General features: G+C 39.6%; 1 protein-coding gene across 2 annotated transcripts; it reads right to left on the reverse strand.

The window, feature by feature from the left end:
* Positions 1-34,023: 34,023 nt before the first annotated feature.
* Positions 34,024-60,554, reverse strand: YTHDF3 (YTH N6-methyladenosine RNA binding protein 3). Of its 2 annotated transcripts, none has more exons than XM_037379408.1 (5): positions 60,171-60,554; positions 58,126-58,150; positions 52,189-52,274; positions 49,231-50,823; positions 34,024-38,568 (listed from the first exon to the last, which is right to left on the reverse strand). In XM_037379408.1, the coding sequence occupies exons 1-5, from the start codon at positions 60,192-60,194 to the stop codon at positions 38,545-38,547; spliced, it is 1,752 nt and encodes a 583-aa protein (XP_037235305.1). In that variant the 5' UTR covers positions 60,195-60,554; the 3' UTR covers positions 34,024-38,544. The 2 variants fall into 2 exon arrangements, with proteins under 2 accessions (XP_037235305.1, XP_037235304.1); XM_037379407.1 differs by lacking the exon at positions 34,024-38,568 and adding an exon at positions 45,924-45,991.
* Positions 60,555-69,469: the final 8,915 nt, after the last annotated feature.

Genomic DNA, 69,469 nt, shown 5'->3' on the forward strand with positions numbered 1-69,469 from the left:
GGGCAAATCTTATTGTTTTATGCTTACGTTTAGCAACTTGATCTGTTTTCCTTTTCTGCACAGGTGTTTCTTTTGCTCAAGGTCATATCAGGAGTTGGCCACGCTTGCTTTTTTACTCTATGGCTAGCCTCTTGCTACTTTCACTTGTGGCCTCAGAGTAACTTTCTTAAAAGTCTGCTGTCTCTCTTGAGCAACATTTTCCTGAGACTTATTTTCTGAAATCTTATCAGTTAGTTTTCTGAGGTGACAATGTTCCCCTTCCCTTACCCCTGTAAGTTGTTTCAAGTTGTTTGTATAGCAGTGAATCATAAATCACCAAGAAGTATTGATTTCTGATTTTTTAAGGCTTTGTTATAATGTTTTGCCAGTGATAAATGTGGCTTGTTTGTTTGTTTGTTTGGAAGATTACCAATGGACAAAAAAAAAAAAAGTTTCCTGTTTTTTAAAAAAAGTCCATTTTTAATGCTATATAAAAACTAAGTTTAATATTTTCAACCATTGTGTTACAGAAATGGTTACGAGCAAGGAAACAGAGGAATAAGGGATCATTTTGGTGGGCACAAACAAGTACTGTCTCTCTCTCTCTCTTTTGCTTTGCCTACCTCTGCAGACATCCTGCTTTTTTAGAAGGTTAAGGAACAGATACTGAGAGGCATAAAAGCAGCTTTAACCGTAGCAAGGAAAACATATCATATGAGCAGCCACAGCTAAAAATGGACCCATGCAATCAAATATATTCCCTTCAACAACTCGGGAATACAGGCAGCACGCAGGTAGTCTGCAACAGTCCCTTCCACAGGATCATCTATACAGCTACCGCGCAGAGCAAGCAGACACCTCCAGCCAACTCAGGCTTTCGGTACAGGCGCACGGAAATCCACCCCAGGAATTCTGCAGCATTTCAAGGTCAGTCTCCGTGGCAAGGGCAAGAGATTTCCGCAGCAAACGTTAGTCAATCCTGCGGCTGTAATAACGCGCTGCCATCTGCAGCCCCACACCCCCGAATCCCCTGTCAGCTGCTGCCCAGTTGGAGGAGCCAGGGCTTTTCGTAATTCCGTGGTCACACGCGCTGCCCAATTTATTTAACTCTTTCTCAGCACTTTGCTAATGAAACAGGGACAAAAACCCCAAACACACAGAGCTCAAGAGGAAACATAAAGAAGGCTGGGCAGCAGAGACGAGCTCTCGCTGGTCCGGAGGCTGCCGAGTGCCGGCAGGATGGAGTGGTGAGCGGGAGGGTAGTGGTACCGTACACCCACAGCACAGAGCAAGCAGCTATTGGTGTGGGAGAGGCTGCTGGGTCCTGGGGCCTGACGAAGCCAGCAGTTAACACCAGTTTGTGAGCCGCCACCCAGACAATGCTACGCTGCCAGGCTCAGGGTCCAGTGGCATATCACAATGGAGAGAGAGGGAGAACACCAGCACTACAGCAACATTTGTTAACTCTCTTCCCAATTTCTGGCATTTCTCTCAACCAGAAAAACCCACCATTTTGTTCACTCAGATCTCCCCACTTGCATTTCTAAGCAGGCACCGAGTACCTGAGGTTTATTTCTAGTGCGATATATCATCCTGAAGCCTGGAGCTGGAAAGTTTGCCTGCCTCTCTGCAGACCCTGCAGAGCTTGAGCAGCAGCACGTACGTAGCTTTTGCATAACCTTAACCCAGAGCACTTTCAGTCCAGGCTTACAGAGGTGATCAATATCCCACAGCTCGCCACAAGCTGGTGGTGCAAGAATTAGAGGTGAGGGTGGAGGTACAAGGCTAGTATGCAAAGCCACAGCCAAGCTCAACTTCCCTTAAAATTTGGGTGGGTGCAGAGAGGGGTGTTGTTGAGGATTGGGAAGTCCGTCACATGGACATTCATAAGACACAAAGAAATGGTTCACATCTGGCTTGAGTCAGCAAAGGGCCCAAGATCTGCCCATCCTCAGGACATCACTCAAAGGCAGCAAGTCTGTCCAGCTGGCTGGGAGCAGTTCACTGCATCACTCATCTGTCACTGTAATTTCCAGCGCCTTCACACTTGCATCAGCCTGGCAACATTCAAAACAAAACCTTTTGCAGGGCTGGTGAAACCTCCCAGCTGACACTACCCACACAAGCACCGAAGTGCAGAAGGGTAAGCGAGGGAGAGTGGGAAGCCTTGTTGCTTCACAGGAAGTACTTCGGTCTTCAAAGCATTGCTTTAGGCTTGGCTGGGGCTTTAAATGTGGGTAAATATTTCAAGTTTCACTGCACAGCCAGCTCATTTCAGCTTGGCCGCTAAATACACAAAGTTTAACAGCATTATTCCACTTTCCAGCCCAAGCAGCTTTGCCTGACATTTGTCACTGCTACAGGGAAAGAAAACAAGGAAAAGTTTCTTTTAATAAGAGCTTTTAAATATCACAAATCAAATGCCATTCAGGACAAAACTTTCATCAGATTCAGCTCTTGTATAAGACAAGACCTGGGCTAAAAGGATGCATTTTCACATATCAGTTACTGAATATTCTTTTCTTTTCAACTTGATGACAGTTCCTGAAATAGCATATACTGGTAGTAAATTCTCCTAAATTACCATACTAGCTATCGCAACTGATCAATTTAATTTTGACTGATATGTTAAAGTGATTATAGAGGGACTAGGCTCCTGAATGTAATTGAATTTCAGTAGAATCATGGTACTTAGCTCCTTTCAATATGTAGAAGATTCCAGACCTTAAGACTAAATAGTAAAGCTGCTTAAAAAGAAAATAAACCTGCTACAAAAAATTTCCAAACTACCCCCCATTTCACTTCAGAAAGTTCTCTCAAATTTACATCATTTTTCACCACATAAAGAGATCACATTCAAAAAAGAAAATCCTAAGGAATCAGGGAAAGTTTTTTATTGAATATGATTCATGAAACATTTGTTTAGCGGAATACATATAGGCCATCAATTTTCACATTTTTGATTAAAATTTTGACCTGCTAATGAAAAATTAACAGATACCTTTATATTCATTAAGATCAGGTAAGATTAAATATTTAATGAGTATCATAATACATCTTTCTAGGATTGTAGATGTTAGAGCTTTCTTTTTCTACCACGTGAGCTGATGCAGATTAACATGGGTTTTTTGGCACTTAAGAAAATTGAAAATAATTAATCTGTAATGGCATTGATGGAAAAAGTGTTCAAAATGTCAATAAAAGTGCTGCTTTAACAGTACTTCAAATATTCTACTTAGGCAACTTAAGAGACACATTATCTGCCAGACTACACACTTTTCCATTAAGATCCATGAAAAATCTGCAGGTGTTTAATTACCTGCTCTCCTATTGTTCCCCGGCTGCAGCAGGAGTAGTTTGAACACTACCATGTAAAAATTAATGTACAATTTAACATAATGGTTATGCAGATGAAATGAAAACTTTCCTTAGCTTTTTGTTTGTTTGTTTGTTTGTTTGAAAAGTCTCACACAAATAAATAATAAGTTGCTTTCATGAGGAAGAGCTGTTTAAATATTTTCATTAATCTAAACACATTTCTAACTTATAAAAAGAGTTAAGTATCACTATTACAATAATCAACATATGACCATAAAATATCTTGTCAAATACTATGAGGAAAATTACATCTCACGAGAATAGTTTAAATAAATGCTCTTTTTCCCCAAAAGGAGGCTGTTCAACAAATTCTTATTTCAGGAGATCATTTGAGTTTTCACAGAATCAAAGCGTGGTTGGAGTCAGAAGGGACCTCTGGAGAGCACCTGGTCCACCCCCCCTGCTCAAGCAAGGCCACCTATAGCCAGTTGCCTGGGTCCATGTCCAGGTGGTTTTTGAATACTTCCAGGAAGGGAGACTCCACAACACCCCTGGGCAGCCTGTGCCAGCACTCGGTCACCCTTGCAGTAAAGAAGTGTGTCCTGATGTTCAGAGGAAACCTCTTGTGTCCCAGTTTGTGCCCATTGCCTCTGGTCTTGTCACTGGGCACCACTGAAAAGAACCTGGCTCCATTCTTTTTGCACCTTCCCTTCAGGTGAGATCACCAAGCCTTGTCTTCTCCAGGCTGAACAGTCTCTACTCTCACAGTCTTTCTTCATGGGAGAGACATCCCAGTCCCTTAATCATCCTTGTGGTCCTTCATTGAACGCTCTCCAGTATGTCCATGTCTCTCTTGTACTGAGAAGCCCAGAAATGGACACAGCACTCCAGGTGTGGCCTCACCAGTGCTGAGCAGAGGGGTAGGATCACCTCCCTCCACCTGCTGGCAATACTTGGTCTAATCCAGCCCAGGATGTCATTTTCCTTCTTTGCAGCAAGGGTGTCCTGCTGACTTGTGGTCAGCCTGGTGTCCACCAGGACCCTGCCAAGCTGCTTTACAACTAGGAGGCCCGCAGCACGTACCAGTGCATGGGGTTGTTCTTCCCCACGTGCAGGGCTTTGTACTTCCTCTTTTTGAACCTCATGAGGCTCCTTTGGGCCCATTTCTCCAGCCTGTTGAGGTCCCTCTAGGTGGCAACGTGAGCCTCTGGCATATCAGCCAGTTTGGTGTCATCAGCAAATTTGCTTAGGGTGCAATCTGCCCCATCATCCAGATCATTAATGAAGATGTAAAACAGGACTGGACCCGGTATTGATCCCTGCGGTACAGTACTAGTCACTCTCCAATTAGGCTTTGCACCACTCTGGGCCTGGCCGTTCAGCCTGTTTTCATCCACCTCACCGTCCGTTCATCCAGCCCATACATCAACAGCTTCTCTATGAGGATCTTACAGATGACAGCATCAAAGGCCTCACTGCAGACAAAATCCAGTGCCTTCCCCTTATCTACAAGGCCAGTCACTTCATCTTAAAAGTTTATCAAGTTGGTCAAGTTGGAAGTCAGCCATGTTGACTACTCCTGATTATTTTCTCATCCTTAATGTGCCTGGAAATGGTTTCCAGGATTAGCTGCTCCATCACCTTCCCAGAGATCAAGGTGAGTCTTTCCAGCCTGTAGTTCCCTGGGTCCTCCTTCTTGTCCTTCTTGAAGTCTTTCTAAAGTCTTTTTTTGTTAGTTTCATCAATGTCAGAAGGACTCAGCCAACACAGCTGGATGTTTTTAGCCAAGGACATTTAGTATCCTGGGCCTGAATGAAATACAAAGCAAGAACTCTGGGATTTCTTCTAGCATTGGTTCAAGATCCAAACATCTTTTCTGACATTTTTCTCATTTTTCTGTTTCGTGCCTTGTCCTTTCAAGGCAGACCCACATAAGGCAACCAATATTTAGCTGTCTTGTTCATGAGCCCTGAATTAATTATCTTTACACATAGACACAAGGACCCAGAAGACCATCATGCTAGGTCTTCATTAACTCCACCCATTGCTTGTTCTCTGGTATCATGCTTCACCCGAGATCAACAGTCCAGGATCCACTTCTGGGAGCAGGCATCTACTTTCTTTCCATACAGAGGAGACCTCTCCTCTGTTTCCAAAGCCCTGTACTGTGAAAAGGCAGGGAAGAAGACATCCCATCTTTTGTGGAACAGCTCAGTTGTTAAATATCCTGGTCATAGATCAATGATGCTTAGTTGTATTCATTCCTCAGGTTTAGATGTTAAATGCAGAGCATCACCCTCCAAGACAACAGGGGTTGAGGCATCCTCCACCCTTGCCATAGAAGCTATCCTACACTACAAAAGAAATAATTAGCAATGGTACTAGGGAAAGAGAGAGTTGGGATAATAACATGGAATAGTCTCCAGGATACACCTGGACCTCTCCAAGGGAAGGAGTTTTAAGTTTCACTCACTGGTCCCTTTTAAACATTTTATTCAGTCTTCTGAAGGAAAATCTTATCTCATTAAAGCACCCTAGGATTTTGCAGTCTCTCTTCTGAGATTAGCACAAACTATCTGCTTGCATCTCAAGGGAACTGGATGTGATCCCTGTCTAAAAGGACAAGATCATTTCTGTCAGGCCCAGTTCCTTTATGCGATGGTGACGGACCTTGTTATGTTGCACTTCCCATAATGCAAAGCACTGGTCCCAAAGCATCTTGCAACATTAACCCCAAAGCTCATATTCTTCCTGAACCCTTCAAGACAGAGATTGTCACACCACTGCATCAGCATTACAGAGAGACAGATGAGTCCCTGGGCAATCTGTATCTTTTACAGTCCTTTGTGAAAAGAGCTTGTTGCTTCCAAAATTATCCTGGAATATATTTTACATTATTGTTGCCTCCTTAGATAAAAGGGCACAATTAGACCGTTCACTCAGCAGATATCCCTTACGTGGAAATTTACCTCCCAACTCTCAAGACATCTACAGCCATCAGAGGTAGATAGTGCCCAAACCTGCTGCAAAAAAGTGAGATGGATGAGATCAACTGCTCTGTCAGCTTTGCAGGCTTTCTGACCAAGGTACTTCTTTCCCCGTGCAAAGAGCACATGCCCCATAAACACCATTACAATTAGTGTTGCTAACTCTAAGTTTTATGGAAGTTATTTACAGCTTTCCACATTACCACTTTGGAACTGCAGAAGCCCAACTTGTCTTGTTTCAAGGCAAATTTAAGCTCATTCTCTCCATGCTCCAGACTAGCCAAACAAAAACATCCTGGAAGTTGTATAGTCCTGTTAGCAGGGGATTGTACCCAGCCTAATAAACACTGTAAAAAAACTCCAAAAGGCAACCCAGATCTTACCCAATTTAGGTTACAACCACATTGTTATTAAGCTTCTTGACTTGGATGTAGCACAGTCTTTGCTGTTCGGCACTGAATGTCACTCTCAGTCCTGAAGAGTGCAAGTCCCAGACTTCCCCACGATACGTCTGACAACATGTGGATGCTGCATGAGGCAGTAGTAAAAATCTCCCAGCAGGAATTTCCTTTTTATACCTGCTGCTATTCACCACCAACCCTGGCCAGCTGAAAAGATATCATTTCATAGGAGGTTGCCAAATTTTGCTGATTCTGCTGAAGCAAATTGTCTTATGTAATTTTGATATTTTCACAAAGCTAAAAATACAAAAAAAGGGAGTGGAAGGGAGGTGATGAGGGAATCATGTTGAGAGCTTTAGATATATAGAATAGAACGAAGAGAGCAATACTTGTATTTAGTAGCTAGAGGAACCTTTCAGAACACGAGAGAGAAAGAGAGAGACAAAGATTTAAATTCAATTCTTTTCTTTTCCTATTATGCAGGACTGCAGCATCAACAACCAGCAATTGAGAGACGAGATACATCATTAAACTTATTTATAGCATTAACTACTTTGCATTCATCCACACAAGTGAAACTGTAAAAAGAAGAAAAAATTATAAAGGGAGTGTGTGGTTCTTTCATTAGCTTGTCTGTAATGTTGGATTGGTCCATAAATTAATGTGTAAAAGAGGACAGAAAAAAAAAAAAAAAAGAATTCAAAGCTTTGCCATTGTAATTACAGCTCTTTAAATATCAAAAGACACAAAGAAAGATTCCTTTTGAAAAGAGCACCGATTCTCTTGGCAAGCCACTATTAAATACTTGCATAAATCTACAGTCTGTATCCTGCAAGTTGAGGTGACATTGCTATCATGCCTTACAGGTCTTTTCATGTGACTATTGGTGCACTTCAATATTATTTATGTACTTTATCAGGACACCTTGATGAGATAAGACACCTTCCTTCTGTCAAGGGTGAAGGGCTAGGAAGTAGCAACTGAGAAAGCTAGTGAGAAACAGGGCCTTGATCAAAGGTCAGCTAATCACTCAGACTGCTCCAGATACAGACTCTGAAAGTCTCTTTGGTACAGCTCAGACATCCAGGTGCAGTTTTATCATGGATTTACTGGTAGCTCCTCCATAGTATGGGCCAAGGGCAAGTACCATGTCACAGCAGCAGACATGTGGCTGCATCCTGTTTTCCAGCTCACACAGTATTTGGCCTCATAAAGCTGCCAAATCTACCAGACAAAATATAATAGTAGAACACCCTCTCATATGTAGAGCAGAGTGGATTACTAGGCATTGCAATTTCTAAATTAGATGCCACAGAGCTCATCTATCGGCCCCAATTTGCTCCCTCCCAGGCAACCTTTCCCCACAGTCTCCCAGTGAGTCTGTCTTTTGACGGGTGCCACAGATCACAGATCTCACACTTGACACCTGTCAGGATAAGCCAATGCCCTTTGGCCCTATACATTTCATGGATTGCAAGCTTCCTCAGGTCCAGTCCCATATGAGAGCAGCAGCTCCAGATATTTTCTCAGAAGGCCAAATCCCACACTCCACGAGGTTTCATAGACCAAAATAATCAGGCACCATTCCTGAAACAATTCAGAAACAGGCTTTTTATGAAGCTGAACTACTGCTTCCACAAGGTTGAGGTCAGTACATGTGTGAGTAGCTGCAACTTCTAAAGGTTTTTCAAGGGGCCGGCTATTTCATCAGGCTGCAGCCTCACAGCTCTCAGGCTGCCCAGCAGAAGCTGCCCCGTTGACGCTCCACAGACATAAGATAGATCCTACATGGAGCACGGCAACATTAAGCCTTGGTGATAGCACAGTTTGTCTTCTGATTCAACACTTTCAAACGAAATCCAGGACACAGCTTATCAAATACACAATGGAAGGAGAGAGTGCTTTGGAAAAACATAGCAACTTTTTCCTAGCTGCTAGAAACATAAGCCAATGCCCAGAAATGGGCACTTGCAGGACAATTTTATGAAGCCAGGGAACCTGGACACTCTCCTCGTTTTGGTCCTCAAGCATGCAAAGTAGACCAGATGAGGCACCATCCCTTCTCACTTCCAGGTGTTAATATTTTTTAAAGCTGTTAGAGCTGCAGGGAGGGAAGTACAGGGTGACCCAGCTGGTCCCCCAGTGGGAATGACCTGGACTACAGGAGAGAAACAGGAAAGGAATGCCTCAGACTTCATAGCTGGGACATAGCAGAAATGTAGACCCCAGAAGCAGTGTGGGGCACACCACGGAGAGCTTCTTCCCATAGCCCATACTCAGGTACTGCAGGTGAAACAGCTAATTACTAAGCGCAATAAATTTACAAAGCCAGCTACACAGTTTGGACTGTATCTCTGTCAATGTTTCATATTTGAAGCAAACTGGATTTAAGATTAAAGTGGGAAGAAAGGCAGCTGCTATCCCAGATGCCTTAACCGTTGAGAATACCCAGTACTGTTTCCACTAACCTGCTAGTGAGGAAAGTTCAAGAGCAGACCCTTGAGGTACACTGTATTGCCTGCTTCCAGGATTGACTTGACATCATTCAGTACAACCTATGCGCATTCTTCTTCGCAAGCTAACAAGCCAATTAATTATGAAAGGCAACAGCTTTTGGCCTAAAGCCAAATTACACTGGTGTCATTAGTCTTTGCTTTGTAACAAAATCAAGAGTCCTGCCTGGATTACATTCTCTGAACTCTTCAGTTCAATGATACTGTGCTGTAGGACTCCAAGTAGGGGCTGACACACACATTTCGTAATAGCAGGCACAATGATAGCAATAATCATCCCATACTTGTAAAGGTTTTTTCGCCTTTTAGCGTTCAGAATCTTTTTGTAGAAACATGACCTCAAACAAACAAGCCCCTCCTGTGCATCTACCCACCTGAAGATGAAGAGACATTGCCTAGGCTAACGCAGAAAGTTTAGCCTGGAGGCTGCCTATCCACCAGCAATGCTCCTACCCCTAACCACAGCCCGCCCCTGCTCTCAGCATTGCCCCCATCTCTGAATGCCCTTACCTTGGATTTTGTGCAGATTATCCCTAAAGATTCACAAATGAATTTAAGGGAATAGTATTTTTAGAAAACAGGTGACAGCTGTATACAAGTATTTTGTTTCACTAAAGATATTTATTTTATATTTAAATTAGAATATTATCTACACTAAAAAAAGCAGATCTGTTGGCTGTACAAGATACATTTTAAAACGATACACATGCGGGGGGGGGCGGGGATCAATAAACTCTGAAGCAGAGACACGATTTCAAGTGAGATGGTGATCCCCTAAAGATTTTGCCCAATTAGGCTGCACCTCTACCACGATACTTTTAGGTCTCCCTCCTGAGATATTTTCACTTTCCACCCCATTTCATCACCCAGCACTGCTGCTACCTCCTGGAGTCAGTCACAGAATTGCTGAGCAGGCTGGAGAAGCTGCCGTGAGCCCCCCAACCCACTGATGCACCATGCACGGCCCTGTGATACAAGAAGCTGGCTGCAGCAAGCCAAGCAAATTGCTTTATTCATAAACTGTAAGGACCCAGTTCATTCAGTATTATTATAAACCATCATGGTTTAAGCTAGCAGGATCAATGGCTCATCTCATCTGATTTCTGTACAATGTGAAACAAAGGGAATACACTCTCTGACTTCTGTGTTGCTACTGCTGTTTCTGATAAAATATTGTACAAACATATTAAGGAAACCACTAGAAAACACCTGAGATGTCCATCTGCGTTAAAGTTTTATTACTTCTGAGATCTCAAAAGGCTTAGGAAACATCACCGAACATTGTTTCATACATACTTGTGAAAGGGTAACATAATAAAACCAGGTCAAACAACACTGAATATTAAATTTAATGTAAAGTATGTAAAAGAAATACAGGAGGTATTGGAAGAATTATTAAAAGAGAAGAAACAATAACTGTACATGTGATTGTCAGGGGTTTGGTGAGATTTTTGGGGGGTAGCGTGTTGTTTTTTCAATTGGCACACAAAATCATCTTACATCCAAGGAAAGACACAATTAATTTTCCTCATTTTTTTCTGGCTAAATTTCGAGCAGCTGAGAGGTTGGTTATTTCTAACCATCTTTAAAAATGGATTTATAATGTTGCCATCTGTTGGCATATAACAGATATAGCATCCCACGATTCCAGACAGTCACAAAGATGCAGAAAATTAAAGGGACAGATGTGAGAAATACATGCTCTCATTTGGTTCCAGTGTTCACATCTGCTCTCCTCAAAGATTTTTCAATCATATAAATCTGTCCTCAGAAGCTAGTACCTTGAAATGTTATGGCATTTCTGGTAATCATAAAAAGCATATTCCAGTAGAGTTTACTGCATTCCAAAACATCACTGGATTCATAAAAATCTGGTTTCCATCAGCAGGAGACACAAAGTACATAGCAACATTACTTGACCGCTTAACTTCCCTCTCCTTCACAAATCATGAGCAAAAGGGTACGTGACTGATGCAATTGTAACAGAACTGCAAGCACACAATTTCAACAGGTATCTGCAGATACTCTATGTTTACACAACACCTAGAAAGGAAATTGGCATCTCTTTCTAATGATCACTGTACACTGCCCTCGCCCCGTGTAGATCACAGAGCGCACTACCTGCATCCTGCTGGTGTAAGGGCATTTCTTGTCACCCAGACGGTTGCCTGCCATTGCAAGTACATCTGTCTTCATTTGCAACGTCCCTCATTTCTTTTTACAGTGCTTTTGACAGGCTGGCTGTTAATGCTTCCATCAGCTGGAAAGATTTTTCCCACTCCCCTGTCCCAGCACCTCTACTCATGCAGCACCAGTGCGCTTTGACCCTGTAGGACCCCTCACTGCACTGGACGGTGTGAGACATCACCGCTTCTCACAGGCAGGAGACGAAATAACCACAAAACCAGACAGGGTTTGTTACTGCTCCCTCTCCTTCATTTTCTACCTGTTACCCCTCTCTTCCTTTGGGTTTGAACCTTGCATATCGTTTTCATCCAACAAGGGTTAGAAAGGACATTTCCCCCCTCCCTCCCCATTATTCTGTCAATGGGAGTGGGGGCTACGGGTATCTGCACATTTGCGGCACACACACATAGGCTTCTATGGGCAAACTTGTACCGCTGTTTTTATTCACAGACAGGTTTTAATGGTGAACACAGAAATGATGCTCAAATTCCTATTTCACCTTGGCTGCAGTGAACCCATTTTTACCTTATGTACAACATACCTCCTTCTCTGCAATACACTACAAATTCACTCTCAAAATGGCAGTGCCATCAAAAATTAAAAGGTGTATTACAAAGCAAACAATATTGGAGCTACATAAGCATGCTGATAATTCACGTGAACAGTTTTCAGTATTTACAGAAAGCATTGACTGATACAGTTCAATGGCCCCATGAGCACTTTGTTAAATCATTAAAGTGTGAGCAGTCTTTATTTGTATTGCAATAATATTCTGTATCTCCAGCCCAGAACTCTGGTGTGCTCAGTGCTGTACAAACAACCACCAAATCATGACCTGCATTTGAGCATGATTTTTTTTTTCCTTTAAGAAATAGTTTCATCTTTGACAACTCTTCATTTTTCTACATATTTTCAAATAATTTTGAAGCATAAAATAACCAGCAAGCTACCAAGTGGAAGACAGAATCCCTCCACACAGCTACTGCATGAAACACTGAAATAAGTTGAAAAGCCTAACTATTGCCTACTTCAGAAAGGCCAGTAACCTATATGAATTTCACAATACATAAGAAATCACATGCTCAGCTTTAGCTGATAAGAGATACTTGACAACAGGATTGTTTGGTGCCTCTTGCTCGCCAGGCAAATGAGTATGAAAATGTAATGAAAAAACCTTTTCCCCAAAAGATTCTGAATTTAAGAACAAAACATTTTTTTGCAGCTGGTACATATCACTGCCTCTAAACATGATAGCAGTTTAAAAACAACAACAGAAGTAACCACTAAAGGTTCAGATGTCAGTAGTAGGCAAGTAGTAGGACCAGCGATTCAATATATCCCTTTTGTGGGTTGCCCTCAGCTGAAATCTTGTGGCCACACAGCAGGGCCACAATTTGTATTGCCATGAGAAGCAAACCCAGGGGATAAAGGAAAGACAGTAAAAATAAGTAAAATTAAAGTTGTCACATCTAATGTGGAGTCTCCCAAAAGTATTTTGTCTCATATTTAATTACCCTTAAAAGTAAATGATGGTTATATACGTACTACAATTTAGCCAGAAAATGGGGTTAGGCTAGGATTTATTAGAGAAGTGTATTGCACTTGCAATACGTGGGATGAAATTTTCAAGCACCTTTTCCTTGCAGATAGAGTCAAGGTACTTTTTAGGCATGTGAAGGGAGAACATAGCACCTACGTCATCTTCTACAGAAAGGGAAAAGAATACTAGTCTTCTCAGCCACCTCCTACTTGACTCCTCGGTAACACTGGGAGTTGTTTCCATATTCTTAAGACCCGAGTCATGACTGCAGACAACCTGCCTCATTCCCTCCATCAACTAGGAAGCAAGCTCCCGTGTGGTGCTTCACAGGTGTGGTGAAGCTGAGTGGATGACTTTAAGAGCTTTTGAGAAATGCTTTGTGCACTTGAGAAATAAGGTGGGTTTTATATAAAAGAGAGTCGTCATGATATCAGACTTCAGCTGCACTAAAAAGAAGAGCGGAAACAACAACTGAATTTATGAGGCACCCTATTCTGTCAATCTATGTTAGTTAGTCTTGCATCTCGCTTACTTTGTCAGGGATATAAGCAGAGAAACACTTGATTTTCTGGATCCTAAAAAGGCTTGAGCACAGATAAAGTACTGCGATACCTGAGACTTGCAAAATTAGAACAATTCTGGCTTGCATTGAATGCAGTTTTATAATTGTCAATTAACACCCAAAAATCAATAAACTTTTAGAGTGCAGATATATTCAGGTGTACAGAGCAGTTAAGTAGGGGGTTTCAACATGAGGTTGGAAGATCTGTACCTTGATGGGCATGAGTCATCCATCAGCAGAGCGCTTTGTGGAAGCAGGCACCCCCTGCCAGCCCTGATCTGGGTGGAGGGAGGCTGTGGAGCCAGGACCACATCACAAGGAGACGGAAGCAAGATCCATATCCACTCATGCAAACAAGGGGTTAAAAGTTCGCTATACCCCCCTCCAATAAAGCCATTCCTGACAAATGCAGAGTGATGCATCCTTAGGCATTAAAAGTTACCAAAACAAGTCAATTTCAAATCTTGCATTATGTTACAAACAGATGGTTTAAAAGACTCATTTACAAATCAGAAAATGTTCACCTGACCATTTCTATAAGGTCAAACACTTGAAGATGCTCAATGCTCCCATGTCACTAGGGAAAGGCCATGTAAAAAGTACTTCTGTTTATTGCATTAGCATCCATTTTCATTAATACCCAAGGTGGTATCATTTCACAGGCTAGAAAGTAATTGCCAAAATCACGCTTTCCAAAATGTATCAATTGATCAGAAAGTGCTGATGAGATGAATCAGCTTCTGCAGACCAAGGAGAAATATGTTCATAATCCCTTCACAGCTAGAAGTGACTGAGTACACAGTAGCCTGCAAACAGTTACAGCAAAGCTCCCCTTTTTTTTGATGGTCATGTTCAACACTCCTACACCACTGCCATCTGCTGGCAAACAGAAAATACAAGTTTCACTTAAAAAAATCGTAGTGTTTAATCACAAAGTTATAAGGCTGGAAAAGGAAGCATGGCTGGAAGCAAGGCATTTGCAAGCTCCAGGGCTGCAGCAAGTCACCTGCCTTCACTACACCATTGTAGACACCCCGGGCTTGGAAAGCACACCACCTTCTGCCAGCAGCAGCACTGAGAAATATTATTGCTCTCTCTTTAAAAGTATTCTCCCTCTCACAAGAAAAATCAAGTCTTAAGTGTTCCTTCATCAAAGACATCAACAAAGCTTCTATTGACTATTATGGGAGCTACAGGTGACGTTTAAAAAGCACTGACTTATTGGATATTTTTTTCCTAAACTGTTAAAATATGCAATCAAAAGAAGAAACAAAAAGACAAAGTACAATGCAAAGGCAATACACCACAACATTTTCTTCCTCTCGCTAGTCATCTTAGGTTCCCATGAAATGTGGAAGAGTCTCTGGTGACAGGCACAGCAATACGTGACACAGACCTTCCTGGCAGCTTTTGAGTGCCAAAGTGCTACGTAATTTACAAAAAACATTTACAGTGCGAGTGCTTTATGACTTGCCCTGGCCAAAGGGTGGGTTAGCTCATCAATACAGATTAGAACACTGCCAGTGAGCTTTTCTATGCTTTTCTTTGGGATTAATTGACAAGGAAAAAAACCCCACCAGTTCTGAAACCCCAGCTATTGGCCCCAAAATCAGAGCATGCTTCACAGCTCTAGAGCTGGTTAAAATTTTTCAATTTAAAAAATGAGCTTCTAGATAGGATAGAAAAATAATAATTATAATTATTATTAGCAAACAATTTAAGGCCAATTCTGAGATTCTGTTTTGGGAAAGAATGTAGATTTATGATTTAATGGGTCTTCAGGATTTGTCAATAGAACAAGACTGTGCCTTAGGAAGCAAACAAGAACACCAAAACTTTAACCTGTAAATTGACACATCCACATTATTCATACTATGACAGGATCTAGAGGACTTTGTCATGGACCAGGACTCCTTTTAGCAGTGCGACAATATAGAAACTGGGCGGGGGGTGGGGGTGGGGGGGGGAGGCAGGGGGGAGGAAGGTAGGAAGCATCCTTGCCTTACCGTGCAGGTTTCTAAAGTGATAGAAGAAGAAATACAATGACATCACAAATGGCAGATTTCATCTATCAGCTGGCCAATGAATCATCCTGGTAGCAATGGCAAGAAGTTTATCTGAGCTGCCTTGGGTTCACATCACAGAATGCAGTGAGTCATCCTCACGTCTTGCCGTGGATATAGACATTCCTAACAAATGACTACTTTAAATTAGGCAGCTGTATAAAAGCCAGCTGAACCTAACCTCATGGAGAGGGAAGTACAAGGAGGTGTAACGTTGCTGGTCAGCACCAGCCTTTCTAGTCACATCACTTAACAATCCTTTAAAAAGGCCCAGAGAAGATAAAGATTTTGAAGGAGGATATGAAGATAAGTTGGTAGCATGAAAAAGAATGCTGGTATTTACATGAAAAAATGAAAGATAGAAATTGTCATCTTAGGCTATTTCAGAGGAACAAGTTGGCATATTCACAGTAGAAGAAAGGAGGTGGGTAAGCTGGGAAGGAACTGTGAAACGAAGCTTGTGTGTGATGTGCTAAAGAAGTGATAAAGACTAAGCAATGGCCTAAAAAAACCAACACAAACATCCAAAACCTTTTCAGCTGCGTCCTGCACATTTGAATAGAGTAAGGCTACAATTCCCATGCCCAGATAGACATAATAATAACTGACACAGAAAATTAGAAAAATTTTACCTCTGTAATTGGATTGAAAAGACCATCTCTCTTGGAAATACCAGAAAAGCCTGCAACAATTGGCTGTAAGATGCAAGAGAAGCAAAGATGATACCCAAAAATAAACCTTCTTTTATAGGTCTGAATGAAGTAAGAAAGCAAAGTTGCCTCCAGAGATAAAAATGGGATGTGGGTGTGTGAGCATATAACAGAAAGGAAAGTTTGCCCTCTTTTTATATATTATATGTATGCTTTATATGCACATATGTGTGTGTATGTATAAAACATGTATTTATACAAAAGTAAAGGCTACAGATACAGACCCTTTGGGAACTGGAGTTAATGACTGGACATTCATGAAGAGATGTCACAAAGATGGAATGCAGGGGGTGGGGGTGTGTGAGTGAGGAGAAAGTTTGACAACAGAGTACGTTTGCAAGTGTAGAAATAATAACAATCTCTGACAAATATAATTCAACTAAGACACCATTCAAAACGGAGAGAAGGAACAGAGGAATAAAATCTAAAGCCAGACTAGATTTCCAAATGACTTGTAGTTAAAGTCGGTATTATCACTGCTAAGAACTAGAAAGAAGCAGGAGCTTGTGAGAGTCGCTTACAAGGAGTACGAGGGAAAGCAGCAGAATGGGAAACGGCCCAACACATAATTGGAAAAGAAAAGCAAAACTGATAGCAGGTAGGGCTTCCAGTCATCTTGAAGAAAAGAAAGTGAGGATGGGAGGGAAAAACCCAAGAGCTGAAGTCAGCACTGATAGATCAACAGTCAGGGAGCAAGCAAGGGAGACATACCCAAGAAGCAGTGCTAGAGAAGGTACTGTGATGGCTAGAAAGAGGGAATGAAGCAGTGGAGACAGAGGGCACAGTCTGCTAAAGAGTAAGTTAGGTGAATGATCTCTTGAAGGAAGAACAAGATTGTAGATCACATTTTAGTTTGAGAAAGAAAGCATGCAGCTAATATGGAGTTTGATACCAAAATTAAATCTGAAGTATTAATTCCCATTAGAGTCAGAGGAACGCATATCTATGGCTTAGTTTTTTGGCTTCCAATCTAGGCAGCCTCAAGAGATCAAACCTTCTCTCTGCCCAGGAGCCCAGCTTCCACGATCAGATATTAAAGCAAGTGTGTTATGGAACATAACCAGGTAAACGGAGCATCATAGAGAAGTAAACAAGCAATATGGCATTGAGCAGCAATCTTGCAAATGAGGGAGGAAAAATATCAGCATTTTCTTTCAGTTTGGGTCTGGCACCTATCCTGAATGTGAATTAAGTGTCAAGATCAAACGTGAGCGTAGTTAATTATTTAAAGTTATGATGCTTTGGAGGAAAGTCTTATTTTTTTGATGATTTGTGACTAACTTTTAATCTTTACTTTTTTATTACACTTTCTTTTGAATAATATTTTCAGCAGTGCTTCCTCTGAAGTTCTCATGAGCTCCAATTTGACTGTAGTAAATAACGTGCTTTGGAACTCAGAAATAATCTTCCATATAAACTTGCAAATGTCAGAACACTTTTTCTTTTCCCCTCAGTGCAGTTTTTTTTCTTCTTCTTATACCTTTGGGAGACTGTTAGATGTAATGTAAAATACAGTATTTCATTTATGTCCTCATGCCCCTAAGCTCTACACCTAATAGTAAAACAAGTACGAAACTACATCCTGTATTTTGAAAGTGTAATAAATGCTACAAATGCTTATGTATTTCCTAATTCCATTACCGGTGTCAGAGCAAGTACAGGTTTTTGTTAGATTATTCAATTCTAACACTGTTCATTCAGAGGGATTAGCTCGCTCCCCAGACTTTGAAGCTTTGCCATTTCCATTCAGAAAGTGGCTAACCTAAGGCCTGGAACAGTTAAGTAGCAGTGTGATGGCAAATGTAATGTAGGAACTGCACCTTGTGACACTTCAGTTTCTATTCTGCCCATTGGACTACATAACCTGACATTCTAATGTGATGCAGTTTGCTGCAGCTCTTCCATCTCACTTTTCAAAAAGTAGCGCTTTACTGATCTGGTAAAAGGTCCCTGGTTCAAGTGTTTAGAAAGCAGCTATCCTGACTGCGTATCATCAGTATCCTTTTTCCGGTAAGTAACAGGCGATCTCTGTCACAACAAGTGCAGTATGTAACATCAAATGCATGAGAAACTCTTCAACAGTAACAGGTTTAGACCTGTTATTTGTAGTTAAGCAGAGAAAGAAAACTAATTTATGAAGGCAAGAAATCTCATACTATGCTTAATCAATGGAAAAATCTTCTAACTTAGATAAAAACTTCACTCCTACCTGCTTTATACCTACAGTCATAAAACTATCTAGTTTCAAAAACCTCAGAATTCTTTGAAGACAGAATCAAATTAAACCAAACCTGATTACAACCAAATATTTAAATACTGAACTAACAACAGCCTCTGGGAGAAGTAAGGAGATCCAAACCTCATGCAACTGCATCTGGAATTGAGGCAGCATTCAGCCTTCTTTAATAACACCAAAGCTGAAAGATATAAAAGATTACATGGCCAAGGTCATAGCTTCTCACTAATCTAGTAATAGGCATCAGCAACCTTTGATGCCAGTGGTGCAGGTGACATCTCAGCCTTTCTGAGGAGCAACAGAGGTCTCCAGGCATCTGAGCGACATTCTATTTCAGCCGTGAAGATCTGACTCAAAGAGCTAACAGCGAACTACAGCTCCGTGTCTACAGTAGGGGACCACAGTTTATGGACCACAGACTGCTGCCATGAGGGATCAGACTCCAGAGTGGCCTGACATTTTCTGTGCATAACACCAGTCAGTATTATTCTGAATGAAGTACAGCCGCAAGTTGGTTTGTTCAGTTCTTTGTTTGGTTTTGCTTTTCTTTTTAGTGCTTTGCTAATAAGCAGCTAAATTGTCAAAGTTCATAGACTGACTTCCAACCTGATGATCTCATGAGTGTACGCCTGCCCACAGGAATAGAAGTGCCAACAAGATGAGTTGTTTATCTCTGGGCCCCAGTGGCAGAGTACAGCTATGAAGGTCACGCATTACATTTGCAAGAAGTGACAGAGTTTCAGCATCAACTTCATAATTTTAGCAGCCATAACTGAAAGCTATCCAGACATGTGAACGGCAATAAGGAAGGACAATTACATATGGGAAGATGAAGGTCATTGTAGTGCATAATACTGTGTTGTCGTGTATATTATTACATGACAGCTGGAAACTAACAAGGTCAACCTGTCACCAAAAAAATACAAAATAAAAGAATTATAAAGAAAGTAATTGCAATGGACAGACATGCCAGAGTGCCCCAGCTTTTCTTTGATGCTCTGTAGGAATTAAGAATGGCAGGATTATTTTGCACAGGGGAAAAAAAATATATCAACAAAACTATTGAAGTAAATAAATAAAGGTTAATTCTACTGTTGTATACTGGAAACCTATGTATTGACCCAAATGTTGTTTAAAATAGATATCAGAATTCCCTGACCCACTTTCCTTTGAAGAAATCATAAATGAGATTTTTTTCCACTCACATGCTTTAATTTAATTGCAAGTTCTTAGAACTTCAGGTTATTAGATTTTTTCATTTTCAAGTCAGCAGCTGTTTCAAATCAACTGTAAAAACCCACAGACAATGAATGAAGGCCACAATTCTTCTAAGAGGAAAACAATAACATTGCCAACCATCTACCAGCAAACGGGTAACGAACGAATGAATGGGTGGGGCCAAGAGTGAAAACAATCCATAAATATGGTATGAAAGTTGTTTTAGTTGAGAGCACTCTCTCATGCCATAAACATACATTAAAATAAGACTAAAGAAAAAGAGACTTCTCTCTTTTTGCAAACCTCATTTTAATAACACTAGAAAATTTTCAAAATAAAAACATCAGGGAGATTAGGAATATTTGTAACTTGACTTGTAAAAGGTCTTGGTGACCTTCTGAAAAATAATATGCACTTCTTAAATGATACTTTAAATTCAAGCATTATACATTAAAGTAAAACATCGATAATCTTAGTTGAAGAATTAGCTGGTATAACAGGATTTGGAATATAATTACTATACAGAATGTAAATTTTAACTTTGATTCAAACAGGGTCTTACACTGTAGCTAAAAAAAAATAATCACGATTTCTCTAACCTAAAAACTAATGTCCCTAGATCTCTGCACATCTATTTGCATGAACAGCAGTGGAAAATCTGTTAAGCCAGATAAACTGTTGCCATTAGATTACAGAAGGAGCAGACTTCAAAAGGACAGAAGCTTACTGCTCCTTGCTTGCTGTCCAATGCAAAATTCCATCAAATTACAGCTGTGCCAGAGTTATTGAATTAAAAAAAATGAGAACACTTATCCTGCTCAGCTATAAGTTTTGAAAAGCCTAAATCTCAGAAGTTTAGATGTTGATTCAATCTTTCAAAAAATTCAAAAGCAAGAACAAGTCCATGTTTTGATGCTCCGATTTTAGAGCAAATATCCAAATTCAGCCAAAAGGTAAGATTTTGGTTTTATGTCAGGGCAAGTATAGTAACCTATGACTCTATGAATAACCAGAATCTTGATTTTAATTGCCTGCGTTTTCTTTACAGAACTCTACATGTACAGATTTCTTCCTGGAAGTGTCATTTTGTTCTTTAGAACAAAGACTAACAGATTCATAAAAACAAGAAGAATCTCTATCATTTCTGTTTGAAGAAAGTGATCATCGTTTATGGGTACAGAAATATTGCAGGATCATATCTAACAGAACACGTCTCATTAATTGTACTGGAATGCTGTTGGACAGTGTGAATTTCTTCCCTTCCCCAGTGATTTGTTAGCATGGATGTCAGAGCTGGACTTCTGGGTTATTTTGACTGCACATGACTTATGTCCATTCTGAGATGGACATAACACTCATTTGTTTGAGTGTTTGTGAAGTTAATTTAGATGCACCCAATACAACAGATACTACAACATGCAATATCACATATGGGCTTCTTGGCTGAGACATCCCAAGCATCCACATCGAACCAAGCATCCTGCTTCCCCCGGTCACAATTTTCTATGTGCGTGTCTTTTACAAGGGGGACTTTCACTCCTACCAGTTCCACAGCACATCAACCTGTTTATTCACTTTTCTTGGGTCTGGGCAGCCACCAGCCCTACCAGATATGGGTGCTGCACAGTTGCATTGCTTATCATTTACAACTGAAACTCATTCTGGTGTCTTCCTTCATCATCTTAAAGTCATGCTTACATTAAAACTTTGGTTCACGTTACATCCAGAAATCTCTTGTACTGCTTCTTCCAAACACAACACTACACAGCTCAGCACAGACAACTCCATGACCCCATGAGCACTCACTTAACATTCGGTAAAAATCATTCTCAGGTGTTCCAGAAAAGCCTTAAGTCCTCAGTATAACAGTACCCTACGTTTGTCTCTCTTGATGGTTTTCTGTTCCTGAAGAACTTCCTAAAGTAGATTTTGAACTAAATCTTTCCTCAAGCCACATGGACTCAAGGAGCTGCTCTTTAAGCAGTAATTTATTCCACGCTTAGTGTATCCAAAGCTTATAGAGGATGCAGACCTCCTCTTTAAAATAAATCTGGTTACCACTTTCTTAGAGACCTTTTACCTCAATTAGCAGCAACCAGACAAGTTAACCTTATCCCTACCAGGGAGGAGGCTTGCTGTGGCTCAGAGACTGCCATAAGCACGACCTGGGCCCTCTCCCAGATGTGAGTGCAACACACGACCACACCACAGAGGCAACCTAGGTACAGGGACAGTCTACGGAAGATCAGGAGGAATAAGAAAGCAAAAGAGGAATAAGACAACGTGAATGTTGTCTAAAAATTCTCCCCTTTTCACAGCACTTCTGCACTGCAGCTCTTAAAGGTACACATGCCACGTCTCATCTACCGCATGAGGGCTTTCCATGGATCTGGAAGTTGCAGACAGCAGATTTGATTATACAATGCACTCCAAGGAGCTCACATTATATATAAATACTTTGACAGGTTAGTTTCCCTTCTAAGTTTTTTTATTACTATTTAATTTTTTTACAGTTTTAAAACTGCTGCCAGAGCTGGCACACAGGGAGTTGACCACTGCACAGAAGTGACTGGGTCAGCAAATCTGTCCCCCCTTACAGGACATCTAGCTTTACAGGTAGTATATATGCAGAAATGCTATCGTGGAAACAATATTGAGCCATCTGGCTGCAATTAGGGCTTCTAGCACGTTCATGAAATCTGAATTCCATATGCATTTAAATTCTGGACTCTCATTTTTGTGTGTGTATATATAAGCCCAGGTTTTCTAAACTGAGAACATAGGCTTTGGTCCTAAGTGCATTTTTATCTTCAGTTAAATCTTTTTCCACTGATGCCTAATGATATTCAGTTACATCTTTTATTATAAAGAAATATTTTATAATTTGCAATGAACTCAGATTTCAAAGATCGTACAGATCTTTACAGTAGATTTCTGCGCACTGGAACAATAACTATGAACCATTCTTAATGGGACATTGATGTTTCCACTCTTCATATCCAACCACTGAAAACCTTCAGTTCCCTTCAATAAGACAGATCTGCATGACGCCTGCCCCCATAGGCAAATGCTTTTTAAAAAAAATAGGAAGAAAAAAAAGGAAAAATAAGTTTGTCAAGTTCCATTCCCACATCCACATTTGCTGACAAATATTCAGTAGCTCTAGAAGGTACACCAGAACAATTGTGAAGACGGGATGGCAAGTGAAAATCTCCGGGGCCCCACAAAGACATGAGGGCTGTTCAAATATCTAATCAGTATTGTATCTTAGATGTTTTCACAAAAAATAACATGTGAACTGAAGAAGAATAGCTTCTTTTTGACACTGATGTGCATTCAGGGTGTAACTAAACAGGAATCACCGTGAAGAGTAAATGCGATACTCTTAGTACTGCTATTCAAAACTCGAGAACGCATATTGCGTGACAGCAGTGTCCTGATGCAAACAAAACGCAGTAAGCATGCTAAACACTGCCTCCAATACAAACATTATAATCTAGCTCTAGTTTTCAGAAACTAAGATGCCTGGAGTAAAATCTCAACTGGCATCGATCTGCTCTAGGCAGCTAACTTCATCGTCCACCTTCACTTTCTCCTCCCACGCCACAGTTTATGCTGCACCGTTTGATTCAGGGACCACGTGCCTCAATATGTTTGTGAAGAAGGCACACAGCGCTACAAGCTGGCATTTTTTTGTTGTGGTTTCTAGCAGGTAATAAGAAGAATCAATAATATCAATTTAAATGCCTTTTTTCTTCTTACCCATTTGCTGCAGTCTACTGTTAATAAGTTTTTTGAAAACATGCACACACAGCTTGGTTTTGAAAACTTCTATTATCATTCTCCCAAAGCCCACACACCTCCAGGCACTGTGCAAACATATGGGAATATATCGACTGGTGTAAACACAGAAGAGTAGAAAGAAATATTTGGTAGATATGAAAAATGAAGCCAGTACTACAAACAGGTTAAAAATACCACAGGTTAATAGCACAGATTTTAATAAACAATATTGCACACTCTAGTAGAGACTGCATGCATGGGGCAAACTAACGTCAGTGACTGCTCCACAAAGTTACATTCTCAGACTTTATATAGGAAGCCGCCCAGAACACTAATATAATCAAGTATCTGGAACATTTCAATACTGCAAGTGACACTTGTGCAAAGTTCATTGAACTAACATGTTTTGTTGGGGTTTTTTCCCTGCAATTTTTCATCTTCCTATTCAGTTAATTGTGAAGGAAAAAAGTGTTCTACAACTCGAAGTCCAAGGGTTGGTTTTTTTCCCTTTAAAAGAGAAGCAAATAAACCGAATTTCAATGGCTCCCTCTGCTGTCATGTCTTAGACGCTTCACTATAGTTGGGGTTTGGGTTTTTTTCCTGCTCCAGTCAACGAATATCTGGTATTTTCACACATCATGCAGTGTTCCAGCTCTGAAGAGTCAAAGGCACGTTTATCCAAAATCGAATTCCTCAAAATGCAATTCAGTACCTGCTTACCAAGGCTGGAACAGTATCATCCCTTCACGTTTGCACAGCAGCTATGCATAATAAGAGGAAAAAATGTTTATGAATAGTTCATCATCTTCATCATCAGCTTTGGGGTGGAGTTGGATTTAACTGAAGAGATCTGGCTTTTTTAGAGACAAAAATACATATCACTTTTCATGAAACAACTGTATCAAAGAATAACAAAAATTTCAAAGCTATGAGAACCGTCCTAGAGATGGAACATGTATCTCCTAAACCAAAAATACTCCACCATCAATTGCCAAAAAATACTCCACAACCAATTAAGCAAGCTGGAGAGCTATACTGCCTCTGGCAAGCGTTTTGCCTCACTGTTTGCCAGCCCCAAGAGACAGATGATGGAAGTTACCTGGCACAGGTGAGTAGCAAAGCAGCAATATCAGGGTGTCTTGCCATACAGCTGACAAGGACTTGCCTGCCTCTCAGCATCATGGTAGGAAGCTTAGCAACAAGTACTCAGTTGGGGACCTGACTCCAAGCTACAGAAGTCAACAGGTCCCTCAGAAGAGCCAGACTCCAAAATCTTCCCTCCCACCACCACTTGGGGAAAAAAAAAAAAAAAAAAAAAAAAAAAAGAAAAACCTGGAGGATGTCATTTATTCCCAGCAATGTATAAAAAGGGAGGGTAATAAAAATCAACAGTTTTCTGCAGCATTTAGTCAAAACACAGTAGTGTTAAGAGGAAAGCAAGATATTGAGTACTTCACTTTCTGGACAGCCTGAAAACCACCTCCCCAGGCACATGATGTGCAGAGGGAGGCAGCCAAGGTGGGACTGGCTCTGCAAGCACAGTGCTTCCCCCGCACACAGTGCTCCCGCCACCTTGGCTGCCCAGCGGAGGCACACGCTGTTGAACAACATCTTCCCCTAACGCTTCCCTAAAGTATATTTGGTGCCTGAGGTCAATGGAACAACTGCAGTGAATATTTCCGTACTAGTCACTGAATTTGCCCCAAATGCTTCCATTTTCCTTCCTCTCCAAACCTGCTAGCTCCCAAACCAGGAGCTATATTTACCCTTCGCACACTGAAACACTTGATGGTCTCATGGTTTTAAATTGAGCAGTTACTATTGCATCCAGGACCAGCCATAACCCTTCTCTATTGGGTCTCCACACCAGACTTCTTGGTGCACTTGCGATGCCCCATCCAAGCCATACTTAGATGTACACTCTTAAATAGCCAGCACGCATCTCACTCATCTGGTGGTGAAGTTGTTCCATGCTGTACTTACTCCACTTTTCATTCGGTATGCATTTAAACTGGTGGCAGACCGTCTCTCTTTTTCCCCCCACCCAAACTGCTAAGGTAAGCACTCAGAGCTACAGCCTAATTTTGCCTAAAGATTATACCCAGCTGCATCTACCTCTGTCACCTTTCTCCAGGAAACATGCTAAAAGCCATCATATTTCCACTCCTCCCATATCCTTGACAGAGCAAAGCCATCCTCTTGATTTCATCTTTTGTTTTCTTTTTACTTTTTCCCCAGGACATTTTTACCATTATGGCTGGCTAATTCACCTACAGGAAGCAAGTCTACTTCATTGTTTGTAAAGAGATACACTCTTATTACTACCTCCCTCCTAGTGTGAAATGGCTTTGCACTCTCGTTTCAGTAGACTAGGCTCATGCATTAAATTCTGCCCATCCAGATATAGATAATATTTCTAACATCCCAGATTTAGCTTGGAGATGGACCATCCTAATCTAACAAGAAAAATCTGAAAAAGTTTTTGAAATATTTCACGTGAAACATGCCCAAATAATATTAAGATAGCTCCATATTTAAAATCTCCCAAATGCCTTCAGCTTACAGTCCTGGTCCTTTGCTATAAATTCATTAGATATAGGCTTTTAAGTCTTATTTACTTAGATTGCAAGTATAAATTAATCAGTTTATTAGAAGTAGATACTATATACAGGCACAAGTTGAAAGAGCTAACTAGAACATCCAAAAAAGTAGAAGTATGATTCCTCGTAAGGAACCTTGCAGTGCTACCAAATACACAGATGTAACAGCTGTCTGCACAGTTACTTACCCTCCAGATTAAATCTTTGGACACAAGTTTGTAAGAAGTTGCATCTTTACTTCCCCGAGTTCAGTCCAACTGCTGCATGCTTTCTGGTTTACTGATATTACTGTCCTGACTGGCAGGCGCGGAAGGAGCAATTTTCATACAGGAATTGATGAAATTACAAAGCAAAAAAAAAAAATAATTTTGGCACGCAAACACCTGTTCCTTCAAGATATCCGATGCTAGAATGCAAGGGGAATACACTTAGTTAATGCAAGCAGTGCTAACTCTTCTTAAAGCCCATCTGTGCTTTTTTAGACAGGAGAGAGAACACAGCCTCCCAAAGCTCCTCTTGCATCTATTCCAGACTCTGCCTACAGAGCTGGAATAATTATCCAGACCTGGGATCAAGTGTGTCAGAAAGTCTGAAACAACAGTTGTTAGCGAAATTTATCTTTACAGTATTTGTGCGCTCAATTAGTTTATTCCCTAACCCCTTCTATGTTAAGAAATACCCACATTACTGACATGAAAACAAAGGCATGAAGATTAAAGGATGTTTGCTGTTCCACAGAAAGTCTGAGGCATCAAAACAGAAAAAAAACCCGCAAAAAAAAAACCAACCCAAAACAAAACCAAAAAACCTCCCACAATCCTGTCCTCTCCCATCCTCTTTTTCTACAACGCTGTTACTCAGTGAATTAACCCAGAAAATTGTGAATACCAAATCTTTTCATTTCACCACGCTACAGATGCATCTGCTATATCAGATGTGTCATTTTGTTTGCTCACCCAGCACAGGTAGACTCTTGTACATTTACACTGATCCTGCTCCAAACTCGCCAGACGTGATCCGGCTGCGAGTCAGAAACCTGCAGCAGGCCAGGGGTGCTGCTGAGCTAGGAACTCCAGTGAAATGCAATCAGAGGAGCAACGCTCATTGCTCTGGCCCAGAACCCTGCTGCTGCTACTGCACTGCAGAAGCGGGCACACCAGCAGCAGAGGTGCAGAACACAGCTGACAACTAGATGAGCGCTTGCACAGACTCATGACCACAATGTATAAACATGGGGTTTTTCCATCCTGGCTCTTACTCTCTCACGAACTCACTCGGGTAAAGACGTCTTTATGCCAGCATCAGAATAATCTGAGCTCTGTGTAAATTATGGTGCACTTTAAATTCTCTCTCTTACAAAAGAGCTCTACCTCTGTAAACGAGGCCAAATACGGAGTTAAAATCTGTAGAATGCAAGAGGCAATATCCAATAGCATCTCACCCCTGGTTCTGGAAACAGAAATTCCTAGAAGGAAAATCTGGATTCCTAAGCACATTTCTTTCTGAAAGTATTTCCTCCAGCAATTACACTTCAGCTAAAAGTGAAGGATCCAACTTCCACCTGGGAGCCTGTTTTCCTGTGCTAATTCCCACAGGACCTGAGGGAAGAAATCAACAGGAAAGAGGAATCCAAGCCAGTAACTAACCCGTCAAGCAGATTTTGTCTTTGTACAGGGACAGAAGCACTTGATTCAGTGGGAGTGCAGCACCTGCCCCCATCTAACTCCTATATTTAGTTCTCCTGTAGGTTGCTTTAGTATGCTTCCTCTGGAATACCAAACACATTTAAAGATGGAAACTTCGACCAAATGCTCTCCAAAGGTAACGAATTGCTGGAGCTCGGAGGTACTTTTTGACAGGAAAAGAGAGCATGGAAAGTGTGTGGATACTTCTATGCACACCTAGTAACTGAAACTTTCCAACCGCATTTCTGTCATGTGTGGTATACATTTAATTTTCCAAAATAAATGCCATTTTGCCTGTAGAATAACACTCCATTTATCATCTTCATAATTTCTCATATTTGGTTAAAGTTAAACAGAGAAAATCCATGCTTAACAGTCCTTTTGAGAAAGTTCTCAATGGACTCTTTTGTTCTTGACTGTCAAATGAATCATGTTTCTACTGCAGATATATTAAAATTTTTTAAAAACCTGGTGTTTTGCTATATAATTTTCCTCCTGTTAAAGGTTTTCCTAGTCTATTCCAGTTGCACTGAGCTATTTATATAAACTCACAGGTCATAAAGCAACTGAATTAATTCATTGAAGTAAAAATCCAGAAAAGGTACTGATGAAAGTGCCAGCCAGCTGGAGGCTAGCAGCACACCGGAGGCAGCTCGTGCTCTCCTTGCTCTTACACTGTAAGTGTTCACAAGGCAAGATATCGAAATAGCCAGATCTTTGGTCTAATGCACATACCTGTTTGTATATAATGCCATTTGTGGAAAGATTTTGATTGTAAAGTATCTGCAAAAAGGGCCGAGTTGAAATTTCAAAATATTTTTGCAATGAACTTCTTGAATTTGTTAAAACTAAAGACTGAAGTATCTTCTCATACTTTCTGGATCTCAGTTCAGACAATAAAGTAAAATTCAGTTTCATTTACATATTTAATGTATTTAAGTATCTTTTTTGAGCACAACGTTATGAATACCAAGACACATGAAAGTGTTTAAAGTACTTTTATTTAGAAAGAAATGGGGGGAGGGCAGTTTTGCATCCCACATTTTGGTTCATTTCTTTAGTTAGTGGGGCAGAAGACTCCTACATGTTTTTTTGTGTTTACATTGCAGTAAGATTTTAATTTGATCTGACTGGCTAATAGCCCAGGTGACCAAAGACTTTGGGCTAGACTCAAGTCCATGAAGCTTTGTGCTTACGAAGAACATAGCCCGAGAACTTTCTGGAATATCAGTGCCCCATACAGTTTGCAAGAACTGTAAAACTGGATCCAGATCAGCCAACAGTAGGCTGTTTATTATTAGCGACATTAAGCTAGATGACAGGGGAAGGTTGAAACAGTCTTAAATCTCTTCTGCAAAATCTTATACTCAGAGGCGTAGTTTTCCTTAAGACTCAGCACTTCTTGTCTTTGAAAAGCTGCACAGAGCTCATCCTTCTTTAAATTTTGCTAGCGGATTAGTGGGTAAATTACTTACCGACCTGGATGTTTCCCTCTTGACTTGCCTCAGGCAAAAGGGATTCAGGGTCAAGCTCTTACCTTTGTGCATTAAGTTGCAGCAACCACCAGAGAACTGCAGCCATCCTGGGAGCTGGCACCCGTACTTCCAACTCTTTCTTCCTACCTGGACGATGAAATATCTGTGCTCCAGTTCTTTTCTCCCCGTTCAATCCATCTTAAGACTAAAAAGTCTCCAGTACATTCTTCCCTCAACTACCCCCCTTTCCTCAGTCTGTCTTGATTATAAGCTTTCAGTCCAGGGACAGCCATCTGTGAAGAGTCTAGTGCAAGTGTCTCACCCTTTCAATGTCCTTCAACTGTCCTGCAGAAAATGTGATTTATTATAATAGGATTATTACAGTATCAGTTAAATATAGATGAGTTGATGCCTGCTGATGGTTGACTAGGTATAAATGTAAAAATTACTGCATTACATTTGTGCATTCTAGTTGAAAATCTGTTTCTCTAAAAATACAGCGGAAAAATTTTAGCACACTAATGTTTGCTGAAATAAACTTCTTAAATATCACATTCAAGATTACCTTTTGACTTCCAAATGAATAACAATTTCTTTCTCCAGCAGCATTTTGATACCAGCTTATTTACATAAATCTTACCACACTGAATGACTTAGAAGTACAGCACAGTAAGTCTATTCTGTTCTGTACACCTCATCACAGTATTATCCTAGTGCTTCATTAAATCATTAATTCCCAATTGGTGCCCATAGGGTGTTTTTCTCCCGTTGCTCACACAGTGTTTGAAAGACCAATACGCTGCAGCAGGGGTGGTCTCATTTGGGGTATCTGGTCAGTCTCTGCCTCAGAGGAGCTTCCAAGCTTCCTTAACTTCCAAGAAGCACAATTATAGGAAATAGCAACTCATTTGATCCAAGATCTGATATAGGCATAACCTGTTTCAAGTTTCTCTTCTCACGCTCATCTTGAAAAGGAAGCTGCATTATCTTCCAGGGTCACACAGGCAGCAGCACCTCAGACTGATGCTTCTCTTTGCACACTCCTCCATGGCCTGGTATGCCTGTAAGTTCCCAAACTTCAAGACAAATTTGTTAAAAATGTTTGCGTTACACATTTTTCCTCCACTGCTTGTAGATCTTTCTGGGGGATTTGAGGATGGAGGAGTAGGGAAGGACAAAGAAGTACCTTCCAACTTAAGACCAAAAAAAAAAAAATAAATAAAATTGAAACTTAATTTCTTCAGACTGAAAAAACAGCTTTTTATTCTTTGTAATCATTAGAACTGTAGGTTTAAGATCAGCAAACTCCTTCAATTATAAAAATTAAAATAAACCAACACAAACTTAGCTCCATACTAAACATACAAATTCATAGTGAAACACAGTACAACCGGACAGCATTTCCTCTATTTCCTTTTAGCTTAGGCTCTGTTGGTGTGTTTGCTCCCTGCAGGTGGAAATATCACACAATGTCATCTGTTTCTCATTTTCTTGAAAAATTTCCCATTATCCCTCCCACTTGTTCCAAGTGAATAAACCAAAAGCTCATTGTTCTTTTACACAGCATAGGTATGATTAATTGAATTGCAAGGAATGGGAGGAAAACATCAAAAGCCAAAGAAGGTAGAAAGTCAAAGTGTCCTTTCAAGTGAATTTTCTGCTGCAGAGAAAGCAGGTAGGCTCACTGAGATTCAAGATACTCAACAGTTGCAATCCTACTCTTAGAGCTAAAGAAAGACACTGAGAAAGTCCATCATGGTTTAACGCTGCAGAAAAGTTGTGTTTGGAACAGCGGCTTTTTCAGTCTACCTAAAAAGTCTTGAACACCATTAAGACTGTTGAGGCACAGAGAAAACTAATGAGAACTTGCAAGAGTTAAGCAGTGAAAGTATTCAAAACACAGCTTGTATGGGAAACCTTCAGTATTTTTTTAATCTAATGTAGAACTTACTTAACGTTATTTCATTATCTTGTCATTTAATCAGTATGAAGACAAAAAAATGATGCAACTTATCAGTATAGCCTGATCCAAAACCAAGCAATTATTCACAGAAATAAACTAGTAACTGAGTAACTTCTTCAGATAAGCAACTTAAAATAAGCAAAACTAGAAAAATCACTGACCGCGAAATCAGCTGGGGATTCTAGTAACAGAAACAATGACTTGGGGCAAGGGAACGGCCTATGTGCTGAACACAAGTAACCTTCAAAGCCTTGGTATACATATAAAGCATATATTTAGGGCTTATTTAAAGAAAGCGTGAAATAGGGAACTTTGTGCTGAAGCGCAAGTTAACTCTACGACTGTAAACTGATGTAAGGCCAAGAGCAAAATTATAATATTAAGAGAGAAATGGAAGAGATATATGAGATAAATGGGGAAAACAACAAAAAAAAACCAACACCAAAACCCCAAGCAGACCGAATTAGGAGTTCAACTAGACTATGTGAACATACATTTAATTCTTTGCTCAAAAGATTCTTCACATCTGAAAAGCTACACTGAAGTGTGAGTGAAGAATCAATCTCACAACACTCTCTTGGCTATGTGAACATCCTTTGTCTCATACAGCTGCTAGTTCTCTTTGGTGTTCCAGCATTTCCTCTACTTCCCAGGGTAAGTATTCCTGTCTCCACGTTCAACTTTCAGTTTTCAAGAAAATCATCAATACTCACTAGCAACCCAGAGAGCAGATATGAGTTATTTATTAACATTTAAAATAAGCATAAATCTCAGGAACCAAAAACTTCTCTGAATTGTTCTGCATGTGGTATTGATACTCAAAAAAAAGATCAATACAACTGAAAGACCAAGCATTATCATAAAATATGAAGTTAAATGGAATACAGGTCAAGTTAATAGCAATTAAGTTACATTAACTTGAAGAAATTAAATAGTTTTACATGTTTTCTGATGAAGCACCACACTCATAAGACCCAATGAAGCATCTCATGAGAACTAAGCTACAAACCAGTTAAGCAGTTGAAAACAAATTGGCAGCCAATTTAAGTAAAAAAAAAAATTTTTTAAAAAAATAATTATGGTAAGAGTTTAGTAGTAATGTTTTCCAGAGAACTAGCAGAAGAGGAATAGATTTAACATCCAATGTATTCCAGTCACACAGCACAAACATCTGAATTTTAACCGGTTTAATAATTCTGTATTCCTGGGGTGGAGGGGGGGTGGGAGGAAGAGATCTCAATCCTTTTATCCTGTATTTTACATAGCTGCTAATCTGAACTGATGCAAATACTTGTTAGATTCTTGGGTAATATTGAACAGCAGCTGCATATATTAGTGGTTGCAAAATAAAATTTTGGCTTTTTTTTTTTTAACAGTAGATATACAATTAGAGTAGATAATGAAAGATCCACAGCCTTTTATCTCACCCTTTTGCTGAAATGTAATAGCTTAGCTCCACCTAAGGCTAAACCTCCATTTAGCTTGCTCAAACGCTTAGTGTGGAAATTTTTATTCGTGGACTAAGCATAAAGCAAGGACTTCTTATTTTAACATCCAAGGTTCTTTCAGATGTTTGCAGAACAAGAAAGAAAAGATGCATAAATTCAGAGTTCAAGATTAAAGTGTAATGCTTCACATGAGGGCACAAATCAAGACAGCTTGTTCATCTGAAAGCCCACAGGCTCAACAAAGCAGTCGTCAATCTAGAGTATCTTGTTTCATTTTACACGAACATCCATTCATTCTCAAGATGCACGTAAACTTGTGCAGGCAGATGAAAAGTTACAGTATCTCTAAGTGGATGAAATTAAAAAGAAAACAAAAAAAAAAAAAAAGAGTAAAGCTTCTCAAGTGTTACAGAGTAATTTTACAGGCAAAGGAAGTTAATTCAGTATTAAGACGACAAATCCAAATGCACACAGGATATGCAAACAGCTTATAAACTCTCATTGTTAACACACCAGTTATCACCACCACTAAAATTCAGAACACTTATAGTGGACCCTTGTATTTAAATAACTGTACGCCCTTTAAAACTCCAACAAAATCATATCCCTTTCCACCTTCTGAACAAAAATGTTGCAGAGTTAACTTAAAAAAAAATGGCATACACCACATGGGAGATTGAATTCATCCAGTTATTAACACACTATTTCTCTATTTACATTGTGGCAAACAGGCAGAGACAGACTCAGACAAGCGAAACCCAGCCAGGAGATTTCCTCCACACAGAGAAGGAAATAAGTGAAGTCAGGAACTTTTTTGCAGACTGTGAAAACAGCGTCCAACACCAGGCTCCCCCAACGGGCATCCAAAGGAATCGGCAGCCGAAAGAGGTAACAGTGAGTCTTCCCAGAAAGGGGAGAGCAATGGGAAGGAATGCTTACTTAGATGGGAGTAAGAAATTCACTGCCTCTTGAATATCTAAGAACAGACTTCTGGAAGAAGGTATTTGAAGACCCACCCCATTTGCACTCTGCTTGCAGTGTGGTAAAAATAGTTTCTTGTGAAATACGTAGGAAAACTGCTTCGAAGAGACATCCAACTGGTCATTGACTTCCATTTGTTGGACTTCTACTTTTGAGGAAGGACAAGGTCAGGGAAAAAAAACCCTCTCGGGTAACATGAATATCATGCATCCCTTTATATTAACAAACAGCAAGTTTTATTTGGCTTAGAGATCCCTGGATGCTGAAAGTATCATTATTAAGAATGCTTCAAGATTATTATGGGAAGAGAAATACTGTCAAAAGCTCGGGCTGGATACAAATTTAACTTTGTGAACTGAAAGGTTCCATATTCATCATATTAAAATGCACTTTATTAAAATACATAAAGTAGGACAGACAGTATAGAACAGATGTTTTGAGGAAATCATGCCAGCTGCACACTAATATTTTAATTTTATGAGACCAAACTAATTTACTTAAAATTCCTATGATCCATAGAGATATTCTTTTCTCTCCCATGCTAAACCATGGTAAATGTGTCAGGCTGAAAACAGAATAAATGAGGATGTGAACAGGTAACTCTGATGTAAACTTTCAAACAGATTAAATAACATCAGATGGTCAATTCTCATGCCAAAGAATCCTCATTTAAGTTACCATACTCTAACACACACAAAACCCCACAAAATTTAAACCTGAATAGAAAATAACTGCTTTCTCAATCTTGCTTAATTTATCAGTAAATTACATGGATCTTCACCTGGCAAAAGGATAAACAAGATCTGTATTTCCTCAACAAAATGGCAGGAAAAATGAGTTCAAAAGCTTTAAAAATAACATAAAATGCATTCAATAAAGGGAAAATTCTATTTGAATGCCTAGAATTATTCATTTAAAAATAAGTCAGTACCGCAGAAAATTCAAAGACTGTCCATACTGGATTTCCACTGTACTAGATAGAACCAGCTGAAGTATGTATCTTTCAGTGAAAGAACCACCAATAATTTTGAAAAATTAAGGTAACTGCTACTTACAGAATTCAAAACACTGTTGCTTCAACTCAAGTTTCAGCTAGGAAAGATGCGTTGATACCTGTACATCAAAATAGTTTATTTAAAACCTCTTTTTTAAGGAGTATATTTCAAATGTGTAAACATTCCTATGAAACTGAAAGCAGTTTCAAAATAGAACTTTGACTGAACAGTGAAAAATAGATACGATGCTTCCTCCTAAATATTGTTATTTGCATTTGACCAAAAGCTTAACATCATCTTTTCTTTGGCGACACAGATTTGTCTGGGACACAAACCATTCTGGCAAGGGGCTTTTGCATCTAAATTCTGCAGACAGTGCATTATGAAACTGCCAGAAAATTCAAAAAAGAAGGAAACAGAGCTAGAGGATGTATAGAAGCAACTATTTCATAAATTAAGCATAGAATAGCAAAACACATGAAGCAGTAAAATTTGTCTTGAATATTAAGCTTTTCCCAAACCAAGTCCCTCAAAATTAAGTAATGCCCATGTCTTCCTTAAGCCAGCAACTTGAGCATTCAACTGACAGGAATTATTTCTTGTTGAAGTCAAATACCAAAAAAACTATGTTAAAGATGCTGATGTTACAAAGTCAAGAGACACTCAACGGTTAGCAAAGCTCATACAACTTTGATTTGTCCCCCCGTGTTGGCAGGACAAGCTTCTCAGCAGTAACTTTTTTGTATGAATTCTCAGGTCTCTTCAAATGGAAAAAGTAGTCGAAATGGAAAATACTCAGCATTTCTTCCCTCCTGGTATCACTAAATGTGTGTGATAACACCGTATCTCACTGCCACTGTACACTACTGAAATCTTACACTGAAAACAGAATTGATTTTTATTTTCTTGTGGAGCCGTTCCCAGTTTTAAACATTCTGCTGCACCTCTGGTTCACCAACCCATAGTGCAGCTAAGCCTATTCAACACTGGGTACCTGGTCCTGAAAGGGCAAATCTTCCTTGCCCTCCCACCATCTCCCTTCTAAACATCTAATCTCACAGAGAACTGCCCAAACCGTTAAACCAACAGAAAACGTCTTGAACTGGCTCAGTATGAATCACAGGAAAACAAATGCTGACACAAAGGAGAAGGCATCAGGAACAGAAAAGGGGTTCCACTGACTCCTCCATTAGCAAGCGGCCATTACAACAACTTCACTGTATTGAAAAATCAAGACCCCCAAAAAAAGGTATTTCTACATTTATTTGAGATATTAAGCACCATTCCTTTTCTTTCTGGAGGAAAAGAACTCGTGCATAAGGAAGCTGAAGGCTAGAAGTTTCACATGTCCATTAACTAGTACAGCACTCCATAGCTGATTTTACAATGTTATATACTATTTTTACAGTACTTTATATGCACATAAAATTCCTTTTAATTTCAGCTGCACATACTAAACTCTCAGCAGTCAGCAAATCAGTCGCAACATGACTAACACCATCAGCAATGAAACTCTTCTATTTGTAGATTTGCTAACAATCCTGGAACAGTGTAAGAACTGTCACAGCTCTCTAAATGTGATCACCTCCTTCTCTCACAATTCTGTCTCATTTTCCGAGCTTTCAAAGTCTGCAACACACTGATGAACCCATTTTATACTAAACCTGATTCAATCCAAGAGCAATGCTCATGCTATTAGAATAAAAGAGGCAAGGGGTAAAGCAGAAAATACTAACAAAGCCTGCAAAAATATGAATACTGCAGTGGAACTGCAGGCTGCACATGCAATCAATTCCTGAATGCCTGACTCTTAACAGTAGCTTTCTTTTAAACAGAAACTTCTGTGCATTTTTGTAAGATATTTTTGTAACAATGAAGCAGAAACATGCTGATCCCTTGAAGGATCATCAGAAGGACTACATTCTTTGGACTCACAACATTAGCCTTTGCCACTTCTACTGACCAATGACAGTTGGAATAATAGACAGTAATCCATAAATCAGCCCAGAGAGGGAAACAAATAGCTATAAAATTTGTTAGCAAGAAACAGATATGCATGGAAGCAGCAATTTTTGGGCTCAAGCCAAATTTCATAGGGTTTGGGCTTGAAACCTTTATCTCCTGCTCTTTTCTTACAATAAGCACTTTGCTTTTCCCTCCCTTACACCACTTAGTATTTGTTACACATCTGCATTTAAGTGAGATTGCTTCTTTTCCCCAAAATATGGGAGTGGCTTCCCTTTCGAGCTTCCAGAAAACTGGCTGTAAAAATTAAGATTTGTATCTGCTGCTCCGCAGTCTCAAAAATTTTTTAAATAATGAGCAAGAAATAAGTGTGTACTGAACTTTTTGTGTTTGCAAAGTTAGAAGAGTGCAAGAGGCTTAGTAAGAGAGAAAGTAAAATACAGCAAAATAGTCTGTATTGAAAACAAACCTTTGCCACTTAAGCTCCAGAACTTTGATTGCCAGAATCTGTAAATGAAGGACTCAAAACACAATATAAAAATCTGTGTTGGACAGTAAGACATAATACATGTTTAAGTAATATGTGGTATTGCTATTTTAAGCTATAACATATCTGACTTCTACACTGCTGTTCTAAAAAGAGAAAGCTATCCCTGGAGTTTGGTACAGGCTGTTCAGTATTTTGTACAGTCAATACACCCGCTTAACATTTTTTTAATATTCTTTTCCAGCAGATAGAATGTGTTGCTATATAAACTGAAACAAAAGACGTAATTTCTAGAAGTTAAAAACTAGTATAGAATTACCCAGTTTAATACATATTCTAAAATTCTTGCTGCTTGGTTCTAACAAAAATCACGTTAACATGGCCATGAATGTCATCTCCATGGATCAAAGTATTTTTCTCAAAATATTTTCAAATGGGGGAAAAAAGACCTGGATGTTGGGACAATGAAACAAAAAAATTTGAGAAACAGAGTATATGCTTGCTAAACAAGAATTATGTTTATTTAGCTAGTGAATCACCTAGAGGAGTAAATTTTCACTTTCATGATAGCAATCTGTCAGGCTTGCAAACACCCAGAAATAGGAATTAAAGATTACTTTAAATGTAGTTATAAAGGTCATAAAAAGTCTGATTTAGACTGAGGTACATTTACTCAAAACTGAGATTCATTGAGTGGTAGCAAACAAACAGTTCCTCAGACAAATGCACTTTTTTCAGAATACATGTTACAGAAAAAAAAAATAAAGAAATGTGCATTAACTGGTGGTGTCCACCAAGCTGCATATTAATATTCTCTTACACCAAACAGTTTGAAACAAGGGAAATGTCATTCTAATATAATTTTATGTTACGTTTCATTTGGCTAAACTGCAGCTTAAAGTTGCTTTGCCATATTAAAAGATTACTACAATAATTTTCACATGAACATTTAGACTTGAGTTTTACTCCAGGACTAAATATGGCATGATTTGCTTTTAATCTGTTGAATAGCTAAAAACTGACAATTAAAAAAAAACTACAACAAAGAAAAAATTAAGTTGAAGCAATGTGAATCTCACATCATTGAACCACTTCTAATGGTTAAATGTTAGTATTTAACAAATTCAAAGAGTTAATGAATCCTTGCATTCGTTCGGTCTCCTGTGCCTTAGCTAGGATGCATAAATACAAAAGACAGCAGATACTGGTAAAAGCTTCAGGACAGAAAGTGCTTGACGAAGGTACAGTTCTCAAGTGTGTTTGGTGAGAGAGTATAAGGGCAGATGCACTGATGAGAACCATTACAAGAAGAGTCAATTTTGTGTTAAAGTGTTCAAAGATGTCACCTTAAGCAGAAAAAAGCTTTAATAACGTCTTCTTAGACATATTAGGCATTTCCAGAGTCTACATCATTAGTGTTGTAATTCTAGCAGGACATCTCCATATAGTTATTGTTTGTTTCTATTTCTCTCCTGAAAAAAAACAAAAAACAAAAACACAAAGGAAAATTATGTTAATACACACAATTCAATATTATCTGTTTTCTTCTCACTAGAGCAGTTGCATTGCTTGCCATTTCTCTAAATTAGGCAACAAGCTTTAAAGAAAAAGCTTCACTTTTTCAGGAACATGAAATACTTAGTTCAAGCTAACTTCTTAAAGAGAAACACAAAAGTATATGTCAAACTAAGAGGCAAATACATTCCAAAAAACAGGTAACGGAAAAGGTTTTATAATGTTACTTTTAAGTCACTTCTGATAAAATATACTGCACAAAGTAAACTGAGTAAGGAGACCAAGGGACCTACAAACAAGCAAGAGGTACCCTGAATCCTCTGCTTAACTTGACAAAATATGCTCTGTATTAACATTTAAATATTCTAGTCTCCATCCATTATTATCCCTGGGGAAAAAAAAAAATAAAAAAAATCACATTCCCAGGTACCTCATTCAGTGCCCCCTACAATAAAATGTTTCAATGTGCTTAAGATCCAAAGGAAAAAGTTGGCCCAGTACCACCTCATCCATACAAACACACTGCTGAAATGGTGAGAAAAGCCGTTAAAAAAAAAAAAAAAAAAAGCCATCCATATCCTTCTTAGAAATTACTTTTAATAGCAAAAATACAAAACCAGTGAGGTAGGAATGGCTGGAAAAAAACCCTACCTGAATGCAAGCCTGAGTTGCATTCAAGACCATATTCACTACAAAGCCCTCACAGCATTGCAAGATGTTGCATTTGGTGTAAAGGAATGAAGAATGTAATGTCACCTGTGTAACGCAAACACAATGATAAACAACTATGTACCATTAAGGTCTAAAATACTAATTGCATTGTACTTCTATCAGGGACTAACAAGTTCTGTATTCTGTATTACAAGTCTAAGAGAGCAAATAACATTTTCAGCACTTTATCATCATCCTCCATTTTCTCTACTTTGTTAAACATACACTTAGGCATTATGACTACCTCTAGGAAAAAAATAAAAGCAGATCAATAAACTATATCTCATTGCCTTCGTTACATACCCTCTAGACTGTAACAAGACACTGTAGGCTGACTCTAAGAACTAGGAATTTATCTCCTAATACCATTTCCTTTCTCAATATAGACTGAGCACATCATATAATCTTTTTTGAAAAACCTTCATAGAAGAAAGGTAGGTTCCCTCCCCCACTTAAAATAGAACAAAAAACTCCCTCATTTCCAGTATTTTTATTGTTACTGCATTACACAGCATGTTATAAACTGAACATAAACATAGCAGGGAAACCAAAATAAACCAGGAGGCATTTGAACAATCATTTCAAAACCACTCTATCTGATAGCATGCTGAAACTTCATTATGCTAGGAACTATTTAGAAAAGGTGCAAATTAGCATATAAATCTAAATAAATTCTGCCAAAAAGACACTATAATGAAAGAAGAAGATACATAACATTTATGTTGGTTATTAGAGCACTGCTGATGATCTAGTCCTAAAACCAACCTCCAAGTCGCTTCAAGATGAACACCAGAAAAGTAAAGCTCACACAGTGTTCTTGGTCACAATAAGCAGCTCATGGTCCAGGCAGCTGTATGTCTAAGACTGAACATTCTCTAGGGCAGAACTTCAGTATATTTAAAGCCAGAGCGATACTTGCACAATTCTGCTAGCAGTCATTTTTTTCCTAGTTCAAAGAGACATGGCTTATATTTTCATAGTAAAAGACTTTTTAAAATGTGAGATTGTTAGTATCAGTCATTAACGCAAACTGGTATGTTCACAGTGCACATCTAGGCTGAAAACAGATGATCGCTGGCCTCATGCCTCACTATGCATGTAAGGCATGCAAAAATAGCCTGCTCACACACATCTCAGATTTTTCCTCTACTATTAGCAGACTTCAACTGAAAGAACTGCACTAAGTGCTGTAAAACACTACTGTGTATTAAGTAGGAGCCTATGAAACTGTGACGTTAAATATCAATATTTTAACAATTTTAAATACTACCTATATACAAATAAAATAATCTGTTCCTGCCTGATTGCAAGTATTATGTACGTAACCACTGATTCAAGCTGTCTAGAAAGTCTCTCTGCATTGCAAACTGCTGCACAGTAAACTGACAGACCTTGTGCTTTGGCCCCTGAACTCAAAATGCATTTAAGTTCATAAAAATCCAAAGCAGAAAGGGAAGGATATCCTGATTATATGCTTCCAATGGATGAAATCAAGGAGGTGTTAGAAATTTTAAGTCCATTTTGAATTCTACAGAGGAAGAAGGCTTCAAAACACCACAAGCACAAGGTAGAGAAATTAAGTACTATCTGAATTAGAACAATGTGGGAATCTATTGGCTGGTTAAAGGTACCTGCCAGGTGCAGACCACGCAGTGAGCCGATTTCACACATGCAAATAAATTTCTACACAAACTGACAGAACCAAGTGAAGGTGAACCTAAAAATGCTTGGGCCTTGGAAACATGCATCAATCTAGTGCAAACAAAACCATGGAATTAAATGGTCTGAACTGGGAGGCTGACTTGCTTCCAAATTTCAGTTCTCTGAACTGACAGCATTAATCAAATGATCCCATGCTGAAAAGCAGCTGCAATGCAACTTATCCTTAGATTAAACGAAATCTCTGTGCTAACAAAATTTCAAAATTCAAAGCAACAAAAATGTTCCCTGATCTGATTTGAAAGAAACTACCAAGATGCACACAACACTGGCTTCTGGAAGTTTTTGTCAAAAGGAAGGAAAATGAAAGAAGCCCTCATCTTAAGTAGCAAAAATGTGAATGGTAACCTAACAACCACCTTGGCTGTACTACTTCTTTTTCCAAGATCTTACAAACTGAAGCTCCAAGTGAGGGAAGTTAGACCTGAAGGAAGGACCTTTGCTTCTCTTAGACCAGTTGCAAGTGCAAGAATTTCAAGGTGTCCATTTTGAAAGCTATCCAGGATTGCAAGCTGGCACAGGGAAATTGCAGAGCTCCCACACAGACTCACCTCCAGCACAATCAGCTATACTTGCAAAAAAACCCCAGAATTTTGCCAGACTTTTGCATCGTACTAAAATGTTTAAAACGTTCATGCCTGAAGCTGTCTGTTTTGCCCCTCTCCCAAGAGGCAGCGTTCTCACAGCAGCTTCAGAAGGCAACATGTAGCACATCTTTGTTGCCTCACTGCGAACTGTGACTTAAAGATTTAACTTTAAAGCGTTGCTCATCTGCAGTGTAAGCTACCATGTCAGATTCATTCTGTGAAGTGAGGCACAGGCACATATCTCTGCCAACTCTGCCGCGTGGGCAGGAACACCTGGCAGGGGCAGAACAGACAGCTGTAGAGGTGGCGAGAAGAAGCCACAGCAAAGTTCATGAAATCTCATTTACTAATGGCATCAGCCATAATCTGCAGTTTATTGCACTCCAGTGTACCATTACAGCTCTGACAGCATAAACACTGACCTTAGTACTTGAAAGCCACAATGAAAAACTGATTACTGAAAAAACTGAAAAACGCTGGAACTAGTCCATTTGTAACACGGACCTCACAGGCTGTTAACATGAACTACATTACTGAAACTTGAAAACAGTGTAAAATAAAGGTCTCTTAACTTCTCGTTCTTGAATTCCAAACCAGAGAGGGTAAATCTGAAGACAGAGATTACCTCAAAACCAGATAAAGACATTTAAATACATTTTTCTGAGAAGCACTTCTGGGAAAACAAGAGGGAAGGATCTCTAAAAGCCTTACACGGACCTAGCAATTTTTTTCCTGTGGAGATGCCATCCCTTCCTAAACACTCATTTTCCTCTGTTCCTTACCCCAACATGAAAACTACAAGGCACACATTAAAAATCAAAGTCACCACAGGAAGTCAAACGAGGTTTTACCACTCCAGAGCAGTTCCTTCTCCTGGTAAGCCTTACGAATTAATACTCAGAATCTGAGACCTTGCTGTTGCAGATCATTTGAACTCCAAACAGTAAATAAGGCTTTCAAGCATATAAATATTAAGAAATTCTGAAAAGGTACAAGATCTAGAGTTTATTTATTCTTCCTACTACTTTTGATAGCATTTTACTTATTGCAGTCTCTGAAGCATACTTAGCAATAGCAAAAATGAGAACAAATTACAGTAAAAAGGTAAGTAAGTTTAAATTTGAGCAGACACCTGCATTGTTAGTGGAACATGGACAGACCATATTTTTTTTATTGCCTTTATCATTAGCTCAATAAAATTTTAATCCACATCTGAAGTTCCACAGCACAGTAAATAACAGGGCACAAACATTCAGGAGGCAGGAGTGGGGAAAGAAACAAAACTACTTTAAAGATGTTGACACAACAAGGAAAGGCTCTGCAGAAACCAAGTTTGAACTCCATGAGCCAGAAAAGCCCTTCCAGTCTTGTTTTCCCAGGTAGATACTTTCAATGCTGGATTGGTGAATTCTAACTACAAGTAAGTAGCAAGTGCTTCCTTTCAGTGCTGTACTTCATTACACATTTTTCCTCAGACACCCATGGGCAACAAGATGATCTTATTTAATTGCTCTGCTAAGGAACCCATAGTACTTCTTGGAAGAGAAATGCCATCCACTGCAGGGCCTACGAAATGCATTAGGGAAGAATTTCTCAGAAAACTTTTCTTTAAGCCTCACTACTCATGCTATTTGCACACATGTAACTGAAATTCCAGTCTATCATGAGAAAACATGAACTTATTTTATCTTGGTTTCTCATTATATACTATATGAAAGTGCAACAAATGTGCAAGTTTATATTTGCTTTTTCACAACTGACTAAAAACCCTAGACACAGAAGCAAAACAATAACTACCTGTCAATACGAAGTACACTAGCAAACCTCTGAAAATGTGTTCAGAAAGAACTGGGCTCAAACAGCTTAACATTCCTGTAATATAGCATTTTAATTAGATGAATCTAAAGGTTAAAAGTCAATCAATTTTGATACAAAACAATCCTAGTTCAACTGAATCTACAGAAACAGCTTTACTAGATATGCAAGATCTGTATGGTTTTAGAGAGCCATTTTTTCCAGCAAAGCACCACCAACAATCTTTACTCCAGTTTTTGCTAACTAGCCCATCTGTGACACGAATCAATGAAGCAAAGCTGAAGTACTGCATGGAGAATCACATAGGTAGCAACTTCCTTGCAATATGCAGGGATACTTCTTCCCTGCAAACTGCAGGAAAAGCACCCGTGTTCTAATCAGTTTGTTCTTAACAGAGCAGTGCAGTCTGGGGAGATGCAGCAGGAAGCAGAAGGCTCCCACATGAATTTTAACAGCTATTCATGCATACTCAAGGTTCTGCTTTTGCTCTGGAAGATTTAGAATTCCTCCTTTGCTTTTAAAACCACAACTAAAAGACAGAGCATTTAGAAAAGGTAGAGCTGTCACAGATCCAGATCAATTCATGTTTTAAGTTATGTCTTAGGCAGCTACCTTCACATTTAAGAACACTGAAGAATTAAGATTCCAAAAATGACTGCTCTCTTGAGCATTAAGGTAAACCATCTGGTTGATATTCCTAGCTTTTCCAATAGGGGTCCCTATTTTACAGGAGAAATGCGTCTTTTAAGTCCCAGAGTCAGAGAATTTAAACCCACTCCGTAAAAGACTCTGTAGGTTTGATCTTGTAGACAGCGATTTCAAACTGAAAAATGCAACAAGATCCATACAATTGCCACTATAAGCTAAGACGGCCTGTGAGTTTAATTACATTCCATCTTTCATTCAACAGACCAATAATGTGCTTCCAGGGCTGCACCATCTTTTCCCTTATGAGATAAAGGCAGGCCACACTGCTCAAACCCTTACATAGTCACTCTATATGATACTGTATTTTAACGTCCAGACCTTTCCATACTATCCCCATGCTGTAATTAATTGTAAAACCTACCTCTGAACAGAAACAACTGACTCTACCAAACACACAGAAAACAGGCACATTTGAAATCCATGTGTCTATCACAAGAGAACTGGCAGGTCATTTTTAAGTGTTTCCAAAAGATGCAAAAGCAAATGAAGACATGGTAAATAAGCCCACCATTCTGGGATGAAAATTCTGGATCAGTATGTCTAAAATTATTCTTGCTGCAATTAATCCTTTTCTCCTGAAAGCAGAGGTACATGCTCAACTCACAATTATCAAGGGAGCAAAAATGTGTATTGTTTCTACTTTCAGACCATATTGTTTTTTCTTAAAATAGACAAGAGGTCTGCAATATGACTGTCATTTATGAAGACGAAACTGTATATAAACATCCAAGTTCAAGGAAATTGCAAAATAATGGCCCTTGAAACATCAAAAGCATATAGGAAATGCACACATTAGAAGATAATACATAATCTATTTACTGTTTTGAACTTCTTTTAGATGTAAATACACAAATTTTAAAAAGTTCTCTGGTACAACTATAATTTAGCTCTATTTTTAATGTTGGTCAACTACCTGTTTTCCTTGACTTGTACAAGGACTGTGAATGTATCTATATTTGACTTTGATATTATAATCTAGTAGTTGATGGCTGGAAGGGGGGGGTGGGCTAGGGGGAGGAAGAAGTGTCAACAATTCACTCTTAATGGATGTTTTCTCCCTTCCTTCCTTCCAAGATATTTTTAAAAAATATCAAATCAAGCATAGTCAGCAACATCCTGGAGTGGAAAGGAGTTACACTGCTTAACACTGCAGCCTCATCATGACCCAATTATCAGAGAAACAGAAGTTAACACTAGTGTGAGAAGGGGGGGGGATATGAAATTACTCAGTATTTTCTGAGTAATTTTGGTACTTCTCAGAGTCAGAAAGTTTTAGCTGTAACAGCACTTCTATTACAAGATCTGTAGTACAACAGGAAAAAGTTACCATTTTAAATGCTTATTTACCTGCCTATTTACAGGCTACCTGAAAAGTAATAATTCCAAATGCAAATTAAATGAACACAAACATACACCAAATTCCTCTACCTTCTCCTACAAATAAAAATTATTTATTTTTCTGAACTATCTCACTAAGAAAACAAATCTGAAGCATTCTACAGTTACGTGGAACCATGATCTTTTTTCCACTATATGCTACAAAAGTAGAATTCTGCACTAGAAAGCAACAAAAAAACCGTCCTAGGACAACAGGTAATTGCAGGTTAACAAGCCACCACCTGAGGGTGAGGAAGTTGTCAACTCCCAACTACTGCATTTTTTAAATGAGAGCCACATTTCATTTTGATCCATGTATTTACTGAAGATCAGGTGCATAACTACTAATACAGCATTTTTTTAGTTTTCAGTACCTTTTACTTTCCTAATGTAATTGCATGCTCTTAAATTGCATATTTTAAGACGTCCGTTCTGTTTTTTTAGATCTTACTGCTACTGCTCTCTGTTGAAAGACAATCACATTTTTAAATAATCTGCAGACAATATGCACATTTGCACCACAAAGAGCTGTTCAAACTAGGGTAGGGACTAAAGGCATTTCAGATTATTTCAATATACTACTGATTCATGGAGAAATATTGCTGATTTCTCTGCTCCTTTGGTTAAAGATCACAGTACTTGTATGTTTAAAATAGGACCCTGAAACCTGAGCCATAAGATGGTTGAATAACCAATGAATGATTATTCCACAAATTTGTTTCCAACCCCAACTGTAGACACCCTACATGCACTAGGGTTACATCAAACAGTAAGTGTAAATACTAGAACTTCAGTGTTTACTAAAGAGACTATTCATAGTCATTTGCAAGTAACCTTTATCAAATGGCAAAGTTACTGAAGTTTCATGTTAATCACAAACTATTCATGGCACTTTGGTAAGTATACTGACGTATTTTAATAAAACATACTGGTCATACTGGAAATTAATTATTGATTTCCTCCCCCCCACCCCAAGTTGTTAAAATTAAACTTTACAAGCAATTATTTTAAAATAAGTTAGCTGGAATGATGAACAGTTATAAATTAAATTAATAAATCATATGCTGTTTACTATGTTTAGGACACTGGCTGTATGACAGTTTGTTACCACCCATGGAACAACACAACATTAACTGAGCTTTAAGGAACATGTAAATGACTACTGCTGCTTGATGCATTTTACGGTTTTTTAACATCAATAAGCATATTTTTTGAGACCAAAACACTGGAAAAAGTGATTGCCACAGCTGCCATAGAAAATGGGCATGAACTTAACTTAGTTCTACGGGCAGTAGAAAGTGCACAAATTTAAATACAGCTCCATAAAAGCCTAGCTGGCATGAGGTAATTAAGGATTACTCAATTAACCATAACCCAGAGCTTACAATACTAATCGTTGCATTTCCAAACTACTCTTGAATCATAGAAGAGTTAACAATTGTATGTTTACAATTTAAAGACAGGTTGTTTGTACACAGTGTAATAAAAGAAACCTAGAGGTTTAAAATGAACACTCAATCATAAGAGAATGATGAACTTTCAGTAGCTGTCATTAGTTTAATTTGGACTTCCTACATTGTAAGTACATATTAATTTGCTTAAGGCATATCTCAAATCCATCTAAAAAGAGAAAGCCTCAGAACTAGATATGCAGCTCTAAATATTTTTTTTATAATTTCCAACAAAACCAGTTTGTATGATGTTGGAGAATTATCAATGCCTACTGTGCAATTATCTTGACAAGTATGTTTTCTCTCAATAGTACCGGGAAAGGTAACTGTTAACAGACAAATGCAGAGTTCAGTACTAGAGTCATACAGATGCTGTATGTTTCCCTGAAGATATTAAGGGAAACAGCAATGTTATTTTATTATACAAATACGCTTAATCACAGTCATCTAGTTAGAGACCTACTAACCACTGCATTTAGTACTTTGAATTTTACATTTAGCATACATAGAAATACTACCAACAATCTATGTTCCTCCCCCCCCCCCCCCCCCGACACACTGCATATCATAGCTTCTTACTACCACCAAGGGAACAAAACCACAAATAAAACATTCTCTTCCTGAGTTGCTAGGACATGTCTGAATTATGACTCCTTAAGATAAGTTTTTTTCACAAAAATAGATACTTTGAAGCAAATCAGTTATTTGTGGAGTGTCTTAAAACATAAAAAATTAAGGAAATACTGAAACAGAAAGGCTACAGAGAAACACAGTAACCTTAGTCCTTCTGAAACATGAGCAAATACCACAAGGAAGTTGTACTAAAGCCTGAAAGAGTCAAAGTTTTCCCCTTGCACTGAATATTAGTTAAGAATGTGGTCCATCCTCCCATCATGCAAGATAGCATGGAATTAACAGTAATGATTTAGGCCATACTCAGTTTTCTTTTTAGGAAAAACCAAAAGGCGTTACGTATCCAACTGGGTTATCATTTTGCCTCCAAACAATAAAAAACTTCCTACGTGACAATTTATTGCAGAGTTGTGCAATAAAACTACAAAATCGATTCTGGGTATTCACAACTGGTCTATAGGAGATGCAATGTGTGTTGGAAGGACCAGGAAGATATAAGAGGTGGAACCACTGCAGCACTACTAGAAACCTAAAAAATACGGAAGCTGTGAAGCAGATAAAATTCGTATGCAGCGAGAATTGTGGCAGCTTCAAGAAGTGAACCAGTTCAGGACTTCACATCCCACAAAGCACCTATTTAGTATAAACCCTAGACTTTTGAGGGTTTTTTTATTCAGAAGGTGGTGTGACAGGATAAACAGAGAGCACTACCACCAAACTGCAGTGATGCAAACTCCCACTTCTGAATACTTGCACATCATCTAACTGGTGCAATAGTTCCTGAAATGTTCCTCATCATGAGACAAATCGTGTATTTACAGTTACCAGCAAGCTTGGAAAGAAAATAAATATAACAAAAGTAAATATTGTGGCCAATGGCGAACACAAGTGTTATTAGTAGGGAGAGTACACACAAGACAAAGTAGACAAGTACTACAAAACAGCTTAAATTAAATTCTTTTCTCCCTCTTCTGGTTTTCTGAAATACCTCCAAAACTAAAGGTTTCTCTACAGATCTATCGTAGGCATACTTTTCTTCACAGAAATTAATTACACATTACTTCTTTCAGGAAATGTACTACCAGAAAGGTCCAAAAAATTATTCCAACACTGTACAAGTCATCCTTGTAGCACTTTTGTGTTTCACAGTTGTGAAATGGTATCAAGGAGAAAGCCTAATTTTCACAGTAATCATGCTATTAACATTTCATTAAAGCAAAATTTGACTTGTAATGATATGTTAAATAAAGTAAGCTTCTTCTGTAATTTCTGGTCTTTTCTGTGACATCCAGAAACTGTAAAAATCTAAACTAGAAGACTTCAGTTATGGGTAATACACTCAATTCAATTTTTGTTTACTTTGAAGGGTAAAACATGTCAGAAGTCCCTGATGCAGGCCTACGTTTGTGTTATGGTTAAACACACACCTGCATTAACACCACAAGTTACAAGAACTTAAATCTTTTCATTAAGAGCTAAATATCAAGTACAGACAGCTTGGTTAAAAAACACCACTTTCTGATTCAACTCTCACACACAGAAATTCCAGCTGTATGAAAAACAAGGTTTGCAAGCCAGAAAAAACAGGAGACATGTTATAATGACATTGATTTCTTACCCTACGCATGGCTTCCTCCTCCTCTTGACGCTTCTCATAATGTGCAAAGTCATCAAAGATTGAGGTGGTATGCTTGAAAGTAGCAATTATTTTAAGCACTTGCTTGGCTTTTTCTAGGGGTACCTCTTGAGTGTCTCTCGAATTGGTAACCGGTTTGTTGTCATTGTTTTCCAAGCGAATATGCCGCAGTTGGTTATTGGGAACGTCTTTGACAAAGATCCATTTGACATCAAACTTCCCCTTCCATTTATCCTGAGACCAGACACCAGCATATGCATTGTAGTCCACAACAGACTTCATCTCAGCCACTCCACAGAAGTGTCCACTGCCATTCACACTGAAGAGTAAATACAGTGGGCCTTTTCCATTCAGGGACCGGTAAGCAGCATCCAAGCGCTTATTACCATGTTCAGTACTACACCAGATAGAGTACTTAATGGAGCGATGAATATCGTCCTCTGAATAACTTTTGATTATAAACACACGTCCATTCTTCAGATTCCAATCGAAGTCTTTGGGATTGTAGTTGTTTATGGCCTTTAGTTTCTCCAGCACTGGGTGCACTTCCACACCAGAAGGTGAGGAGCTGACGGATACAACACCTAAACCAAAGTTCTCACTACCAGCTCCGTTGTTCTGGCTGAAGCCCACACCCCTATTACGAGGAGCTACCCAGCGGTTTTGCAGCTGTTGCTGCTGCAACTGGTGAGGCTGGGCCTGCTGCTGAGGTCCTTGTTGCTGTTGTGGTTGCTGTGGCTGAGGCTGCTGTTGAGGCAGTTGGCTTTGCACCAGTGGTGGTGGTTGAATTAATGGCTGAGGCTGCTGGATTATAGTCTGAGGAGGCAGTACTGGTTGGGCTGGGGGTGCTTTTACCACTGACCCTTTGTCATCCCAAGTTCCAATATTCATGTTATGTTTTATAGGTGGTGGTGGTACAGCAGGGCCCCCAATGCCCACATTACCTTTAGGCTTGAGTTTCGGCTGAGGTTTAGCAGGCTTCCTTGCAATGGCAGCCCATGAGGTTGGTTTAGGTGCTGAACTGCTAACTGGGGGCACGCTGTTTGCTGCAATGCTTGTCATACCTGTACTGCTCAGAGCTGAACCTACAGTTTTTGTTACAGCAGCCGTCATATCTCCACCAATTTTCAGTCCAGTCATGCCTTGTTCAATGCTGCTAATACCAGGCACCTTGCTCAGAGTATCACTGCCAAATCCAGCCTGTCCATCTGCTATGGCTCTCCCAAGAGAACTAGGTGGATAGCCATAGCTGCTGCTGTAAGCAGAGCTTTGTGTTGATTGTCCCTGAGATCCACTTGTCCCCCATGTAGAGAAGTCTGCATTCCCAGGAAAAAAATTAAATCCGTGCTGCCCAAGAAATGGAGGGGTATTTCCTAATGCCCCAGGTTGACTAAATACACCATCAGGTATGTAATGGTGTTCGCCATTACTCATCTGTCCATAAGTTGTCAAGTATGGCATTGGAGGGTCACCTGCAGTTGACCATGCTGCTTCGCCTAAAGAGTATGGAAATCCAATGGATGGAGCATAATAACTAGGCATATATGGGTCTGACATTGGTGGATAGCTGTTACTCTGCAAGAGAATAAAACAGAAATCAGCAATATAGACAATTATACTCAGCGAAAAACAAAACAAATTGTAATACAGTCCAAAACATTTTTAAGGATTATATGAAAGCATTTGTAACTTCCACCATTCCTCCCAACATAAAAGATGAACAAGGTTAGAAATGGCCATTTTTTTTCCTCAAGAGACCTTTTCAAAGCACTGAAGAGCTCCATTTTTTGTAATATATTATCTTTATTTTCAGTTACTGAGCGAGGCTTAAAATGCCTCTATGTCAACAGTATCAAGAAAATAACACGCTACTTTAAAAAACAAGTCATAACAACTTTAGTTTCATAAAATCCGAAAAATAGCTGCAACCATGATTTAAAGTTTTGGTATTCTTAGTTTTTTCTCAAATTTCTCACTTCTAATTGGAGACACCTGCCAGAACATTATAGTGAAAAGGATGGGATGCCTGTTTGTTTCCGAAGGAACAACCACCAAACCGTAACATTGCCACACTATTGAGAATGGGCATTAAGTACAATCTGTGGTCTAGCAGAACAAAGTTTGCTACCTAAATTCAAATCCCACTCCTAAAACTCTTGGGAAATCACAGCATTTACTTCTTGAGAAGATAAAGCTCCAAGAGATTTGAAGGACTACCCCCCTATGACTTCTGATGTTGTTTTGGGGAAAAAACCTACACGTTATCATCCACTAGCTGATGCCTCCTTCATGTTGTATTATTTGAAAAAAAAATGGGAGGGTAAGGAAAATTCTCAAAACCTTTTAATAATTTGCACGTTCTCCCTCTCTGAAGACCACTACAGCTAACAAACTTAACATAATGAATATTAACTTTTGACTACAGAGACAATTCTAAGCTCTGGAAATAAGTCATTAACTTCCTGGCAGAAGAGTTATACCAAGCTGTAGTAATACTAAGTTTCAATCTATTATGCCATCAACTGCAAGCTACTTCTACCAACTTCAAAGGAAATCATGCCCAAGCAGTTAATATTTTCTCAGAGCCACTGCTGTTTTGAACTGCATCCAGTAGATTATGATTTCACTGTGGGGTTTTGGTTTGGGGTTTATGTTTTGGTTATTGGGTTTGGTTTTTTCCCCAAGCTCCCTGTAACTGCATCTTTCTGAAGTCAGAGCAGAAACCATCAGACCATGCCTTTTAATTTCATCTTTTCCAGAATTAAGACAACTCTTCCTGTTTAAGATATCGTATAATAAGACGGGATACAATACAAAATTGTATTTCAATAGATATTCAGGCAAGTAAGTAATGCTAAGAAACTTCATCCAAAAATTAATTGTCTGGAAGTCAACTGAACTCCAAGATTAACTTAAAGATAGTAAACAAGGTTCACTTACCTGATTTGTCTGACTACTTAGATATGGCTCAAAATCATCATCATTTACTGCATCCTTTTGATGAATCGAACCGTTTTGTACTGAAACTAAAAATAAATCTGTATTAGGTATACTCTCTGGAAGATCTATGTTGCACTTTTAATCTAGATAACACTTCTAAATCGCCTGTACATTGAAATATTTCTACTTGTGCTTTGTTGAAACTGAACATATTGTTAAGCACCACTTTGGTAAATTTAAAGAAAATAGCTCATCCTGTTGATGATCCTGATCAGATCTCAGGAGAGGTCTGGAAAGATGATGTTGTGGCTTAACCCCAGCTGGCAACTAAGCACCGCATAGGCACTCACTCGCTCCCCCACCCTCCCCTGGTGGGATAGAAAGAAGAATTGAGAAAAAGGTAAAACTTGTGGGTTGAGATAAGAACAATTTAATAACTGAAATAAAATGAAAGATAATAATAACAACTGTAATGAAAGGGAGAGAGGGGGAGAGAGGAAGAAAATCCAAAAGGAAAAAAAACCAAACAAGTGATGCACAATACAAATGCTCACCATCCGCTGACCAATGCCCAACCAGTCCCCAAGCAATGATCACAAGGCCTCAGCCAACTCCCCCCAGTTTATATACTCAGCATGACGTACTATGGTATGTAGTACCCTTTTGGCTAGTTCAGGTCAGCTGTCCTGGCTGTGTCCCCTCCCAATTTCCTGTAACCCTCCAGCCTTCTCCCTGGCAGGGCCTAAGAAACTGAGAAGTCCTTGACTTAGTATAAACATCACTTGGCAACAACTAAAAACATTACCAGTTAACAACATTATTCTTGTACTAGATCCAAAATACAGCATTGTAGCAGCTACTGAAAAGAAAATTAACACTATCCCAGCCAAAACAGGGGCAGATGGCAACCAGAGCAGACTACTCCTGACTATTCTTTCCTGTGCTCCACAGACAGAGGAAAAACTACAGGCACACCTTATTTGCACAGGCAGTAAATCCAGCGTTTCCAGAAGTACCAGACAAAGCGCAAATGTGCAGACCAACCAGATCAGACACATTCAATAGGTTCAGGGAAAGCTGCAACACACAGCTTTCTCCTGCCAGGAGGAAAGGCAATTGCCCACCAAGACAACCATGAAGGGCACTATTCAGCTATTTATTTCTGTATTTCCCACATAATATTATACTGTACTGCATTAGTGGCAGCATCTCAAGCTCTGAGGGGACAAAGCAAGACAGACACAAAAGCTGAAGTCCCCAATGGTGATCACAATCCTCTCCCAACATATATGCCACTATACACTGGATATCTCTTCCTATCTGCTCTTCTTCGCCTCCTATTACCTTTAATTTCATCTAGGCATTAATTACATCTACCTGATATTTTCCTGCTGCTCAAATTACTTGAAGTGTCTCTCTACTCTCCCCCAGGCTACTACTCATAGTCAAATTGCACAAATTTCTACAAAGTTCCACTGTTTCCTATGGTGCAAAGCAGAACAGGGACTTAAACCAGCAATTTGGAATGATAAAGCCTGAAGATTAAGCCCTCTTCTCAAAAATAAATTACTGCTTTTCCAAATAAAATCTTTTTATTATCTATCAGATTGGGGGGGGGGGGGGCTGCAGGGTAGTTTTATAGCGATCAGGAAGGTGCACTGAGACACCACGCAGCAGAAGTTACAGCAACAAAACAGCAGATTTTCTGACAGCTTGAGATGCTGACTTAGGAGCTGACTCCATGGTTTCCCTCTTTCAGCAAAAGCTTCTGAAAAGTATATACAACCATGTACCTAAACTTCCAACTTTCCTGGAGTTAGTGTTTAAGAGTGGGGTTTTTTTTCTGTTTCATTGGCGGGGGTTGGGAGGGTGTTGTTGCCTAAAGTTCACATTGCAACCAAGCGGTGTCTGGAGCAAGTCACTTAATACAAAAAGAGTTTTTTTCATTTTTTTTATTTCCCCCACATTTGACTTTAACACCTCTAAAACAAACTGCCTTCAAGGAATGAAAGTAGCTGAAAAAATGACAAAGAAATAGATGTAATTGCAAGGGAATAACCAAAATTCTTGAAAAATGTATTAACTTCAGACAGCAGTAAATGAGCTAAAAATTCGTAATTTAACACAGAAGATTTTTTTTTCCACAACAAATATCTACGAAGAAAGAAAGCAACTTTTGTTTTGAATACCTTGAAGCTTTAAAAGTCAGTACACTTGATACTTCAGTTATTACAAACTGGCACAGTGTGTATAGCCAAATATGAGCAGCAATGGTGAGCACAATGGGTTTTAAAACTTGATAGGACAATATTCCTAATTAAATACCAAATTTAAATTGACATTAGGTGTTAGGGGGTTTTCTTCCCATAATTAAAGAGTTTCCATTAAGGTCATTATTCATCCTGAATTTATACACAGTGGTAACATATGAGCTGGAATACTATTTTTATCTTTATGTTTGGCCCAGTCACACAGGGGATGAGCCTCAAAATCTTTTGTCCATGCCATGTTTGTTGCTTAGACTTAACTAAATAGTATAGAGAACATAATTCTCAAATACAGTTCTGTTATACCGAAAAACCTAGATGGCAGCATACAAATTTCTTAAAAGCACGCAACCACAAATAAAGGAATAAACAGGTGCATGTCAAGACCAGAATCCTATCAAAATTAATCTCCTCATACTGACAGCTAATCTTCATAAAATGTGCATCTGCTGTGTTTATTGTTTCAGAGGTATCTAAAGGTCACTTAAGACAGAATTATTTTTGGTCTGCCATTACAACTAACACGGAATATTCTTGTAAATGTATTTTCTTTCTTATTCATTCTGTATTGAGATCTTATGTTAACACAAAGTAGTTCTATACCAATATCCCTCCTAGAAATATATACCTTTCCCAGGGAAATAGCATGACTTGAAGTGTGTTTCTTTGGCTTTTCATTCTAACTTTACATAATGTGTTAATAATGAGGAATGTAGCCCACACACACATTTAACAAGAGCAAACAGATTAAGATGCATGCCTCATTCCCAAAAATCTCACATTAGGTGTTCCAACTGAACAGGGCAGTGATGAAGAATACTAATTGAAACTAATCTACAGTTACTAAAAATATCTCTTAACAATCCAACCCTGAAAATACTGTATACTTCCGCAAACACTGTGCAAACGTATCACGTAATGAGATATTGGGAAGAAAGCAGCTCAGCAAATAAAGGAACTTAAAGCTTATATTCTTTTAACTGCTACCATCCTTTGAATAACCACTTGCAAAATGCACAAATGATGGCCAAAGGCGTAAGAGTAATTTTTTCATTACAAGAAGCCATTAAACCTTGATTACTGTGAAGAATAAGTACTAAAAGAAACATTGACTATTTCATCCTTGTTTAAGCTTAACACTTACATTTAAAACTTCTATAAAACCAAAATTTATATACATAGATATCTAAACAGAATTCAGACAGCACTTTCCTATGACATGTGATACACTGGCACACCAAAGGGGGGAAAAACCAGGAGTTTCAGGAATGCGTTTCTCCCCCCGGCCCCTCCAAGCGATCAGTTCTGATGTCTTACGTCAACTGTAAAGCAGTTGACAACTAGAATAAGAAAACTTTCAAGATAGGATAATTTACTCATTTAAGCCTCTGAAATACCAACATTAATATCCAACACAATAGAACTGTTCTGCACGCTAGAACTTCAATCCCAGAAATTCTGGTCAAGGGAAACAGCACAGTACACCAACTTACAATCAACTAGAATAAAGCATGCAAAAAATTTACTAGAGCATACAAATCACCTACCTCCCAATATAATTTGCAGGTCTAATATTTTTTTGTTTTGATATGGAAAAATACTCTATTGACATGCATACAGCCCTTATTCTGTTCACTCACATTTTCTCATATGCTCTACCAGACATGTGGTCAGTAACCTTTTCACCATCTTCTTTAATGTTACTACTCTTATTCACCGAACCAACTTCAGATTAGTCTTAACAGTATCACATCTTCCCTTGAAGCTTCTTTAAGCTGGGACCTATCATGACACCTGAAAAAGATTACTGTCTGCTAACATGTGGTCAGCAAGGATTGCTGATACTAACTTAATTTATCCTCTTGCAAAAATCTGTGACCCAAAGCCATCTACTCATGCTGCACTATGCTTAAAGCTCTTAAAGCTCCCAGGACTTCAATCTAATGCTAAATCGTAACTTAGTTTCATTAAATCAAATAATTTAACAGAACGGAGGAGACTAATGGTTTGTTTCACTGTAGTTTTCATTTAGGTCATATTCTTACCAAAAGAATACATAGTAAATATCTATTATTTAAAAGAATGCAGTCCATAAAAATCCAAGCTCAGAAATGCAAAAATCTCTGCCTTACATAGCAAACTAAGAAACGTGTTTTAATTCAAACATTCTGCAGTATCCACAGATTATAGCACACAAAAATATGCTAACATAAATACATTAAAGTAAGGCTGACTTGTGCACTTTCACTATTAAACAAGCTGCAACATAACACCTAAACAGAACTGCTTAATACTTCCTCTCCAATTCATATATATATAGTTCAGAAACTACTTGTACGATTCTCTAATAGATGCATCTCAATAATGTCAGTAAAACTGAGATACGGTAATTCAAAGGATATGAAGCCATAAACTACTCGCTAAAATGAATATGACTTTTCTCATTCACGGGCAACATGGAAGGTATAAACACAAACTATTTTAAAGACACAAAGAAACAGCTTAAAGCTCCAGTTTGCAAGAGAGAACAAGTATTCAAGAACGACCAAACTGGGAAGGTAAAAACAAGCTCATTTTTCACTGAACGCAGAGAAATTAAAAGTGGCCAAATCCAGCAAAATTCGCAAACTATTTGCTACCTCATAAGTGATGCATGTGATAAGCAGCAGATAATCTGCACAGAGGCTAGAATATGTACGTTGTGGATAACATTGAATGACAGTTCACAGAGAACAATTAGATTAGTTCAGATAATGAACAACAGGGGGCAAAGAATACATGAGCTCAAAAAAGAAAATTTCTTATCTGCATGAAGAAATAATAACCATATTAACACACGAAGGTACCTGTGTGCATGCTATTCTAACAGCTCAGCTTGCTGAGCACCTAAGAATTAAATAGGCACAAATGTACTAATTAGGCAAAACAATTCCCAAATAGAGTATCAGTCTTTGTATCAAAGATAACAAATTCCAGACAAGAAACAAATCGTAAGACAACCTGAGATGCTGTTTATGAGACTTGCCAAGAATTTTATACAGAATAATATTAAGCAGTTAGCTCCTTGTTTCTGTGGGAGAGAAGAAACCCCGTTGAGTATGGTATTTAAAAACTAAAATGTTGACAGAATCATGAAAAAAGTAGAAAAGCAGAAGACCTACAAACACTGAGAGAATATTCTATACTGACACTAAAATGAAAAGCCTACAAAATTTCTGAGAATAAGGAAGGTGATGTGTTCTGCTCACAGATATGAGTAACTAAATAGTCATGTGGCTGCTGTCTCGCAAGCTGGGGAAGCTGTTCAAAAGATTCTTCCTGATGATTCTAGCACACTGATTCTATTCACTGCACAGAAAGGCCCAAGGTGTACTGTTAAAAGAGATTATACAAGCATATCATAAAGTCAGCTAGAAAGAAATAGCTATGTTATTGTCTGACTTCTGACATTAAACTTTATTTGCAAAATAAAACATTTTAAATTTATGTACCACTGTGCCACAGTAAAATGGTGGGAAATAACATTTTGGCACACAATTCCCTGTCATCTTGCTCTGAAATAAAACACATCCTATAGCTACATTCTCTTCCCACAATTGTCTGAAGACAGATTAACCTCCATAAACAGCAGCATTAGAGACTTATACAGAAATACAAGGAATCAACTTACCTTTATTTCCCTGTCCTTTAGGTCTCTGTATATAGGAAAGGTGGGGGGAGGGGCAGGGGGAAGCAAAACAAGTTCAGTTAGAATCCTCTAAAGTTTACTTCAGGGTAATTCCATTTATTTGCCAATTCTGTTCTTTTAAAACTAAATACCCATTTAAAATATTATTTAAAACATTAGACTATATAAAATAATACCACATAAAACATTACAAAACCCCAAAAAAATAATTTTAGAATTGAAAAACTTCACCAAAACCCATTAAAATAATGTAGTCTTTTACAGCATGTGAAGTTTAAATGGTATCAAAAACCTGATCCCGCTGCCCCCAAAATACAAACAATAAACAAAGCATAGAGTAAAAGAACAAAGAAAGTTAGTAGCTTAAGATTACTGCCAGTAAACTTCATTATCATATGTCATCTTTTAAGTTGACTGATGGGTACTTATCAAAGAATAATCTACAATGCTTTTTTGATATACAAAGGAATACACAGCAATACTGTAAGCTCAACTAAGAGTTGCATGTCCCTCATCCATGCAATTACATTGAGAAAATGATACGCTCTATATGAAGCTTTCACACAAGGAAATAATACCTTAAGGAGGATTTTTTTTTTTTTTTAGGATTAGTCATTACAAAACACTGTTAATCTGTCATGTACTAAGAATCACTGTAACAGTACAAGTTACAGTATCCTTAATTTCTCTATAGCAAAATGTAATAGCTTAGAAAAATAAATGCTAGCCCATGAAAATCTAAGTCATCTTCTCACACATGTACAGCTAAGCATGAGTGGGTCTTCAGGCTCTCTAACAATTTTAGTCCTAAAAACCTCAGTATTCAGAGGTTTGCAAGTTCAGGAGGCAATCACCTCCATCTTGCTTTTATGTGCATCTGTCTCAGAGTTATCACAAGACTGTTTAACACAGCTCCATCTAAAGCTGCGCTGGTTAGTCAACTCTCTCTCCCAAAACTGGAGAAAAATCTCTGTAATCTTAAACACCCGAACCACCTCATCTTTTGGGATTAATCTAATCCAGACACAAAGGCATGCAGAAACCAACAAGAGACATAGAACTAAAAAAGTTGGGAAGAAGCCACCTTCGTGGAAAACAGAGCAATGAAAAGCTAAGAGATCACCGAGCTATAAATAAGCACATAAAAGGAAACTGGAGAGCATGCACAGGGACAAAAGAAACAAAACATTAAAGCCGCAGAGAGAAAATAAAAGGGGGCAGAAGACTGCACGGCCAACTTTTGGGGAGTGGCAGAGGCCCAGAGAGGAAGCAGAGACCAGGACAGAATCGCTTCCAGCCAGCCAGCACGGCCAGCAGAAGCCTAGCAAAGACACAAAATGACAAACTCTAAGGTCCATGAAGAACCAACTAAAACAGCGCAGCACCGCGCAGGGAGAGCGGCGGGAAGAAGCGGGAGGCCACGGGGAAGGAGCAGAGGCCCGAAGGAAGAAGAGGTGGGTGAGGAGCGAGAAAGGCACGAAGGGAGGCGGCAGCAAGGAGCCAGAAGGAATGAGGGGTGCGCAGGGGAGAGGGGAAGGAGCCGGGCACGGCGGGGAGCTCGGCACCGAGGTGCTCCCTGAGCGGAGCGCGGAAACGGGCGCCCGGCGGGGCTTGGCGGGGGGGCCGGCCCGCCGGTGGGGACGCGGAAGGGGGCAGGCCGGCAGAGGGCCGAGCCGGCGAGGCGGCGGGCCCGGCGGCGCGGAGCTGAGCGCCGGCGGGCCCAGCGGGCGGGGAGGCGGAGCGGCTCTGGCGCGGATCACCGATTATAAATAGGGGCTGCCAAGCTGGGAAAGGGCCCGCCATCCCGGGCGCCGCCGGCTCCGATTGATCGCCGCTGCCCATGGCGGCAGGGAGGGAGGGAGGGAGGAAGGAGGCCGCTAACCGCGCCGCTCCGGCGGCGAGGGAAGGTGCAGGTAGCCGCCCGGCCGCCGCCCCCCCCCCCCCCCCCCCCCCCCGGGGCTAACGACGGGCCAGAGAAGAGGAAAGGGTAGGGAGAGGGCGGCCGCCCCTCCCGCCCACGGCCGTACCTGGTCGACGCTGGTGGCTGACATTATTCACGGGGAGCCGCGATCCCCTCGCTCCGCTACGCCTGGGCCTCGAGTGATTCCGCACGCCGGGGCCGCTCGCTCGCCCGCCCGCCCGCCGCGCCGCTCGCCTCCGCCGCCTCCTCCCCGCCGCCTGATTGTCGCCGCCGCCTGGGCTCGCTGCCGCCGCCGCCGATCGGGTTCCCGCTGGAAGGAGCCGGCCGGCCGGACGCAGCGCCGCTTCCCCCCCTGCTCTGGGCTCCGCTTCCCCACAATGGCGGACGGGCTCCGGCTCCTACTTCCGCTCCGCGGCGCCCTGACCTTCCGCTCCCCCTCCGCCGGCGTCGCCACTGACCTTTCCCTTCCCGTCCCCGCCTCCATGTCACGTGGAGCGGGAAACAGCCTCGCGCGCGCCCGCCGACGGCGGCTCCGACGGCGCGGGGGCGGGGCCTGCGGCGTGCAGCGGGGAGTGCGCGTGCGCGCGGGGGGGGGGGGGGGGGGCAGGGGGCGCGCAGGCGGAAGGAGCTGGTGCCTCCCCCATCCCCTCCCCGCCCGCGGGCCCGGGACGCGCATGCTCCGCGGGGGAGCGCTGGGGAATGCTCGGGCCGGGGGCGTTAAATAACGCTCATTGCCTCCGCTCCACCGCGTGTGTGCCGGGAGGTGGCGGCGTAGCGAGGCCTGCGGCCGGCAGGGCTGCGCGGGACCCCAGCTTGGCCGCTGCTGGTGGCCGCCGCTGCTCGCGGTGGGTGGGCGCCTCGGGCCTATCCCGCGGCGGCTCCGCGGGGGTTGTACGCGGCAGCCTGGGAGCGGTCCTCGCTGCTGCGGGGCGGGGCCTGGGGCTGGAGCCCGAGCCCGGGCTGCCTACCGCCGCGGGCGGGACCGCTCCGGGATGGCGAGGTTACCTGCTCGTAATGTGTACTGTGCAGCCCCGTCCGCCTGGCTCCGGGGCTGGCCTTCGCTGGGAAGCCCGTGCTTTGGGGGAGGTTTGGCGGGACAACAAACAGCAGTTCGTCAGATGCCAGGGTTTTGCGTCGCTGCTTCCACCTGCACCGTTACAGGGAGTACATGGGCCCCGAGCGGTGCAAACACAAGCTCAGCAGTTGTATAGGGGCTTCCTGTAGCAACCAGCAATAAAAGCCAAGAGTGCTTCAACAATGCCACAGGGGAGAATTAAGCATTTATAGATTTTAATCTGAAAAGTCAGCACTGTAGTTAGTATGCTGCTTAAGAGTTTTGAGGAAAGAATGCCTTAAATCCCATCCCACTTGTATAAACATACCTGTCAGGGCAACGGGAAGGTAGCTTTCCTCAAGACTTCCAGTCTAAGTTGCTTTTGAGATTTTGGTGCATGTGGTTTTAATTTGCAAAGTAAAGGGTGGTGGGTTGTCTTGTGGTGGTGGTTTGGTGGGATTTTCTTTAGCAATTGCACGAAGTGATCCTGGGAAACAACTAGTTAAGTAACAGTTCTGGATGGAGAGTCAGGTTATAGTGGATACATCACTTCTTACTGTTGTCAAAATTTGAACGTACCGAAAGTTACCCAAAACTGGCGTAGGTAAGACTTGCAGAGTGCTCGTTTACTCTGTTACAGTGAGGTCTGTTATTTTGACAACCACCCATTAATAAACATGCTAGAGTCCAAAGGAAAGCAACAAGGATGATGAAAGATCTGGAAATCAGGATCTAAAATAAAGGATTGAAAGAAATTGCTTTGATTGGACTAGGAGAAGAACGAGGACTGATACAAAGAAAGTCATGAAATATGCATAAAAGTGATAATTTCTGTCTGCATTCTTTCAAACAGAATAAAATGCTATGGATTTAAACTGCAGCTAGCAAGGTTAAACTTGATCTTCTCTTATGACACCTGGATGAACTGGTTGACCTTTAGTAGATCTGCAACCTTAACTTTGGATAGGACTCCTTTAAAATGCCATCAAAGCAAGTAAGACTGCACCCCCACCTCTGTAGCACCACAGTTACAAAGCAGGTGGGACTCTCAGATTCAGTTTTTCAAATTATATTTCTTTTGCTTTTCTCCTGTTTTCCTACTCTATAGGCAGCTATGGCATGAGGGAATTCTTGCTTCTTGGTGAAGTGGTTCTAATTTACATACAAAAAGGTGGATTAGATAGAGGAAAAGTAAGAGTCAAGCAGAGCACAGGTGTTTAGGTGGAAAGAGTGTCCACATTGGATGGTTTCCTTACCGGTAAGCTAGACATTCGTTGCTACCTTTGGTTTGTTGGGGGATTTGTTTGTTTCTTTTCCTGGCATCTCCTATCTTTATTCATTTAACCACAATGAAGTAACTTCAGCCCCAAAATACATTTTGGTGTGGTGATGAGAATACTGCCATGAGAAATGTGGGTTTTAATCTCTTCCCACTGAGGAGAGAACTCAGATCTCAGTATTTCTTAGGTGATGGGGACTGCTGGCCTTGGGTAAGTCCCACAAAGTTACATGTTGGATAAGCCATTGAAAATGCTGGTTTTTGTCTTAGAGACTTGACATCAGGAACACTTAATAAGAATCTGCAACATAGGTCTGTTAGGGAATATGGGCCAATGAAACAACAGGCTTTAAACCATCTACTTGCCGGTTCTCAGGATTTTTTAAAAAACTATCTTTGGAATCTTAAAATTACATTAAAGTGCCATTTTTAAAAATGTTTTTGACCCTCCTCAACAGACAAGTCTTGAAAGTAAGCATCTGAGATTTTTGAAAATGGGCATCAAGAAAGGAGGACTGAAATTTATTCTTTAAGATCTCACTGGTTTTGACCCAATGCCATTAATTTTGTGAGGTTGACAGTTGTTTTTTGAATGTTTTTGGGGTTAAACATTGCTCTTTTTATAGAAGTACTGTATTGCCTTTGAGAAAGTGCTGGCCTCTAGTGACTTAATAGAATCTATTCAGTTAAATATGCAATGTAATAGTGGAATAAATAAAAGCAGTAGAAATTTTGAGCTCAGTTTATAATAGTTGCTGTTATTTGTGTGACAGAAATCCAATGTGCTGCAAATATTTCCAGTTTCTGATAATGTTGGTATCTGTGCTGGGAAGTCATTCTACATTGTTCCTCCTTATCTATACCACTAAGAATGTGGTAGAGTGAAAATTATCCTTAAAGAAAGTGCAAGTTCAGCAGGATTCCAGTCTGCATTGCAAGCTTAGGCTCAAATGAACCTTTTTGAAGGGGAATATGGCAAGCCTCTGAGGACTTGCTGGAATGCCATGCGGCAATTAGTTCTGTAATTTTATAGTTCAATGTGGCTCTAGAGACTTTAGAAATATATACAGTTCAGTCTTCAAAATGCTTTTAGGCCTCTCTTTTTTGCCCCTTCACATCTTCTGTTGTCTGGTAGTTACATTCAGGAGTGTCATTTGTGATCTTAGCTATGATAGCTTGATTCTACCACCCTTTGCCATCAGATTGTCATATTGAAGTCATCCGCTTGCATGACTTGTAGAGTTGGTGCAGATGGAGCTATGCCTAAGCTGCTATGCCAGCACTTTTCTGAATGGACTTAATTGGACAGGGAATGGTAACCAACAGTAACGTTGTCTTCAGGACTCCACTTCCCCCTGGTTACTTGAAATGCATACCAAACGGATGTGTGCTCCTGACCCTGAAAAGGTCTTGGGGCCTTTCTAGAAATGTAGCTCTAGACTACAGCAGAGCTCAGGAGGAGGACAAATTCTCTTCGAAACCATGAAATCAGTAGGCCCTTATCAAAGTCTTCCCTGTTATATTCAACAAAACCTTTTGGATTTCTCCTTTACTGCTTTCAGGGTAGTGATTGTGCCAGCTTAATGGCAAACTTACACAGCAACAGGATGACTGTGTTTACCCTTTTGAGATAGATTGTTCCCTTCGGCTTCACTGGACAAAACTAGAAGAAGAACATACATATTTTATAAATTAGGAAAACTGTATGGTAATAATTTAAGACACATGTTGCTAAGCTCACAGAAAAGGTAACAAAGATTCTTTCCTTAGCCAGTAAAATATAAAAATGACTAAGCCCAGATAACCATTATCTTCTTGTACATCTCACAGGCTATCACTGGACGGTAAAACGGGTGCTTTGTCAAGTCTTGGGTACAGATAGAAAGTGCCCCAAGAATCTTACAAACTAATACTAGCCAAAAGACAAACTGTAAATAGTATGATGCCTCTGTTTCTCAGTGCAGCCTAACAGCTCAAAAAAATTATGAAAATCTATGTTAAATAAGTAGAAAATACATGCTACTAATTCCTGTTTCTACTGCCTCAAAAAAAAAATATATCAGTGGATAATGATGTAGCATTGGTGAAAGACCTTCTCCAACCAGTAAGCTGGACCAGGCTTCAGATATTTCCACCAATCAACATTTTTATGATTATCTGTGATTGAGGGAGCCTGCGAGTGGTTCATGGGACAAAGTCGAAGCTCAGGTGTAGGTCACTGCTGAGGAACGTGCCTTACAGAGTGTCTCAGTTATTAGCACACCTCCAGCTGCACCTTGGTGTTGCACCTGTGCTCCCTGGCTCTGGGGTCAAGAGACTGGGATGCCCAACTTCACCTGGCATGAAGGGTCACCATGTTGGTGAAAGTCTTCATAGCTATAAGTGAGTGAAAACCAGAGATCAACTGCAGATAAATAAAAAAATTCCCTCTCTGTGTGTAAGATTTAATAGTTCTGAGCTATTAAATATAGGACTATATAAATACTTCATTTTATATATATGTCAGTTGTAATTGAACAGCTGAAATTTAATCCTATGCTGAAGGCTATGGCAGGTCCCAGATTCCAGCAAGCATTCTTTTCCAAGGCTTCAATAGTTCTGAATAGTACATTAGCATCTGTGGAACAGGGCATTTCAAAATATGCAACAGGCATTATGGAAAATACCCTGACCATAAAAGAGCGATAAGGTTGTGTGATACGTTAATGTTGTTGATGCACTTCTTGGGAATGAGGAAATACAGGTTTGCACTTATGAAAGAGTTTGGAGGAAAACATTGTATGAAAGGGCTGCAAAATTGTATGGAAGACTGCAAATAATCATAGTTTAAATTATAATTGATGGACAATTAAATAGAGTGTGATAGCTTATAGCTAACACTGTGACAGAGTTAAGCAGCTAAGTTAATGTATGTTGCCTTTAAAAAGATTATGTTGTTTAAACAACGATTTCACCTCCTAGATACTTGATTTTATTTCCTTTGTTATCCGGTGTGTTATTTTTGGTGGGCTCCATTATCTGAGAGCATGAGGTAAGATGGAAGCTTTCCACACTGGCAAGCTCTTCTCCAGATATATACTAATGTAAAGTATTAGTATATTTGATAATAGTGTGTGCTAGCTGTTTGGCTTAAGGAGGCATGTAATCACATCTCAGTAGTCTGGGTCCACAACAATGATTAGCTGCTGACATCTTCTCACATTAGTTCCTCTTACGCAAGACAGTCTTTAAAAAAGAAAAATTATATATATATACACACCCTTTATTTCTTACATTCTGTTTGTGAAACCTTCTCTGTCTGTCTACTTTTTTAATCTAAATTTTACTCATACTTTTGTAAAATTAATGTCTCTTACTGCCTTTGCTCCTAGTCACATAGAATAATCTCCCTTTTGGTGTGCGATGTTGCTCATTGTAACTGCATGTTTGAAGCTTGGCTGTGCCATCATCCTGATAACAGCCCGGAGGATCGGTACAGCCAAGCACTGTGCTAGAGAAGACTCCCAGTATAGTTTATATAGCTGGGGTACTTCTGGCCCGCATCATAGTACATTAGCAAATTATATAACATCTAGGAAACCCAACAATTTACTGAGTTTAAAAAAGCAGAAATTTCTGCATGTGGCTTTAAAACACACACTCTCCCACAAGTAGCAACCCTCTTTTCTTAAAGTGCGCTGTAGACAGCAGCCCATGTTCCCACCATGTTTCAAGCTATGTCATATGTTAGACCAGAAAAAGAATGGAACTATTGTACAGACCGTGCTCAGAGTTTGTCCAAATATTTTTAGGTGACTTGTAGTAAGAAAAGCTTCTGTAGTCCTATTTAGCCTGTGACATCTGTTCTCCAGCACAACTGTTTACATGTTTCATTCCTGTTTCAAGATTTGGCTTTGATGAGCTGTACATAAATACACATAAAGCTAGCATTTTGGGTGCTAGGCATCACATGGCAGCCTGCTTGCCTGAGAATATGCACTGAATGCTATTCTTTAATTTTAATTTAAGTTTATAATTTTCCTGATGTTTAAGAAAACTTGTCATGAACTGGATTCCATAGTTACTTCAAAGACAAACTATGTGATTCCCACCTCTGACATTAGATTCAAGAATATATTTGGAGTTAAAACAAAGTTTACTATATCAAAGAGACATGATGTGCATTTCCAGAGAGACACTCATTCCATAAATTTACTTTGGCACTTATTTTGGAAAAAAGGATTAAATAGATTATGGAAAGGGTATGCAATTCTACCACCTTATTAATATTTTTATGTTCAGCCTGCTGGAAAATACCTGTAAACCTTTCTGAAGTCATGTTCTGCATGTGACTGCAGCATTTTGACTTCTGCAATCTTTGACTATTTCATTAGATAAATATTTTTACTGCCTGGGTCTTGTCATGTCACATGATTTTGCTAATTTTCTTTTCCCCCCTCTGAGACTTTTACTATTTTTTATTTTTTTTTAATGAGAGAACTCATGTCTTTTTCACAGGATCTGTGTTTTCCATTCTTGCTCAAGAAGTCCTGCAAGTTTGCTCTTTGGTAGAATGGGGGGGTTGGCTCTTCTCCCAGGATCCATTCCATATCCAATTCCATTAATCTGATTTCTAAACCTGGAAAAATTTTATTGGTTTTATAACCTTACAAAACTTTTTAAAATCCTACTGACAGTGATGTTTTGGGTTTTTTTCCTAGATACTCTTTGCTATGTAGTTTGTTAGTGGTTAGATTCAAAAGTCATATAGCATAATGTTGTGGGTGATGTTAGCTGCTCACCAGAAGGGAAACTGGAAGGATATCTCCAGTGCTAGCTCTAAACTAGCTTGCTCTGGCAGATCCTGAAAAAGTTAAAGTAATCCCTCTCCCCAGACCCTGTTACCTGTGTCTAGACCCTGTTATCTTCACAGGTATGTCTATGCAAGAGAAGTCCTCTGTTAATGTTCTTAAACTATTCAGATAATTACAGGATGTTGTCAAAATTCAGTATTTATGTGTGTTTAATGTCTACAACACCTACCTAAATCTCCATTGTCCTCCATAAAATTTACTGAAATTTAAAACAGTATGGTGTGCTTCCTACCAGAAGCAGTATTTTTTAGGCAATACTCTTCTATTTTGGGTTATTTCTCTACACTTCTTTTTCCCCAAGAAAGTCAAACCAACCCCCACCAAGTAAGGGTGCAATAAGGCAATGAGTGAAGAACTGTGTTCCTGAAAAATCTGCCTTAAAAGTATCTACAATAATTATATTTTTTCCATCTGTATCATGTTCCTCTGCTATCTAAGGTATATGTTAATTTTATAGATATCACTTTATATCATCACATTGTACATGATTATGTAGATTATATTGTCATTCTTATTATTTAAGAAATTTTTCAATGTTCAGAATCACCTTTTCAGAATCAAACTTTTTTTATAATGAACTACAGTAACTTTTCTGTCCTTGGCTGACATACTGCACATATCTCCTTGAAAGCATCTACTTTCTGGGATGCTGAAGTCTTGTCAATAAATCCTGATCTGGATACACGAGTTTCTGAGTCCTTGGAAGCATGGTTCTGACTGACAGTTCTTCTTCATGTAGTTTGAATACCATGTTCTCTCACTGAAGAAAAAAACAGGAAAAAGATGTACATCCATTCTCCCTGAGCAATGCAAGAGGATAAATTAAATCCTAGTATTGGTGTACCGTGTCAGTGGAATTGTGTCCATTGACTGGGCTAAATTTGACCCTCAAACACATAGAAGCTGCAGAAGGCAGCTTTATGATTTATATTATGTATTAGTTCTGCATTGCTAAACCAACCATACAATTTACCTTTGCTGGCACAAAACCCAGCCACCCACTCCTTGATCAGTATGATAATAAAAAGAATTAATCACCAAAGGCTGATAGAATTTAGTTAATTTTTCTGTTTGACTATTTCCTTGACCATAGCATGTGGGAGAAGGAGACTTATGAATCAGAACATTTGGTATTTTGTATTTGTGACACTTTAAAATATTTAATACAAATCTGGAGAAGGAAAGAGTTTTGTTTTGCTTTGGAATACATAAGGCCTGCACCTACTTCGTCAGCACAACCACTCAGGATCCCCAGGATAAAGATATTTGTATAATTAGGCATAAAATAAATATATTTTATTTATATTATTTAATATAAAAATATTTACAAAGTAATACCATGAACAAATAGGCACCAACATGTGATTCCCCCATTGTTATCTGTAGGAAGAGTGCAACTTAAATTTGTTCTAAAGCAGAGATGCCTTGCAATGTACCACATACAGACCAAAACAGCTGAGGTAATTTCAAAACAAAGACAAAATTGTGATGATTAGTACATGGTACTTTGGTCATTTCCATTCAGCCAACTAAAAGTAACTATGTTTCCTCATTAATGATAAATGTCTGTTCTTTATTACTACTTGTTGTCCTGTATTCCTTACAAGAATTGATCTATTTTCAGTTTATGCCTGACTTGACTGTAAAATAGCAAGTTAAATCTAGGCTGTGAGTTTAGTGTAAAATGTGTGAAAAGTACTTTTGCTATACAAAAGTTAGAACCGTGAGCTTTTTTTTCTAAATATAGATTAATTGAGTAAATAAATATCAAATACAGCTGACTCAATTAATTACATGATGGAACACATAACCCATTGGCTGTTGTGAATACATATTTTTTTTTAAGACCCTCATCAGAAAGAGATACACAATTCTTTCTACATCCTTATAATTCATTCCAGACACAGCAGCTCTCCATATTTTTTTTTTAAGGCTTTTCATTAACCTATGTAATCATATGTCTGATCAGCTGCTGGATCAACACCATTAATTCTAGTCCACTTGAAAGTGTCTCCAGGGCAGACAGCTCAGGATTATTTTTTCTGAGCATTGGTTTCTGCTTTCAGTTCTTGCACTAATTTCTGTTTGCCCCTGTTTTGATTTTTCAGCCATTAATAACTGCACCTCATAAATGGTTATGATGATTCTGGCATGACAGTACTTCCTCTTATAGTTGACACTTCACAGTATTCTTTCTATTTTATATTTTAGTGGCCTGA

Source organism: Falco rusticolus, chromosome 3 (genome assembly GCF_015220075.1).
Source record: "Falco rusticolus isolate bFalRus1 chromosome 3, bFalRus1.pri, whole genome shotgun sequence".
In the NCBI taxonomy this organism is placed as follows: domain Eukaryota; kingdom Metazoa; phylum Chordata; class Aves; order Falconiformes; family Falconidae; genus Falco; species Falco rusticolus.

Coding starts and splice junctions, on each gene's coding strand:
- YTHDF3 (XM_037379407.1), bottom strand. CDS start 60,194: ATGTCAGCCACCAGCGTCGACCAG. Junction 50,824..52,188: donor TAAGTAGTCAGACAAATCAG/GTAAGTGAACCT, acceptor ATTCTCTTGCAG/AGTAACAGCTATCCACCAAT. Junction 45,992..49,230: donor AGGAGGAAGCCATGCGTAGG/GTAAGAAATCAA, acceptor GTCTTTCAACAG/AGAGCAGTAGCAGTAAGATC.